Consider the following 57498-nt stretch of genomic DNA (forward strand, 5'->3'; position numbering starts at 1 on the left):
CGCACCGCCCGCGCTGCGGGCTGCGGCCCCGGGGACCCCCGAACGCGTTCCGCTTAGACTCGCTTTCCCGGGACCTTGTCTGTCTTCGGAGTGTCCTTCTAGAGGATCCAGTGTTTTCTAATTGACAATTAAATCTGCATCCTGTTTGCATCCAGAACAGCAAGTACATTAGAGATCCAGTTTGTTGGATCACAATTTGTAGGCAGTACAGCCTGAAAAAAAATGAACTTCCTTAATCAGAAATGAACCTTTCTGACATTTCAACAACTAGACTGTCGTCAAAGGTGCTTTCCTACAAAGATGTTCCTTACAACCTCCAGCAGTTTTGTAAAAATAGGTTTTAATTTTCTTCTCCTTTAGCAATTGATTTCCAAAGCATAAGGACATGCTGCCAAAAAACAGGTGGTTCCACTTTTAATCAAGTCCAAGAGCCCTTTATCTTTAGAAGATGAAGAATTAGGTTCATATTGTAACAAATCCTCTAGTCTGGTGGTCACCTGGTCATTTGCAGCACTTTTATTTAGTCTTAAGATGTCATAGCTCCCTATTGACCTCAAAGGGGACTTTCTCCTAAACTATTAACTAGAAAGAGACCAGTAAAAAGTTAATTTTCTCCTAGAATAGGGCAGGAAGGAGACAAGATTTGGACAGTTTTTAAAAATACTTCTCCTTTTGTCTGAAAACTCACTGTGCAGACTGAGACTATTTTTACATACTCAGGTAGAGTTAAGGAGTGCTTCAGCCGCTGCATCTTCACAGTTTGGAAGACCTAGATGTTACTCTCATTTATACTGGTTGCACAAACAACTTAAAACCATCCTAAGGCATTTAGACTTGCACACAGAACACTTTCATTTAGCTACTAAGCCATTAAATTCTTGCCCACTTTCTATCATTGTAGTTCTGCTATCAAAATTTTCACAGCAATTGTTTTAGCAAAAGTTGGCAATGAAATCTGCAAATCCCAGTCCCAGGACTGGGATTTAACATGAAATCAGTAGGTCATACTCTTTGCTCTAATTAGTACTTTACTGTTGAAGTTCATAGATAAAGCCTCATCAAAGTTCATATCTTCAAGGGAGTGCATTTTGATTATAAGATATCTGAATGAATTGTTTTATTATTGCTTGAAATCCTGGGTATTGCAGGTAGGCTTTCCCTTTTTTCTCACACTCCATTCTTTCTAATAGCTCTCATTTCTTTCTTTTGACTTTCAGCTGGAGTTTTGTCTGGTCCTCACTGGGTCTGACTGCCATGGCCTTCGTTACTGGAGCCCTGGGAATGTGGGTACCGCTGTTTCTTTACAGGGCTCAGGTTGTCCAAGGCATTGTATCACCATGCCTCCAAGAACCATGCAATTCATCTAACAGGTGAGGTGCGCACGACTGTAGAAACACACTTGGAAACACTGCACAGTGCTAAATCACAGTTTGTTTCCAAAGGCAGAAGGTAGGATGTGACTGTGAACTCTTCCTGTGAAGGCAATTGAGTGTGAATGTTAGACTAAATTGCTTCCAGGTATGCTGAGACACTCCTATTTGTTTGTTTATAATCATTCGGTTAACTGGAAAGATGCTGCCAGCTCTATTTGAGTAAAGTGGAAAGAAGCAATAACAGGAACACTTGCAGGAAAAAAGGAGCAGCTTTAGCAAGGAGACTTCAGTTGGCAATCAACTGTGCATCCCCAAGCTACTTAAATACCCATTTAAGCATGGTTAGATCCTGTGTTTTGGTAACTTTCCTATTATCTTCTTAGTCTGGTTTTAAAAACTCCTGCTGCGTTGGCCAGGTCATTTTGACTCCCAGCATGAAGCAAGCTTGATGAATTTGATCTAGTATTGTATCATTACATAAACCCAGGATAATTTGGTCTTGTGAATAACTGTCAGCAGAGCTCCGCTTACAGAGACTGTCCAGAGCAATAAAGATTCATGAATACCAGCAGAGCTCCGCTTACACTGTCCAGAGCAATAAAGATTCATGAATAAGTATCAAATGTTGGATGGGCAGGGGGAATTTACAACAGGAAAGGGCTTTGAAGTAATCATAATACAACTTTTTGGAGATCACTCTTCCCCAGGTAGGAAGAGAATTTTTTTCCTTACAATGTGTTATCCAGAATAGAAAAATGTATTTGGTGTTCCTCTTGAGTCTTCATGGCTACCCTCAATAACAGTGAGCACCGGGACACTTCTCTTCTGTGTAGTGACTTCCTATCAGTGGCCTCCTCCCTACCTTTCTTCTGGAGGTATCCCAAATCTGGTTTCAGTCTCTGCCTTCATGATGGATTTCCAAGAACTAACTGCTTACTACATTGTCTTTACAGGTAAAGACAATAAAGGGAAAAGCAGTAATCATACCTTGAGTGTGTCCTCTGGTAATGGGGTTCTTTTGCTTTTCTGCAATGGAATAACCAAATCAACTCAAAAGTAGTTTCCAAGTTGTAGGGTAACCAGGTGGATTGAACAGTCATCCACAAGTACTTCAATGGGAAATGCAACTGTCCTTCATGGATACCACCAGTGGCACATTACTTAATAGCGAGTAATGCTGAGGAAGGGAGTGAACTCAGGAGTCTGGCTCAGGGTAGGCAGAGAAGGGAAGCTGAACAGTTTAAACTGTTTGGCTGTATGTTAACAGATACAGTTTAAATACTTCTTTTATTAAGGTGAAGGTGTTAGCCTATGTTTTGTTTTTTAATCTGCCTTCTGAATTATTATTCCACGGTAGCGTTGCTAGAGCAGACATGGTCTTCAGGGAAGTAAAATGGAGCACCTGATAGTTTAACCTCATGTACTGCTTCTTACAGGATGCTTTAAAAATAACCTTGGCATAAGCTAGTGCCAGAAGCAGCATAAGGCTGGATTTAGACTGTTATTCCAGGGGGATGTAAAGAAACATAATATAAACAACTATGTCAGACCTGTAGCTGATGGTGCTGGAAGAACTGAGCTGCACATTCCCCGACCTGCCCAGGGATACTTTAAGGACATTTTCCCCTCTGGCTGTTCAGCAGTTGCAGGCTTTGTTTAAGGATCAGGGCTGAGTCACTTAGACTCCCTGGAAACAAATGGCACCACAGCTGTCTCAGGTCTCAATCCTTTCAAGGTAGATAAACAGGCAGTATGAAGTTTTTATTCAGGTCTTTCTGCAGACACTTTTGAACAGATCAGACAGATAAGCGAGCATTCTCAGACCCTAAAAGATCCCATAGGAGCCTTTCCCCAGGACTAGGCTTCTGTACTTTCCTACTCCCTGTCAATTGAACTGTGCTTGGATTTAGTTTTGGCTGTTCCCTTTTCTTCCAGCTGTAGGTTTATTTCAACTGCAGTTTATAACACATGAATCTTCTAAACACAATTCCGTGAATGCTTCGATCAACTAATGTCACTTTGGAACTTGCCTCTCCCGGACAAATCTCTACGATAGTTATTCTGCCTAGTGACAATCTATATTGTCACTATCAAGCTATAGTCAGTAATGGATCAGAATCCTGAAGAACTTACAGGGAGAGTACAAATATGCTTAAAGTTTGCTATCTTGTATAGCAATACTTTTTTTTTCTTGTAGAATTATTGAGTTCTTCCTAATCAGCCAGAAAGAAATTAAAAAGTAGATGCACGGTAGTTTAAAGGAATAGATCATATCCTAGCTGGTTACTTTGCTTTGCAGTCAGAGAAAGCTTAGGAAAATATACAGAACTTACCAAGTAGCACTCTGAAATATTTAGAAGCACTTGTGCTCAGAACACAATGCTCCTGTCCTCATTTGCCTCAGGAGACTTATGATGCATTAAACAATCGGTGGCACCACTGGTCTTGTTGCAAGAGACTTGCTTTGTCATTAGGATCTCATTTGGGACAGAGAGAAAAGCATATATGGAATTCCCTTTGGAAGCTGAATCTTCTAAGCTATTCAAACACATACTTTTAAAACATGAACTTGTCATTCCTGGAGAACACATTTGCATTTGCAGACACACAAAGCTGAGTGGCATTTGAAATTCTGCGTTCAGAAAATACTACATGGACCTCCCACTAGTTAACTATTCAGTATTCTTTGAACTCTTTTGGGAAGTAGTAGATGTTTCCCATAGTCAGAGAAGTGACTCATCTCAGCTGTGCTAACTAGAGAGGGTTATAATTTAGATGTATATAATTCCATGTGATAGGATCTCTTCCAAGACAGCAGATGGTGATACAGAGTTATTCCATCTGTGTTTTAGGGATGACTGAGTAGACTGGTTCACAGGGTAACCAAGATGACTGTGTCTCCTCTAAATCACTGCATGTCCAAGCCAGGTCATACTGAGAAGAGTCCTCCTTGAGCCTGGGTGCATAACACCTGCTCTGTAAATGGGAAAATATCTGCTCCACAGGACAGAGCCTCAGTTGCAGAGGCATAGCTTAAATAGATTAAATCCATTTAGAAGGAGTGGGAGGGTTAGATCAAGTGGAATAAAATTCAAGTTCCCCATCAAAGATTCCTCTGAAACTAAAGGTATAAGCTAACACCATTTTTTTTCCACAGTATGGTCTTACTAGGCTCAACTGAATCCTTTGCTTTGTCACCAGTCTAATATTTGGAGGCATCACCATTGGTACGGGAATCTTGGGTGTCATTGCTGGGGCAGAAGCTGCAAGAAGATTAAGGAAGATAAACAATAAAGCTGATCCTCTGATCTGTGCCACAAGCATGTTCATTTCTGCTCTGTGCCTCTACATAGCTCTGATGGTGGCCCAGACAAACATCTTTTCCACCTTTGTAAGTGCCAATCTGTCTAGCATTAGCAAAATGTCTTCTGGGATCCTGGGGAGAAAGGGAAGGGGGAGAGGAGGCGAGGGGTGGCTTTTGCAGAATTCTCTGCAATCTTCTAGACCATTAAGAGGTTTCAGTGACTTGCGACAAGGTGGCCTGCCAGCCACTGTGCACGTTGCTCTAATACTGCCCACACCTGCAGTCTGTCCTGTGAGAACCACGTTGTGCATTACCTGGTCCAGTAAAAAGGGCAGGCAGGCAGAGCATTATAAATTAGGCCTCAGGACCTACAGAGTCTGCCCACGCTAAAGAAGAGAATAGTCAGCCTATGTAGTTAGCTGCGTGAAGCTAGTGTGTCCCTTATCCAGAAATGTAGTTAAAGGAAGTCTCAATCATATGTTAATTTTTAATGCTATGATGTGCCTAATTTAGTATTCTTATTTATTTTTGCTCTCTGAATACTTAAAGATTGGTGTACTTGTGACTGTACAATACACACAGTTCTTGCTAAGAATAATTTAGCCATCACATTCAAAGCCCCAAATCACTAGCTGATCTTCAAAGTCAAGCTTTTGGCAATGCAAACTGAAGTATAAATCGCTTAAATTCTCTTCTCAGTAAAGGGAAAAACAGAAACTTACTAGGAATGACAAATAGTTCCAAAAAATCCCTGTGAGAGGGAACTGAATGTAAACCTTATTTTAACTATAATCTGGTAACAGCTAGGGAAGGACTCCAAGCTTTTTTCCTGTGACTCCATAGCCACAATTACCATGATTAACATAAATAAGAGGATCCAAGTAAAGTTAATTACAGTAATCAACAGTTCTCTGCAAAAGGGTACTTTTGCAGTTTTTTTGCTTCTAAGAATAACACTTATTCAAAGAGGCTTTCCTTCTGACTCCTCAGGAATGTGTATTCCTGTGGAAAAACACCTTTACACCAAGGGAAAAAACAAATGGATTTGCATGTCTGAGTGTGTGTACACAAAGCAAAATGTGAAATTGAAGATTATTTTTAGATTCAAGCATGGAGATCTGAGTGCCAAAAGAATTAGCCGTTTTCTTTTTCTGCTTCTCAGGTTCCCACATAGTCCTGCTCTGAGTATGTTCTTCAGTTCTTTTTTTGTCATTAAAGGTGGAGAAATACAGTTTCATTTGGCAGTCTGTGTTAGATGAGTGAATCTATATATTGGTTTTCAATTACCAAAATATACCTTTTATTAGAACTGATAAAAAGAAATTTGTTTAAAATGTTTCTCTCCTTGCAAACAGCATTCTGTTTTCAAGCAGTGTGTTATCTGGAAGGAAATTCTGAACTGGGATATGGATAACTGTGTTCCTTAAGTTTCTTCCCATGGGCAGACCAGTTGGTCTTTTAACCAGAGGCTTTGCCATTTTGTCGTTTGTTTGGTGTGCTTGATTCAGGTGTTCCAACATATAATGTCAACGATGTGCAGTGGTAATAAATTCTACGTAATCTAAGCACCTGATTCTTCTAATACTTTTACCACTACAGCTGTTTAACTATTGCCTTCTCTGGCACCAGCTGTGCCTCTCCTTCCTTTCTAAACAAGACCTGACACTAGTCATACTGGTGTGAGAATTGGAGTGGCGCGCCGGCTGGTGCATCTAATTTGAAGGTCCCACTGAAACAAATCTTCCATTTGTGTAGGACACTAGCAGGAAACTGGCTTTCCAGTCACTGTCTGCTCAGGCAGACTGACATTAGCAAACCTGTCTCCATCACTTGACAGTGCGGAAGCTACTGAAGCAAAAAAGCATACGTGCATCAGCGTGCAATTACAGTAGTTTCTGTATGCTTTCCACTGTCTTGAGTGTATAATGAAAGGGAACAAGAGAGGTTTAATCAGTTATGGCCAAAGCTGGAAGAAGTGTTTCAAAGCACAAGAATTCTCAAGTTAATATGGAAATATGGCTGGACTTCCAAGGTTTCTGTTGGGGTAGGTGAACTGAAACGTAATGAGATTTCTCTTCTCTTTCTGGACACCCAGTTCTTGATTTCAAAGACTACCTTTGAAAAGACAGAGAAAAATTACCTGGCTTTGTTATCTCAGAGGAGGCTCTGTCTAAATCTGTTCCTGTCTCCAAAACAAGTCTGCTCTGCAGTGCAGCACGTGCTCTGGAAAGTCATGACTGAACCCTGTGACTGGGAACCTTGGACAATATTTGGTGTAGCGTTAACTTAGATTTAAACAGACTTATCTGTGATGGTAATGCTGTATCAGGATGCAGTCTTGCCCTGCAACTTGCCTTTGAAGGAGGCATTCTGCAGGTCTTGTCTCTGATACACCTGCCTGGTGTGGTTCATTTTGAAAAGACAGAAATCATTGATCACATATGGTCCAGCCATACCGATTCCCTCCTTTTTTGTTGAGGCATGTGACTGTTTAAAAGCAGAATGAGTGTTTGGCACTGACATTGATTACAATCTAATTCTCTTCATATTAGCTTTAGGTATGAATGTAAACAGTCATCTGCAAAGCAAAATCCCCTTAAAATTTGGGACATTATTCTGGTTGTATCCTTTGGAGACCAACTTTAAGTGTTAGAAAAGTTGGGGATCCTGGAGAAGGTGACAGCACTAAAATACAATGTTTCACTCTTTTCTAGGTGCACTTAGATTAGAATGGACATGCCACAAACATGATTGCACAAATATAATGGAACCCTTTTCTGATTCATTCAAAACAAGAACTTGAGACAATCTGAGGAATACTGAGAGATGGTAGGAACAGAGGATACACTTTAAATAGAGCATTGCTCTATTGTTTTCCTGCAACCTCAGCCCTTCTCCCTTGCCAAGTACAGTACTTCCAGGATATCTCCACCTGTTTTGAAGAAAAGAACATACAACTCTCTCCTCTTTATTGATTGCAGTTGTTTTGCAGTTGGATGGCTGAGTATGCCAGCTATTCAACCATATTACATTTATTCTGCATGAGAAAGTATAAAATTGATACTAGTTTTAGACAGAATACCTTGATATAATCTGTAGAATGATTTATTACCTTCCAAAACTGGGTTAAATTTTTCTGGTGACCCTACAACTGCAATCCACACAAGACCTTAGGAAAGAAAAGAAAAGCTAACAAAGTTCTGTCTCTAATGTTAACACAATTCTGTATGAAATAATTACTCTCTGGAGTATGAGGTCTTAGCCACTGTATATCACATTTTCTTATCATGGATATTTTTTCATTAATTCCTATACCATCGAACTGTAGGTTGAGAGCATAACTTACTTCCTAAAGATGAATTTTACTTTCTTCTCTTGCACTAGGCATGACATGCTCTTGTTCTTAGGGGCTTGTAGAGACTAATAACTTGGAAAAAGCATGAAGAGAAAGGAAGACTGGAAACAACACTTTAAAAGTGCTAAACATCACAAGATTCCTATAAGGGAGATAGACCAATCTCTCATTTGATGTATAAAGGCAGGTAGTCATCTATTCCATTGATGATATCCAGGAACAGTTTGGAAGCCTTCAGAACCTTCTGCTCTAACTGTTGTATTTGCATCTTGTTATATCTTAAGTATCAGCCAGGATTTAAATAAATGTTTTTGTTCTTTGTCTCCTTCCTGTTTCGCTTTAACCTGCACTATCTCTTGCTAGCTATGGCACAACTGACAGAATCTACATAAGTTCATGCCATTGTCGCTGTATAGCAGGATTCAGCTGCACTTCTGCATTTGCCTAAAATTCCTCTGTCAGTACTGCTTTGACTGGCTGCAATTCTAAGTTAAGCAATAGCATATTTAAAGTTTATTTGTATGGAATCAGCGGGAAAAAAAGAAAGGAAGGTCCTTGATGAATTTGGATCTTCCAAGAGAGTTCAGAGAGTATTAACGTGAAATAAGATGATGAAGGGCTAATATTTTCTGGTGGCTGCAAGATTTGACATTGTTAGTCCTTATTGCCAGGTGGCTTGGCAAAAAGCTGAACTGTGTGATATTGCTACCCATGTTAACAAACACATTTCATTTTGTGTTTGGCCCAAAGTTCTCTAATAAAAGTGTGTCACTTGCTTTCCAGCTAAGACTGGCATGCAGTATCGTTTCTGTAGTCTATAGACTGTTATTGCATTGGAATTGGAGAAGAATGATTGCATTCTGTCTCTTGCAAGGGCAAGGTCTGCCAAGGTTGTATCAGTGGAAAGACTTTGATAGCAGGATGCATAAATCCAAGAGCTAAGACATAGTCAAGGAGTATGGGAAATGAGTGATATTTGATATAAAACTTGAAGAAAAGTAATTATGTATGGAGGAATAGATTCAGCTGCAAATTAGAAAACCTACATAAAGCATTTTGACGGAAAAGATTTCTGGATAAAGATCTATACTAAGTATCTCTGTACTTCAAGGAACTTTTTCTCCAGACTGGTTTGGAGAAGAAAACACATGAACAGTACAGGCAAGAAACACAGAGGAGGTAGGGGTATCATAGGAAGATGTATAATAGGTCTGGTTCTTCTTAGGAGAGTGTAAGCTGCCCTTCTGAAAACACCTGACAGTTTGCCACCGTGCTTTTCTTAGGACTGCATTTTCATCAACCAGATACAACCTCTTGACCAAGACCTTACCAAACAAGATGCTGGATTTTATTTCCTAGGTGCCATCTGACTTTGTGGCCTGTGTCACTAAATAGATTCTGCCTTCTAGAACTGCTCCAGCTTAATAGTGTAGCTTTAATACTTTCCTCAAGTACCGATTAGTCTGAACAGCCTGCTCAAATCTATGTCCAGGGCTGACTGAAAGGGTTAATCTTTTCTAAGGCCACAGCTGTAAGAACTGTTGGGGGCCCTACCCCTTTTCCTGATGGCTGGGTCTCCGTCTGTGACAAATTAGGGAATTCCCACAGGGCACCAAGGCTTTGAGGCTGCCTGTGTCTTGGAGTCCATTTCATTTTGGAAGTTATCTCGCTGAAGGAGCCTTTAAGAGTACTTGTACTGGCACAGAGGTGTTCTATTGGTTTTATTTGGAAACCCGAGCAAAGGGAATCTTTGAGCACTTTTAAAACCTGTGCCGAATGTTTCTCTTCACAGGTTCTTGCTTTCCTTTTCTTGGGTTCAGCAATTCAATACAGTTTATTTGGGAGGGTGGTATATGTTTCCTATTTTGGCTTTTCTGCTGAGGATTTTTGATACAAAGCAACCCACATACCTCCTCTGGTTCCTTTCCCCCCTTTTAAGATGAAGTTAGTGTTTGTAAGCATAGACAGATGTTTAATAAGTAGATGGGTATATACAACTTTACATAGATAAGCATAGTCAGTGAGCCTGCCTTCATCTTCACAATAAAGAAGATCAATGCAGTGTGTATAGTCACTGCTTTCTTCTTTTTTGCAGATTTTTATTGCATTTGGAGAACTGTTTTTATCTGTAAACTGGGCTGTTGTGACAGACATACTGTTGGTAAGTGCTTGTAAAACTATTTCCTTATTTCCAGCTTTTCAGCTTTTCTCAACATAATATTGTTTTTAAGCCTGCATCTTGGTGGCCGGAGGGACCTCTGCCTTCTAGGAAGAGATGAATGAACTCTTAGTAAGAATACCCTTATTGGTACCCTGTTAACATCAGGGATGTAATCACGTGCCACAATGTACAGCTGTGCAAAGATGCCAGTAACAATATAGATGTGGTAGTGCAGCAGTCTGAGCTCACTGTAAGCCCGGAAAGGAGATGTACTGATTTGGATGAAACTCATGCGGGTGGAGCTCTCTAGTGCTGCTGGTACCCACACTAGTTTGGATTTTCTGTACAGCTCTGTGTTGTTGGATGTCTGCCAGAAAATGGTCTGCACCAGAAGGAGAGTCACTTTCTGTCTGTAATCAGAGATTTTCTATTTGTGCTCCAACGGTTTGAAAAGATGATCCAAATGAGGGAAAGTCAATATTCTGTAAACTAAAGTTAGTGAATCCGTTACAATTCATCATTCTGTGAACTATTAGCAAGTTCTCTTATTCCAGAATACAGTGCAGATAAATTCCAGCACTTGCAAATCAAATTCATAAGTGGTGCTACACTGCCAAAGCGTTGGGCAAGCAGTGATGCTTATGAGACTCTTGGGGATTCCACGACCGACACCACAAGCCCAAAGAATAGCAGTGCTTTATTTCATTTGACTTCTGTCATCAGTAACTTTAGAAAGGAGTGATGTGAAAATCACGCATCTTGTGGCACAGTTAGCTTAGGGATCAATGAGCAGCTAGTTCTTTTTATCATTGCAAAGGTTTTTAGGGTTAGTAATTTTTTACTATACTTGAGTTTTTACTCAAAGGAAAAATTTGGTGACCTTTGGTTTATGCCGTAGCTCCACAGTCACTAATCAGTGTCTGTGTAAAACATGGGACAGATATTGTTGTTACTATCACTGAACTACGCAGATCATCACAGTCTTATGAAGTAGTTTATATGACTTTTCTTTTTTTGAAATCCGTAGTATGAACAAGCTGAATATAGTTTATCGGTCAAATAAGCAAGGAAATGGACTAACTTGTTCATATCTAGTAATCAGACTGCAGAAAGCTGATTTAAGTTACAAAGCCAGAGCTATTAAAATTATTGACAATCCTTTTGTTGCTACCCTTATACCTGTGGGCATAAGACAAAGCATTTAAATTGGCACTATCCTTTTCTACAAAGAGTACTCTATCACAAATGAGACCCAGACACTCTACTTTGAAGAGTCGTCTTCTGTGGGATCACTGTGTTGCAGAACGGTGGGTGTGACTGCAACCCAAGTATTTCAAGCAGGAATGCTACCTGAGAGACAGAGAGTGTTGAGACAAATGTGGCACGGGCAAAATGCTGATGCAGTTGGTACTGATAGAAGGCAAAGTAAGGAAATTGTGTAAAGCTATCATGACAAGTGAGAGAAGACACAAAAAGGTAAGGGCAAAGCAGAACAGAAATCTCTGACTGTTTCCCACCAGGCTAATGATGGAAAACCAGTAGCTGAAGAAAGCCTAAGCAAGAGTCATGTAAGCATCTTCCATTTTATGTAGTAGTTTTGCATTCTAAGGGAGCTCAAGTCTATTTGCAGATTGCTGCTGCAAACTCCACTATCATAATAAATCTTTCATATAGGAACCACAGTGAATGCATTAATACGTAGCAGAACATGCAGTGATGCACAATAACGTGTCACAAGAGTCTAGGACAGTAAAGAAGCCTGTGCAGCCTGTGGCTCATGTGGAACACAGTTGCCTACAAGGCTGTCATCATTGCTTGCTACCACAGGAATTGAAAATTTACAACTGAGATTGCTGTCACTATGGTCTTAGTTGCTCAGATATACAACTTGCTTGGTATTCCTAATAGCTAACTAAAAACGAGTGGTAGGAAAGCTGAGCAGAGATAAAAGTATCTCTATTACAGTCTTCTGTGTAAAAGGATGTGAAAGTATATAGCCAAATGCTGAGCACCGCCTAGTGACAAAAGGGACTCGCTGTGAAGCGCTGTATAACTCTCCTTCCACTGACTTGACCTTGCTGTGTTGACATGAGCCTGTTTATCCTGCCGCTTCATAGCTTGAAGAATCTTTCCTTACATTCTGATTGAGGTGAAGGAATGAAACAACTTATATTTCATGGTTCTTCAACAAAGCACTGCTGATACTGAGTATTGCATTATGTTCTCAAGTTACTCTTTCATGGTACTGCTCTCTACATGTCAGTTTTCTGCACTCTGGAATTTTAATTAAAAAAAAAATTTGCAGTCAGCATTAGTGAATTGGCTGCTGCTTAAAACCTCAGCCAGCAGCAAGAGGTTTTGTTTCTTCTTTGACTCTCAAAGAATGGTCAGCAACAATTATCCTATGAGACAAGAGCTGTAGCCTTAAAGCAGTGAACAGGTGCAGAAAAACTATCACTGGCTCAAAATGAAATTTTTTATTAGCTTCTACTTCAGTTTATTTTGAAATTACTGTTTTTTTGCAACAGAACCAAGTACTATTACAATTAGTATTCTTTTTACATCAGTTGAGGCACCACTGAAGGATTTTTTTTTTTAAAGTTTCTCAATTTACTTTTCTTTGAACTCCTACATCTGCATTTTAATTCTCTCCTCTGTCATTGTTAAAGAGGAAGGTGACATCACTGAGTTAGATACTGTTGATATACAATGGAGAAAGTGAGGCAGGTGATTACTGTCAGCTCTTTCCTTCAGTTCCTTTCTGAACCCAAACTGCAAAGTCTGCAAGGAGCAGTGCGTTCATTCAGTTCAAACACTCAGGTCTCAGCTTTCTTAGGGAATGCTGCATCATATTGCAGCCTGCAGAAAGTCTACTGGAAGCATCACTGCCATATCCTGGACCCATGTAAATCCAGAAGAGGAGGAAGTTCTTGTCTCCTGAGTGACTGACACCCCTCATTTGTATTTATTTTGGAATCTTTTGCTGTTAGGTACAAACAATATTGCATCAATTGGCAAAAAACGGGAAGGTGAAAAGTTTGGCAGAGCTGAGCTCTGTAGTGGTCTGTCCCCCCTAAGAGCAGACATTCAGTGTATTACCATGAATGTGCTTCAGGTTGGATCTGTTGAATTCTAAATGTTACTAATTGTTTTATCAGAAAAATGATGGAATTCAGCTGAATTTGTGGATGTCTGCTCATTCAGTGGCAATCTTATTTGGGAGTTCTGTTTCAACCTGCTGAAAACCCATGGATTCAGTGTATTACTGCTCTTATATTGACTGAAGGGTGTCACAGATAACGACAGTAATTTCTCTTTTTCCATTGTTTCCTGTGTGAACTGGTAGGATTTCTGATAATGTGGCTGGATTTGCTAATGCATGTTCTCATTTTGTCAGGAAAATGACTTTTCTTTCTTCCCACATGCCACTACTAGCCAGACAATGTAGCTAGGAATTCATTTATCCTGTGACCTGTGGAGCTGAAGACAAAGGAAGATGCTGACTGAATGATAAGGACTTTCTGCCTTTGTGGCTACTACATCAAGATGCATTGCATGTAGCAACCTTTGTGCCCCTTATTCAGCTGTAAACATGAAGGTATCTACTGTACAACTACAGTCATAATGTGCAAGTGGAGAAGTGCTGTAGCTGCCTTGCTTACGATACTCTGGCTTACTGGGAGGCTGTACATGGAGTGTCCCTTATGAAATATGTTTGCCATCTGTGAGGTAATGGGACTCTGTCTTTTAGGTTTTTGGCAGCTAAAAGTGTAGGAGATGCTGGAACTGGAAGCTAATACGGGGTTTGGGAAGGCTACCAACATGTCCCCATCTTTGTTTGGAAGTGCCCTGGGAGGTATAGGAGTGTTTACCAGCCTGTCTGTTCCATCTGCTTTTTTAGCTGACAGCTCCGTCACACAGTCTGCAGGAGGATCTCTAAAACCTCCAGAGACAGCACGACAGGGTTTGCAAACTACATCTGTTTGGGGCACCCTGCTTATCTGTCACGGCATCTGGACTGGGATCTCCTAGGAGATCACCCTGCTTATCTGTCAAGGCATCTGGACTGGGATCTCCTAGGAGATGACAGTGTGTAGGATGCCATCTGCGTCGTTGACATGGCGTAGGTAACTGGGCAGTCACTGTGGACAGGCAGGATGCTATGGCTATTTCAAAGTCCCTGTGTGTGGCAGTGTTTGGTTTCTTCTTTTTCTAGTGAGTCCTACAGTGCATTGAGCTCTTGCATATGGTTTCCATTGTGCAGAAGAACCTGAATAATAGTACAGGCAGAGTTTGTATGAGCCTGGTTAACTACAGGAAACGTCTTATCTTTCTCTTCCATTTTTCTTGTTACAGCTTTGTTCCATGTGTCTCTTATAGTTACAGATATGAGATATTAAATAAGTGTGGTAAGAAAGTAGTGCAGGGTACTGAGAGAGCGAAAGTGCGTTTATCTTTTCTCATGCCTGCAATGCCCACAATATTTGCATAACAATATTTGATTTGTATTTCTCAAACACAGCCTGTCATTATCAATAAAAGAAAAGAAATCTGAGTCTAGGACAGATGACATGATATCCTTGGAGAGCCAAGAACTGACAGTCTCCAGTCTAGTACAGTCTGTCATAGCAAGGTCTACTTCCCAAGCTCAGAGTTTTCTGCTGTAGTTTCTTTATCTCTCTTTCTGTACAAGAGCCTGTTCCCAAAGTGCAGATGCTCAGCTGGTACTCCAGGTTCTGAGAGAAAACAAAACTTGGGTAGACTGCATGCCCTCAGTCTAGGCCAAAGTGTGCCATGACCACAGTGAGGAGGAGCTGTTGGACTGTTCCTTCATCCCATGGATGACAAGGATTTCAGCTTCCAGATCAGCCAATCTCACATGACTGTTCTTACACTGGCAGGGGACTGGATGCAGTGTGATGGCAACATGATATTAAAGTGGTTTTCTGTAACTCTGAAGAGATCTCCAAGACATCCCTCTTTTAATAGTTATTATTGTTGAAGCACTCTGTCTAAGTATTCCTAATGAAAAATAAATGTTCCATCCATGGTTAGAAATACCTACTTTGGAGAGACTAGGAATGGGAAGGGATACAAACTAGCTGTATGTGTACAAGGTAAGGAAGGAGGTTGTGTCTTTTAATAAAACTGCATTGTATGGAGTACTGTTACTGGGTGCAAAGATGCTGTTTTAAGATGTTGAGTGATTTGTGTATCCAAGTTTGTGGCCATTTCTGGCTAAGAGGGGCACTGCCAATGTGGACTGGTTCTTTACTGAAACTGGTTGCAATATGGGCTAAGCAGGACCAAAAGGCTCCCACTGAATGGAATGAGTTATATGAGCTCTTGAGAAACTCCCTCTCTGAACAGAGGCAATTTGGCTGTAGAAAAAAGGACGTCACTGCTCATTGCTGTGTTTCTGGCATCGCAGCAGGGTGTAAGGCGTGTTACTGCTTAGAAAACCCTGGCTACAAGAAGGATTTACTATGCAGAGATAAGAGGACAGATAGCCAAGTTGGCTATAATTTTTGCTAATTGTGTTGGGGAAAATCTGTCTATTTTCTTTCTCATTTTAGATGAAATGCTCTGTTAAATCCAAATGGGATTCATAGCCTCACTTCCTAGGAAGACTTACTACAGTCTGTGTCTGCAGATGGGGGGCTGCAAGAGGGAAGGAAATGCCGTGCTACAGAAGCCTCTGTCAATCCACCCCTGAATGCAAACCATTATATTAATATAGATTATTGTCCTTCCTGTTTCTGCATCTGTGCTATGGATCTGTAGTTTCAGTATAGTTAAAATGCTGTAACTTACTGGTATGTATAGGTCCTGACTGCATGTGGCACTGAAGTATTTTTTGCTCTCATTCTCACAAGAGTAATTAACCTTGGTGTCTTGGACAATGTTGCTTCCTTACGCACCTGTTTTAATGTCCATTAATGCAGCTCCACTCACCCTAAAGATGTGGCATTAATGTTGCTACTGTGATGTAACTACATCTTAGTGGTAGGTAAATATTTTTTTATCTAATATTCTGAGGCCTCTTTAAACACAAAGAATGATAATAAAACTCTAAGTTAGATGTGAGAGCAGGATCTTTTTTTTCTTCTAAACCCAACTTGCCATGCATGTTAGTCTGTCCTTGAAGGCAGCTATAGAGCCACAATATAGGTTATATACCTTGAGTTTGCCTCTTGGTAGAACACCAGTCACCCTATTAATTCGTGTTTGAGATGCCCCAAGTGATGTTCAGATCAGTTTACAAAAAAATCAAGTTGGGGAATAGAGGACTGGGAGAATATTAAGCATTTTGTCTCTGATATGAGCAAGTGGTTGGAAAACAAAAGTATGAAGGTTTAAAATTGCTTCTGTGTCATTCTGACTGTGAATGCTTTTTGCGTAAATGTATTATTGAAAGAGAGAGACACAAATTATATAAAATCATATTGTACTTCTTCAGGCACAGTTGATCTTCAGTAGCACAGACACAAAGCCCTTATTACCCCAAAATGACTCTATTTCATTTTGAAAAATAGTTCTAATCTATGTGATGCTTTGCAGTGTTCTGGATGTGCACCATATCTTCTTCTCCACCTTGTTATTTAAACTGTGTGCACTCAAAGGCATAATAATTTTGGGGTATTGTTACTAGACTAGCTATATCGCAGGTACTATCCAGTTACAAGCAGCAAACTTTGCCATCAAAGCTGTCATCAAAGCACCATCAGCTACCTTCTGGTCTGCCAGGTTGGGTCCCCTCCCTCTGTCTTCACGTGGTCTGCAAGGTCTCAGCTGACATTCTTTATAGCCATGGCAGCTACTTCAGGTTCCAGGTACCCCAGTCTCCCCCCAGCAGTCTAGACCATGCCTGCTGACGCAGTGTCATAAGAGGTTCTTCTCAGAGGCTGTCAGTGCTGAATGTCCTTGTTAGTAAATCAGTACGACTGCAAGGGTCACTGGCTGGAGGTTTCTGTTGCGTGGCCAGGTGAATCTGTACAAGTTGCTGTGAGTCTATGAATGGAGGCAGGAGAGTCATGTTTTTCCTACTTTATTGACATTCCCCCTTGTGTGTTGCTTTCTTGAATGTTTTTTTCCTCAACAAAACATCCAGTGTACTCTTTTGCTCAGAATAACTTCTCTGTTTCCAAACTTGTAAACAATGTTTGAATATGGAAGATATAAAAATGAATATATTAATCTCTCTAGGATGTTATATAAGTAGTTGGCCATTCATGAGATTCACTCTGCTAATAATCATTCTCTCGTGGGTTGTGTTTTGTTTCAGTATGTTGTGACCCCAAGACGGCAGTCTACAGCTATTGCCCTGCAGATTTTGGTGAGCCATTTGCTGGGAGATGCAGGCAGCCCATATCTCGTTGGGATTGTAAGTGAATTCTCTGTTTATTGAGCTTTCCTTAGGGTAAAACTTTTAGAAACTGAAAGACAGACACTCACAGAATTGTAGGCACTTTCTAGTCCCAAACTAGAAATTACTCAAATTGGTGGCCTTGATACTAGAATACAGAGGCGTTTTTCTAAACATTTTTACTTGCATGCAACTTCTGGTCCTGTGACACTGCATGTATGTAGAATATAATCCTATACCTATAGGTGTGAGTAGTTCCATGCAGTGTGTAGAAATTTATTTTGATTTTAAATTTGCAAACTCATGAATTTTTGAAGGCATACATTTTTGCAAAGACAGTGTCATGGACATTGTACTTGGATTTAAGCACTTTCTGCTAAGTTTGTGAGGAGTTTCATGGAAATTAATCGAATACCATAAAACCTAAGACTCTTAGTTCAAATCTTGAAGTTTGAAATCTTGCAATTAGTCAATGGTCTCCTTAAAATCAGAACAAGAGTGACTGCAATGGTTGCCTTTTGATACTACTTTGCATTCACATGGTCTCAAATTACCTTAACCTTGGATTCCTGTATTGCTTGAGCCTGATTTCTCTGCCCTTTCTACATTGACTTGATCTTAGGTGCTTCTGGACAAAGCAGCCTAGTACTGTTTTCTCCTTGCAGTTCATTTGTTTTAGTTCCAGTGGATGATATCCGTCAGTGTTGTTTCCTTCCTTCATTATTTTTGATTTAAGACACAGTAATTCTGCACACAGTAGCTAACAGATCACCCACTTTGTTTCTTCTGCTTTACTGGACATGGGAGAGAGAGTGAGTCGTTGTTGTTGTTGTTTTAAAGTTTTGTTTATATGGAAGTTTATTTTAAGGAGTTCACCTCAGGAATATCTGTTCTTTCTTTCTCACGTGTTAACAGTGTTAGGGTTAGACAGGGCCAGACAGAAATGCCCGAGTGAGCTGTGCCTGCAGGCACAGATGCTGCTGGTCCAGCCAGCCAGGAGATCCCCCTTGTCCTCAACTGGGTGAAAACCGGAGTCTCAACTGTGTAATCTGCCTGGCAGGGAACACAGCCCTCTCTCACTGAGAGATTCCTCCTGCTGGCTCTCTTTTTTTGGCAAATGAAGAGATCACTTTGCTCACTGGTGTGCAATATGAAACTATTGCCCTTGCACTGCTTTGGCTGTATACATGGGGGAACATAGTAACTGGCATCCCTGGTCATGAAAAATGGCTGAAATTATATGCAAAAATGGGAGGTATCTTAAAAGCTGAAATATGTCTTGTGCATTCTCCCTTTGACTATTCTATTGTTTTATGCTTTCTGCCTGAAAGATGAAAATGTTTGTATCTCTTACTCACTGTTCTTTGCCATCTCTGAGGCACAGGCAGAACTGAGGCTGCCTGCTGGATGTGCTGCAGCATCCTGCTAGTATCTGTGTGCAGAATACTTCTTATGCAGTACCTTGCATGCAGTTGCCTTAAATAGCAGCTAACCGAAAAGTGTGAAGACAAAAAAAGCTTCTCCAGATGAGATTAATCTCAGGTAACCTTGCAACTTTGCAAAGAACAGAGACAATAAATCCAGGAATAAAACTGCTGTATATCCAAGTGGGGTCCTATGCAATGAGCACAACATTGTCTTCTGGAATGCTTCTGTGAACCAGTATACCAACACTGCCCATGTCTGCTGTTGATTAACCACCAAATCTTCTGCATTCATGTCTTGCTATTGTTTACTAACCTGCTTCGGCTAACCCTTTAGCTTAAAAACTGGCTGGAGAGTCAGGGAATAGTCTTTTTCAGAGCCTGTTTCTTCCCTCTGCACTCCAGAGATTTTCTTACGAAGCATTTTAAAATTAAATGCATTAGGTTTGTGTTTTGGCCATTATGCTTGCTGTAGTCCCTAGGTGCCCATTTAGAGTTGAGCTTGTTCTTATCTGCCTAAACTGTCATAAATAATCATACTAAACCCAGCAAAGATTGAAGAGTCTCATATTTGTGTATTTCAAGTCACATAGCGTATTCTAACCATCAAGAACAAATGTGGGAATAAAAATGACAGCATTCAACGTTCATCTTTTTGTTTAGGCTAACAAGAGATTTTCAGTTCCTGGGTTAAGTGTTGAAACTTACTGAGTTTCTTGAAATCAGCTTTTCCTTCTGTCTACGAAAATAAAATTCATGTGTGTCATTTGTATCTTTTACAACCTCATTCTCCAGTCAGTCCAAAAAGCAGCTGCCTGGTATTTTCTTCTTCCCAGTTCTTCATAATGTCACTCCATGACTCCTCAAATGCCTTTTGGCTCAAAAGCAGAAACCACTCTTGTCTCAAATTAATTTCCAGTTCTTCCCTTTTTAATGTGTGTTGCTGCTTGTGCCTGTATTGATGCTAACCCCCTGCTTCTATCTGTTTGGTGCTGGTTAGGGAGGTATAAAGTTATCGAATAACATCAAGAAATGATAAAGGTCATTGCCAAATGTCTGTCCTGTGCTAGCTATCTGGAGATGGGCTAGAAAATTGTAAAATGAGTTAATGTTTACCAAACATTATAAACATTGGCTGCAGTATTTCCTACTCTTGTGACTGGAGGCACCGAAGGTATAAAAGAACATGAGATTTGTTGACCAAATGAAAGCTGGACAGCAGTGAAGTACAGCTATATTGGGTACTGGGTTTGACAAACTTTGGTAGCAGGCTCTTCGTCCCTATCTGCCTAGTTTTATTCTTTTCCAGGACCACACTGTAAACAGTCTGTTTAAACCAAGAGAGGATGATGATGTTATCCCAGATTAATGACAGTTTTATTCACTCCCTAGATCTCCAATGCTATCCAGGGCAAGAATGCTCACTCATTCCAGTGGAGTTTCTGGAGCATGCAGTACAGCTTCATTGTGTGTGCTTTTGTTGGTGTCTTTGGAGGAGGTTTTTTCCTCCTGACATCTTTCTACATTGAGGAAGATCGTAAGGAAGCAGAGCGGCTTTGAGGTTTCTATATAACTTTTAAACCTGTGTCTGATTGCTTTCCTGTTTGTACACTAGCCATGATATTGGCTCTGTAAAGTTAAAACACAAATGTCTGCACTATGTTAATACCACATTAGTTTCTGTAAAAAAATAAAGGCAAAATCCCAGCAAAGCCTCAGATTAAACAAACCTCCCATATTGAGCAAAACAGACTGCAGAACACCCAAGGATCAGGGAAGTGCTATTAGTGACACCCTCAAAATGCTGCAGTCTATGGAGGTAATAAAGTAGCTTTACTGTAGGTAAGCACCATTACAACCTTCATGGAAGGTGCGGTTCTTTTTCTACTGTGATCTTTCTGAGCCCAGTAGAACCTAGCCTTCTCCCTATTCCCTGAAAGAAGTAATATTCAAAGTGTGAAAGATTTAAAGAAAACCTGTTGAACTGGACAGATCACCTGGAATCTTACAACTTTCTTCTGCTCTGACTTGGTTTTCTAGGTTCCAGAAATGAATGCTGTTTTTCAAATGAAGATGAACTCTGGGACAAGATTTGCAAAAAAGAAAAGAATGTCCTCCCCTTTTTCTTTCCTTTTTGCTTAACGAGATACAGCTTGAGAAAAGGCCAAATAACAATTCCTCCATATGGCAGAAAATCCTGCATACTGACTTTTTTTGGATGCTTTTGACTGTGAGTCAAAAATTGCTACTGCATTGGCATATGGCAACCCTCCCCCATCTGCAAAACAGGCACGAGTATTCTGTGGAGCTGGGGAGCTCCAGAAGGTAGTGTATAGAGCTGTCACAGGCACGACTGCTAACCTAAACAAGACAGTAGCATTTAAGGCAGAATGTCTCATGGAGATTAGGAAGGGAGGCCTATGAATTCTCAGCAGAATAAGATTTGCCTGTAACATTTGGAAAATGTAGATAGTACAAAAAGTGTTTTCGGTCATCTGAAATGACCAAGAGAAGCAGAAACTATCAAAGTCAGTGTCAGATTCAAGAGTGGAGGGTTGTGATCATTTTATATGTAATATGTTAATGGCCTCTTTTTAATCCTTTGAGGCTCTTCAGAATATCCTCAGGCCTTGGGTAAGTATATCCTCTCATGAGTTAACAGTAGTACCACTTAAATATAACGATCCCTTTGAGCTCTTATCTCTAAAGTGCGTTAAGACTTTGGATGTGGTATCTATTGTCATAATATCATGCCAGGTGCCAAACAGGACATGATTAGCGTGGCCGGCTTTCATTGTTTGATGTGGTGTCATTCCCAGCAGCACCTTAAAGCCAAAGCCTGAGGAAGATATTAGCAAGTGAATTGTGAAGTATTACGAATCTTGCCTGATTCTCCCAGTAAATCATAAAGCACAATATTCCCGTTATGACTGTGAATATCTAATGTCATTATAAATAGCATAATTCAGCAACTGCAGGTTTTTGTTTCTCCCTCTCTCTCCCTCATTTTTAAAAAATCTGTTTTGAAACCTGACTTAAACCCAGGTAGTGAAATTTGTCCAGAGCTTATGCCATTACAGGAAATAATAGAGAAACTTTTTTGTGATACTCAGTAAGAGTGTAATAATTGTCTTTAAAATAAAAGTTGGTATTCTGAAAGACTGAGAAACTTTTTCTGGTTGTAAAAACTAGCCAAAGCCATTATACCACTGACTTTTTGGAAATTCATGTGGTGCCAGAGAACCCATGTCCAACAAGGGATTTTTACTACTTGATATGGACGCATCGGTCTGTATAGGTCCTAAGTGCTTGTCTTAACATTTTTCAGGCTATTTTTTAAGCTACCTGGTAGCAATGTTTGGATTGAAACCTCTTGCTTATATTCAGCAGACCTGGTGAAATTTGTAGCATTTGTCCTCCAGCTAGAGGGAGAACAATTCACTTTGCACCAATGCCTCATTGTAGGATGAATTTGGGCGGTCTAAAAACATTCTTTAGGGCCTTCTCAACTCACTGCACTGTTGGACTTGCAAGAGCCTGAGATTCATCTTGTACACTGTTACTGTACCACGTGTGCTGTTTGATGATATCCACATGGCTCTGGCAAACAGCTACTTTGTCGAAAAGTTAAATTCTGAGATGAGGTGAAGTTCACCAATGCAATATATTGTACAGCAGTACCTTCACTAGATACCGTTTACTGTTACATCACTTTATGCCCAGAAACTGATGGAAGAGTTCTGTGACAAGTGCACATCAGTACTTGAGGCCATAAAATTATTTTGATTTTGTTTCATTCTATGATATTTGCTGGTGACAACAGTGCCAGATCCTTCCTTGTATTTTATCAGAATTTCTCAGAAGCTGCATATAAGTGTACTGCCATGAAGATTTGCATTGTGCTTTAAGTCTCTTGTACACAATATATAGACAGGTATATTATGTACAGCTTAATTCTGAAATTGTCTGGGAATGTTGGTATTAGGTAATGTTTTGTTTTTGGTAAAGAATTCATTTCATAAGGTAACCTGATACTATGAAAGGTGTTGAGCTTGGATTTACAGAGCTCTGAGGATCAGTAGTAGAATCACAAGATTCTACCTCTGTTGCCAAACTCTAGAGATAAAGTTTGCAATTGCTAAAATCATTGACAGCTGCAAACCAGATGCCCCCAACACCGCATCTGATTCCTTGAAACTCAGGCAGACAGGCCAAGATTTTGAGAACCGTTATTCAGTTATGGTAGGATTTAAGCAGCTTGATAGTACTTATCTATTAGTATGTTCATGATTTGCCTGTAAACAGATGATCACTTTTGGTAAGTCAGCATTAAATTCTTCTTAAAAGAAAAAAAAATCAGAAACTGTATCTGGAATACTGCGGAGGCATGCATTTGACATATGAGCAAGAGATGCCAAATGCTGTTCTGTAGGTGGTACATGAAGTCCGTGACAAACTCATTCCTACTCCTACTCTTACCTCCTTTGTGAAAGTCTGTGCCTAGAAATTAGCAAGATCATGCTGACTAGTTCAATTCCATCTTTTCAAATGCTTCTCTCCTTTCTTTGTAATGTAAGGGGAGAGGACTTTGCTTTTTGTTAAATTTTTTTCTGCATTTTAGTAAGACTAACATCCAAGCCAAGAGGCAGGATGCTCCGAGCTGTACCTGGGCCTCCCTGGAGCTGCACTGTCCTCTGTCTTGCTGAGAACTGCCGACTTGTCATGCAAAGGTGCAGTGCCTGTGTGAAACAGCCCTGGGAGGCTCTGCCTCCAAAGCAGGGAAACTGTTTCTGTCACCTGTTGGGCTCTGTGTCTTAAATAAAGATAAAACTTCCTCACTAGGATATCTAAAAGGAATAGAATTTCTTAAAATTTTTTGTATGTCTTGAATTTGCTTCTTAGCAGGTGGCACCAAATTCTGCACTGAGGGGTTAACACAACAGTTTCTTAGTGCTGGAGGGGGCTGTTGTGCATTGTAGCTATTTAAGACATTACACTTCTTGCATGCCATCAAAAACCTGTATTAGAGAAAGTCACGGAGACCTGTCACACGGCCAGCAATGGAACAAAAGTTCTCTTTAGGCATCAGTTGAAATACCAGTTGTTTTCTATCATTCCAACTGAGTAGCAGTAAGAAAAAAGTGGAGGGCTTGAAGAAGTTATTAAATTGGCTGCTCTATCTGCTGGAAGCTGCTGGTTATTGAGATGGTTTGTTCTGCAGCATTCAAGCTGCTTGGAATCTGTGTCCCTTGCATCAAACGAATGACAATCGAACAAGTTGACAAAACTTGTATTTTCTGTAACTGTTCGTATATTCTCCTCCTACCTTTAACATTTCTTCTTTGCTCTTTCCAACCCAAATAGTGGATAAGAGGCATTTTGGAACAGCTCCAGAAGGTGAGATTTTATAAGTCCATTCAGATAATGATTTTGATCTTTTCCTCCCCTTCCCTCATTCCCCAAAGCAGGGACAGGTGATTGGTACTGACCTTTAGTGCTGTTTATGTGGGTATTTTTTTAAAGAAGTTTTAGAACTCTGCTTGGCATAAAAATTGCCTTCAGATTCGTGATTATTTCTAGCTTCTGCTAAATGCCTGTAAAGGCATCAAGTGGGCAGGACATGTCTCAGATACAACAGTACCATGGTGTATAACTGCTTCTCCAGAGCGATTCCTTCCACCAGTGATGTTGTGTGAGATTGCTATCAGCAGAATTTTAATTGTCAAAGATGTTCTATGTAACTTTTTCTCTCCCTCCCCCTCTCCTTCCCAAGGAAGTAGCCCTGTGCACTGCTCCTGAAAGGGGTTTCGCAGCACCTAAGACATCTTTCTGTACTCTGGCTGAAGGTGTGCAGATGGCAGACCACAGCTGTCCTGGCTACAGATACTCTGTCTAGGCTGCTCCCTCCCAAGATCTTGTGGTTTATTCCTTTTTGCCCTAATCACTTGTGCAGCTGAATTGTCTTTTGCAAAATATTTTGCAGAACAGCTGTGATCCTTTATAATGCTACTGATGTAGTCATGGGTGTCAAAAGCATCATTTAGCTTCGAAAAAAGGCTCAGCGTTGCTGCTGTCATTCTGAGGGACCTGTGCTGAGACTGTGCTGAGTACCAACCCTGGTGGCTGTTTTACTAACTCATTCCTAACTTCCACTGAAGAAGACTTTATCACCTTCGTGGGTGGCCTGTGTCAGTACTCCATCAATGAAAAATTGGCAGTTTCCCCCCTACTATTCTATTGCAGAATAATTGGATGAATTCTGTCTTGCTCGTCTCCCCTGCACTTGTCTTCCCTTGTACTCTCTCCATTGTCTAGTGACTAAAGATTCACCTAGTGCCTTTATCATTAGGTATATATGTCCTCTTAGTTTAGAATCTGTAGAATAATCAACTGATTCCTGTTTGGAAAGTAAGCTAAAAGAAGTAGACACTGTCCACCTGACAATAGCATAATATGAGTACAGAAGGACCAGATGAGCCGAATTTATGCTGTAGCTGGCATTAGTTTTTTCTTAGCAGTAGATCCATCATCTCTGCTTTTTTACCTTCCCCTCCTCACATTAAAATGCAGATGCAGTGTCTGTTGAAATAAATTCTGAAATAACTAAGAAACTTGAAAATCCTCCATTATCCCAAAACCTTTAAGGTAAAAGTTTTAATCGGAGATAGCCTTCTGCTGTTTTGCAAACATCGTTCACTCTTCAGGCCTCCTTCAAGTACTGGATTCTCCTACCCTGCCTGCAATACTGCTAGTTACTGCTGCCTCTCAGGGTGCCTGGGACCTGGAGAGAAGTCACCTCCTCCCTTGAGACAGGCAAAAAAAAGTGATGAAAGAACAATGTCTGTGGGTCTCTGCCAAGTTGTGCTGGCATTCAAGTAGCTGGAACTGGCTGCATTCCATTACAAGAGAGCCACTGGGTTCATCTCAGTTCTATAATTATCTTCAGTATAATCCAATAAACCCTTGGAAAGGTTCTTAGAAAGCTTTTTGTTCATAAGGGAAACAAAGGTTGATATGAAAAGACTCTTGATCCCAATGCTGTATAGCTGACCAAAATTGTGTTGATCTCGCTTTGTGTAATTTAATGTTTTCATAACAGTTTTGTTATTAGTATGTAAATTGACTACGTATCCTGCAGTAATAAAATGGCTGTAACTTTGAGAGATTAATGTAAGTGCTGTCAAATCCCATTGTAGAAAGGACCTTTGTAAATGCACTGTTAAATGTACACAGATTTGGGATGTGACTGAATCCCAGTAGGCCTAACCCTCCCAATGGAGCTAGAGCAGGGCTCGAGAAATATACACTGTCTCCGTAAATTCAGGATTCTATATAATGAACAAATCTGACCTGCACAGGACTTGGCTCACATTGTGGTACTAAGATCGGACTTTATCTGCTCATATACTGTGGTGGGTTTTTTCCTACAGTTAATATTTTTCCATATTATTATGAAAAATGCTTTTAAGTGGAATTAAAAGGTAAATTCATGCATTCGTGTATGAAGGTATAATTTTCTCTTCATTATTTAATGTGTTGTGCAATAGGCTTGAAACTGATGTAAAAAGGATGAAGGTAACCATTTTTGAAAGTACTGACTTCAAGCTAGCTATTTAATTCCACCATAATGTACCCTAGTAAGTGGCCTGGCTTTTTTCTTTCTTCATTCCTTTTTTTCAAAGAGCCTTGCATCCCTCTGTTCCTAATGAAAGCGATCTGAGCAGCTGTGTGTTCAACACTCAAGAAAATCAGGCCATTTACTTAAAGACTTTATTATGGGTTTAGGAGCCTAATCTTAGGCACCTAATTTTTGAAATCTTGGTTATAGGCATTTTTTTCAGGAATATCTCTATCCTGCTAAATGAAAACATCACTTAAAAAAATGCAGGTCTGCGAGTACTTCTTAATCTTCAGTCTGGTAGATACTGCAACCGTTAACTTCTTCATAGCTTTTTGCCTTTATAGTTTACATTTTCAGTGAAGGAAGTTGTTCTTTGTGTGTATTGACAACCCACCACAGAGGAGATGTCACTGGAACTGGTATGTCAGAGCTGGGAGCAGACAGAGCTGTAGTAAAAGAGGACATGAAGTGAAAAAGGACACCTGAGTTCTTGCTGAGAATATTTCCTCAGTAAAACTAGGTGAAAAGATGTTTCTTCAACCCATTTGCATAACTCTGTGGATTCATCCGGTAGTGGAATAAAATGCGGATCACAGTATAAAGGAACAGACTGCCCATCCCTGATTTTTAAGAGCATTGCAGGAAGACAGCCTTGTGGTGTGACATAAGAGAGGTATGTGGGTATGAGGATAGAGGTGAAAAGGAGAAGTGATTGATGAAAAATGCTGGTTAAACAATGCAGTTCTTTTTATAGTTAGCATGTTAGTCTGGTTTTTGTATTAGGAATGACTAGAGTTGGTTCACCGAGAGGATGGTTAATGGCAGCTAGATAGTGTTTAAGCAGTATCTTGTCTAGAAAATGATGTTCATGATCTGATTTTTACCACAAAAGCCTCTGCAAGCCAGCAGTCTCTCTTAGTCATCCTTCCAATTAATGTGGGTAACCTAGGATAATTCAGTGGGAATTGCGTGGTAAGCTCCTGAGCAAGGGAATTATTTTTCTTTGGCCCTTTTTTTGCCTGGAAGTCATGGAAGACAGGGCTGCTTGCCGCATCTGTAAAGTGAGGAGGCACAGCTCCTAAAGAAAACTGTAGTTCTATTTTTAGAATTGTTTTAATTGGGCATCAGATATGCGTATCTCCAACCTATTAACCTGGTCACACTGTGTGGTCTGATCCTCCTCTAATAGCATGTGATTAAATGTGATTCATCATCATCTCTGCTAAGCGCATGCAAGTGGGAGAACGTTGGTAGTGAAGCAGATGCAGTTATTTTCATACCAGCTGCTTTCTCCTGTAAATTTAGTTTGTATTGTTAAACACTGTCATGTTGTCTTAAGGGGTCTGTGGCTCCTGATTTAGTGCGATGACTAATGTTCTTTGCTGCACTTTACCAGAGGCTCAGAATGCTCCTGGAAAGGGTGAGACTGACAGAAACAACAGGACTGAAGCATGGACATCGGTGGCTTTGAAGGAAGCCAGTTATCTGTGTCTAGGGGAGAAAGAAAATTTTCATGCTTACCGGGGTTGCCTGGACTTGCCAACTTTATTAAAGAAGGGCAAGGTATGGGAGGAAAGGGGAAAGATTTACATTTGCTGATGTTCCATGAAAAGCAAATGTTTAACCAAAAAAGAACAGCTTGTTTAAGTGAACAGAGAGATCTAGTAGGGAGCTTGTAACTGCCTCAAGAAGAGGTGTGGCCCCAGGATGGGTCTGCTTCGACAAGTGATTGGCTTTTTTGTGATCCCAACAATTCCAGAGCAATGTCTGCCGTTCAGTGATGCTGCAGAGGTGCAGTGGTGCAATGATGCTGCAATGCCGCCTCCTCCTCCTCCTAGCCTTTAGACTTTATTTCTAATGGCCCTGGAAAGCCAGTGTTAAAAATACTCATTTGTTCTGAGGCAGCATTCAACAGAGGGGCTGTAATATCTCATTTCCAACGAGTACCTGCGTATGTCAAACATGTTGTACATGCTGAAGGCAATGGAGATTGCCAGAGAGACAGTTTGAGCTGTTTGTATTTTTTCCCAGTCAGGCTTTGCTCTGTCCTGTCCTCCACTAGCCAAAGGCTGTGGCAAGGGATAATGAGGGATAATGTTATTTTTTATCTTCAGGCTTCTTTCCAGTCTGGGATGCCTCACTCTTCTGATGTCAGCTGAGGAAAGGTAAAGGTGTTTGACAAGAGCACACAGGAGACAGGTATCTCAGCCTACTGTACGAATGTATCTTTGCTTTTTCTCTCTCTTAAGCCTTGGAGTCATGGCTATAGGAAATGTATAGGAAATGGCCAGGGAGTGCTGAGAGCCCAAAATGAAGCTGTCATCCGTGTGAAGGTGAGACCTACCAGCCAACAAGGCTGGAGAAGAACTGGCACTCAGCAAAGACGTGAGTCAGATGGAGGGAGGGCTGGCAGGCGTGCAGAGAAAGCAGTGGAGTAGGAAGGCAGGAAGCAGCTGGCAGCGTAGGAAGAAGTGAGCAGTAATAGGAACGAACAGGAGGAGCAGTAGCTCCTGATATCCAGCATCCCATTCAGCAACAATGACATTAGGATTTCAAAGAAATGTCAAAAAAAAATTGTTCCTTTAAGAGATTTATTTTAATTCTTTATTAAAATAGGCGATATATGTGCATTTTCTCCTCCAGCCCACTGTTTTAATAAGATTACCTTTAGCATCACCCCACGGGCTCTTTAATTCTTCATTCCAAATATTCTATCTGAAGTCGTCTCAGCAGATCCAATCAGGTGTATTTCATTGCTCAACAGTAGAGAGGAAATGAATTTTTCTGATGAGGGGAAAGCACAGTGAATAGCTTGATTCTCCTCCCCAATACCATCTGCAATCAGTTTTGTGCTGCAAATGAAGTCAACGTTTTCCTGGGTCAGAGGTGGCTAATTATTCATAGCACTTTCATTTCCAGCAGTAGAGTCATCATATCTCTGCCAATCATCATTCTATTTCGTGTTTGGTTTACTTTGCATTGCTCTTAGGTTTGCAAGTCTAGCTGCTATCCAGACTTGTACTGTTCTTTGTTGCTTTTCTGGGCTAGTGCCAGTAGTTCTCTCAGCTTCTGAAGAGACCGACAAGAGGACTTTGGCACCAGTATTGTAGTTTTCTCCCATCTTATGAGATCATGTCTGCTTAAAAAAGAATGAAATGGGAAGGAGGGAAGAATATAACAGTTCTTTTGTTACTAGCCAAAAAACCCCCAACTGAGTAGTATTTCACTAAGATGGATCAGTGTCATCCATGATTTTTTAATGGCAATAGAACCCCAAAGCCCAGAGAAGTCTATTAGTCAAGGTACAGCTGGGATTTGAACTTGTCTGTCTTAACTCTTAGGCTGGTATATTCCCTGCTAGTGCTTAATGCTTCCCTCTGATGAGTGTCCAGAGCTCACAGTGTGGCAGCAACCACAGATGTGTTTACAGTGTCCTTTAGGCTCATCCCTTGCAGTTTTGCCCTTGGATTTACAGCACTATTCCTAACGCAGCTTAGAAGAGTAACTGAGCGTTACTGCCCATTTGCTGCAGCAAATTGACTGATGCATTGGTAGGGATGGAAACCCAAAGAAACTATGATCCAGCCTCGCATTTTCATGTAGTAGTAAGGTTCTCTTCACACAGATCTGTTTCGAAAGATTTGAAGAGGGCTCCAAAGTAAATGCTGATAATTAAAAAGCTAATTAAAAATGTTCCCAATGGTATTCACTGATAGTGTTGCCAGAGCAGGTGAGATTTCAATTATTTTGCTATTCCTTTTAGAACTAGAAAAACATGCTGCAATGAGTTAAGATGGAGTACCTAAGCCATCGTTATTTCATAGCATTTAAGTGCTGACTTTCCTCCAGATTTCTTCAGTTTCTCTTTTTCATATTTAAAAAAAAAACAAAAAAAGTTTGTTCTGACAATTCTGAATGTACAATCCAGCCACCTAGGGAACCTGAAGCCTATCAGCCTCACAGGGGAGTGAGCGAAGCCATACATGTCTTCCACACAGATTGCTTCGTGAGACCACCTCACCGTATTTACTTGGTGCCTTTGCTCAGAGTGGAGGTGGGGAGAAGACTGTTCTGAAAGGCTTTGAAATGAGAGCCACCAGAGCAGGGGATATGGGTCACCAAAGGGCCCACAGAGTGTGCCATCTTCCAGATCAGATCTTCACAGAGACTAAAGTAAAGCTTTCAAATGCTCCGTTCTTGCAGCTAAACCAGCAGAAAACAGGTGAGTTTTCTCAGGAGGGCTCACTGCTCTGCAGTTTTAATTAGCAGGAATTTAAACACACTTAGTGCCATAACTTAAAAGTAGGAAATGGCACACAAAGCCAGGACTATAACAAAAAGAAAGCCGAAGATGGGAAAATCAAAGGAGAGATGAGAGGATTAGAGGCAGATAGTAGGGATCCACAAAAAGGAGAAAAGGGGCTGCCAAATGTCTGATTAAATGATGTACTCTAGTTAGATAGAAAGCTATTGGCTTTCACATAGGAATACCAGTACAAAGACTTGATGGCCTCGGTCTCTTGAGTGTAATGATCTCTGTAACTAGGGGATGTGGAAGTTTCACCAATTTTTGTTGACTAGATCCTGTATCATGAAGGATGTGAAAGGGAATTCTGTCTAGCATGGTATGTAAATTTAAATTTTAGAAAAATGAATTTTCTGTAGCCAAGATGAATCCTGCTTTCAGCCTTCCTCTTAGAGGGTATCTTTAGTGCCAGATGAAGAATTTTCTGAATCAGCATCTTCTATGGTGCAGTGTGCAACAGGTGGTGATGGAAGCTAATGATGGTATATGGAAAAAGCATTCAGGAAGGATTTGACAGATAAGGAAGGAATGTAAGAGTGGAAAAAAGTGAACATATGCTAAACCAGAGTGTCTGAAGCTAACGTGATGTAAAACACTCAGGCTAATGAAGATTTTCATGAAATAAATTTCTGCTAAACTCTACCTGGAATACTGCACTGCCTCTTCCTTAGATCAAAGTAATTTGTATTCCTCTGATATTTGTATCTAACAGTGAAGAATGTTATAATTGCTATTCAAACATTGTTTTACTTCACACCTTGTGATAACCCTGGGCTGTGTTTGTCTTTTAAAAAGTATGATGTCTGTGACACTCGTTTTTAAAATGCTGTAGTAAGTTTGGAGACAATTTAGATCTGTTTATAAAATCAGGGCGTTGTTTAATAAGTGTCTGTTACTGGTTGCATTGTAGTTTTATGGGTACATAAAACATTGGAGTCTGATGCTTAACATATGTATATACACAAAATACAGTACTAAGAAGATAGCTGGACTTGAGCCAGTGGAATAGGTGTAGCAGTAAGATACATCTGTACCTCCTCACCCAAGATATGACAAGTGACAAATTTGTGTACATCACTCAAATGCCAAAATTATTCAGAAGAGGTAGTTCCTAAATGGTTGTGACCACTTGCTCTGACGAGGAGACAAATAAGAGAAGAGTGAAAGGGCTGCATTTATGCAGTGCCGAACAGAAAAAGACTCTCTAAAACTTTGCTACTCTATATCAACAAAGATGATGTATTGTACAGGCTTCACCCACGCTCCTTCATAGTAAAAGAGCAAGGAATCATGAGAGGATAAAATCACAGAAGGCTATGAAGTTAAAATCAAAGCTGTTCACATTGTCCTTGCACAATTGGCTTGTGGAACTCTGTTGTCCAAAACTATTGTAAGACTTCTTGAAGCAAAGCATTTCCCACCACCAAAATAAAACCACCAAAAGAGAAGACCACTGGATACCTTCCTACGTACCAGCAGTACTAAGAATTAACTAGAAAGAAACATTTCCAAAGGTTTTTGGTGGGCAACAAGAAAACAAATCCATGAGATGAACAACAGTTACTTTAAAGTTTCTTAGGGAACTATTTTATTATAAGATTAGACAGTAGTTTTAAACCCTATACAGTGTTCCTTGCATTTTTTCCTGAAGTAACCCAGGCTGGTCCCTGATGGAGGCAAGATATTAGTTTTTCGCTGGTCTGATCTGATAAAATTACTCCTGTGTCTCCCCTGATTGAAGATGCTGGCAAAATTTCAGTGAAAGCAAGATTTTTTGTTAATATCTGCAAAAAATGCTGATACACAGCAATGATGTACAGTTTGAGACTAACATTTAATTGTTTTATATCGTCATGGTCTGGTTGGGCAAGGTGCAAGATCTCACTTTAAATGAATCTGACACATGAGGAGTATACAGATTTAACCACTGGAAAACTCATTGCACAATCCCTAGGAGCTATCTAAAGAAATGCTGAGTTTTCTAAAATATCTTGCATCTTCAGCTGAGATTGTTACACTTTTGGCCAGAATTCCTACAGGATGGATATACTGTGCAGAGTAGTTTGGAAAACCTGTCACATTAATTGGGGGGGGAGATAGAGGGAACTGAGTCTTGACCGTTGCTTCCAAACAGTTGGAGCTTCAGAGAAGCGTAGCCTTACTTGAGTTTTACATGGTGCTCAGAAGGGCTGTCTGTCTTTCTGCGACAGCAGAAGGGACATAGGGAACACAGAAAAGTGTCTATTGGCCAGACACAGCTCCTGCTTCTAAAAAATCTAATCTAGTGAAAATCAGCTTTAGAAGTATTTTTGTAGAGCTTCAGTAGCAAACAAGCCCATTTTCTGTATTACAGGATAAAACACACATTAAAGGACACGTGTTGATTACTTTTAAAAATAAATAGAGCGACCTGGAGTAGAAAGGGAATTACTTAAGTGGAAAGATGAAATGAAGATTCATTTCCACAGGTGGCTGGAGTGTGTCTCAGTCTGTCAAGAATAAACAATCACGCATGCAGGGAGACTTGCCAAACCCAGCAGAGGGTGTTCACTGAACAAACTGGTTTAAGAAATAAGAGTCTTGATCTGCTCTGTGGTGAAAAGACTTGGACTGACAAGAGGCAAAGGAAAAATACATCCACCTGCTTTTAAAGAGAAGACACTAAACTGGCTATAAGGGAGTGAAATAGCTACACACTCCTAGCAAGTTAAGGGTGGTGTTATTTTAACATCACTGTGTGAGTCTGTCTGTCTGTATCTCTCCAGGGTAGGAATTACTCACCTGTGTGATAAAGTCCTGGTTTAACTCCTGGCCTAGCACGGCTGCAGTAGCAACTCCAAATTCTCTATGTCACTGAGAAGCTCCCACTGAGAGACAAACTCAGGGGTAGCAGTGCGTTTATTACAATAGTTCTCCTTAAAAAAGTCATTCACAGTGCTGCCAGACAATGCAGTTAAATATGTCATTTAATTACATTTCACCTCCAAAAAGTTCCATGAAAATTAATAATGTTACATTATATTTGTGCAGCAGAGACCATAAGAGGGATGTTGAACTCCTGTTACTAACATCCACACCCTAACCATTTCAGAATCCTAATCTCTTTGACTTGGTAGGGGAATAGCAGGAACGGGTATTCAACATGAGTCTCTTTGCAGGAAAACTGCTGAAACCAGAAGTGTAGCTTTTAATAAATTACAAGTTTTACATACTTGTAAACTACATCTTGGGCTATGTACTTTGCCCATATTTAATGTACCTTCATCAATCAGTTTATGTTGCACTTGCATTACTCCTATTTTAAAATATTATCAAACTCACAATCTTGTCAACTATTAACTTTGCTAATGTTTTATAAAGGTACATGGTGCTCAGACATCCTTATTTTCTAGTTTATAAATGCTCTAAATGTTACAGGTGACTTTAATTGTGCTGATTACTCCTTTAATAGCAACCATGTGTACTCTCTCATTTTAAATTAGACCACTGTGAACTTACTTCAGTCTTGTCCCAAGTACAGGTAGTTTTCTAAGTCTTGTAAGAACTTGTACTTTTTCAGCTAGGCTTCTCAGTTATTTTCTGTTTCTGTATGTCTCTCTTAGCAGTAAATGTTTTATTGTTAATGACAAATACTTCAATGCAGTTAATGCTGCTTTGTTTAGGAAGCATTTCTGTTTTGTCATGCTCAGGATATAGCTGACTAGTGTCTCCAGCAACAGGTTTGCATTGGGATGCTCAAGGCTGGTTTTAGATATGAAGTATTAAGACTATCCATAGAGAAATAGAAAGTCAAACAGCTTCAAGCTCTCAGCCAACTGTCTGAGAGAGAAGGTATAAGAAGCATTATGGAACAAGGAACAGTCCTGGGAGGTAAGAAAAATAAAGCATCTTCTGGGGAATGTATCTCTCTAGCTACAAGAAGACTGCTGACTATAGAAGGGAATCTTAGCAGTGATGTTGGTAAGTTTTTGTTTGTTAACTATGCTTTGAATGAGTTGTGACTACTTCATCTTGAATACAAAAACTGAAGATAAAATGTGCAACTGTCTGTCATGTGTTTGGGAGGTGACCTTACTTGTGTTTATGCAAGAAGAGTGCACTGGTTCATGTATAACCTCCATACCCCCAGGAGTGTTACTGGTTTCTGCCCCCCATCAAGCGGGATGCTCTCTTTGTCATTGCTTGCAGGGGTCTCAGGGGAGCTTTCCTTTAGATAGAAGGGCTTGGAGTCAGATATCGCTGCTACTCTCAGTTATGTTCTCTTTACACCTAGTGTAAAAGTAATACCTAATGAGTAGTACAATGAAGAGGAAAATTAATATGCACCTTGGATGGGCACACAATCAGTTCGCCATTTGTCAGCTAAAAGAGGAAACTCTGCAGAGTGTTTTTTGTCACTTGCTTACTTTAACTGAGAACATCCCCATCTGTAAACAGACTGTCTGAATGTGCCTTGTCACCGCCCTTGGTTTTACAGAGCACCGTGAGTGCCTGCTGTGCTGACCCATTCATCTGGAACAAGTGTCAAAGCACAGCTGCTGCACTGTGCCAGGGCTGCCGGCTCGGTCTCACCGATCCCTGTGCTGTCACGGGTTATCTGACCTTCAAGAGTGGGCCGCTCCAGGCCTTTTTCTACCGCTGGCACTTGCCAAGGTTTGAGTATGTATTCCTGACAGACAAAGCCAAATGTTGTTGACTCTGAGAAGACAAGTCCTAATATCATATGAGAAATGACAATATCGGTACTGAACCAAGAGACTAAAAATGTAGACACCAAGTAAGTGTGGAGAGAGAGCAACTCTGTGCGTATATGTGCATATTGTATCTGTGGTCTGCAGTCCATCCTTTGTAAGACTTAATCATGAAAACTATATTGGATCACTTAATCTTTGCTGATGCCAGATTGTTTCCTATAGTCTTTTTTCCTTAAATGTCATGTCTGCTTATAGCTTTTAATTATCTTAGTTAACTGTATCTGTACAGACAGCCTTGTGGATTTCACCATGAATTTATTCTTTTCCTGATACTTATCGTTCTTGTATTTTAATGTTGTCATACAACTCCTATGTGTTAGCCTAAATATTTCCCCATATACCTTTCAAACCCTTCTAGTTCTCCCTCGATAACCAATCCCTCTAGTCCTTTTAATTATATTTACAGTTTGCGTATTTAGTTTGTCTATGCTGCTATAGAACTGTCAGAGTTTTCAGTGGCAATCTTCCTTGGACTAGAGCTATCAAAACAGCCTGCCAGTTTCCCATCTGCTCGGGAGCTTTCCTGTCATATGTAGATCACTGTCAATAGGCTGTGTTCAAGAATTAGGATATTGCCTGAAATCCTCATTTGGCTGACAAGCCCATTTTCTGTAACATCTTGTTTAACTTGTGCTGTAAGTGACATTATCTAAATGAGAATATATCGCACAACTGAAAGCACTGCACACTACATATGGTACAGCCTTTGCTTAACTCTTCTTCCTCCCCAACGTACTTTACTAACGATTGAAGGGCTGGTTGTGGTGGTTTGGGGATCTCATCTCATGGATAAATCCCCCCCCATGATTTACCAGGGACTTGCTCTGAGCATAATTTTCTGTAACGAAGCACACGCACATCAAAATGCTTTTGCTTATGAGTGACAGCAAGGTCCTTGAAGGGCAGGTAATGAACCCAATAACATAAAAAGAAAATAGGAGGTTTTCCAGCTCCATAAGCTCTGGGTCCCCTGTGCAACTGAGCAAAAAGGCTGGAGAAGCTATACAAGCAGCTTGTATGTACTTTCCCCTTGTGGAGCGTAATGAAGTGGCTGGTGTATGTACTGCTTTCTGCTGGCTACATTGAGATTAACTGGTAGAGCAGGTTGAAGAGAATAAGATGAAATAGCTGTGGCATGACAGCTAATTTAGTTTTGTATATGTCTCACTCTGTAAGCGATCACTGTAAGACTCTTCTTTCTCTAATAATGAATAATAATAGATAACTGGAGAGTACACTGTTTTCTACTTCATCTTGAAAGAGGACTTGAAGCCAGCTTTTCCACAGTAATTCACCCATACGCCAGCTGATGCACGGTGCTCTATATGTGCTGCCATTTAATAACAGGAGGGAAGATGATGACGCTGCTGGCTGGCTGGGGAAATGCACTAGAATCCAGGATTCCTGGATATTTTTTTTTAAGACAAGCTACCAACTTTACTGTGTTTTTCTCGCCTACTGGAGAAAGATAATGCTTCCTGTTCAGAGGCATTACACCTGCCTAGAGTTTGCAAAGAGGTCTGATGTGCTGCTTTATTAGGAAGGACTTCAGCTGCGGAGTCTCTTATGGTTTATGTAGGGCAGGTCCTCTCCAGATAGTATTTCCAAAAATGGATTTCCATTTTTGGTTCTGCCATGGACAACCTATGTGAATATTCTACACATTGTTCAGTGTATTGAATGTAAAGATCATTTCGTGCCTAACAGGAGGCCACAGCACTATTGCTAGACCTTGTTGCCTCTCCATTGCCATCTTTAATCTTCATGTAAGTTAGCTGGTTGCAACAAACCCAAGTTTCTCCTAAAATTTATGTCACGTAAATGCCGAAAAGTAAATTTTAACAATTGTGTAGGTTTGGGGAAAAGAAAAGAAAAGGAAAAAAAAAAAAAAAAAGACTGAAAACCACTGCTATTATCAGGCAGTGAATATGGGTGATAGAGCTGTTTCCCTAGCAGGTAGGCTATGTAAAGCCATTAGACTCTGTTACAAACTTTGTCACTACACCAATGCTCATCTCATTTCTGTCTCTAGCAATAATCCCTGCAGTGAATGCCATCAGGATGAACGAAAAGATTCTCCTTAGCATTCATGTAGCTTTTGCAACTTCAAAGCCTCTAATCATGCATTGCTGAGGTGAGTCGCTAGTCCTCTGAATCCTGCAGGGATAACACTAACATATTTCTGCAGCAGATAAAGGAGACTGAGGCAGACGCAAGTAGGGCCATTCCCCAGTCTTGTTTTTAATTGCTTTGCCCTGGATCCAGCTTAATTTTGACTCTTACCATAGTGCCATAAATTAAGTGTTGGAGATTTGACAACTCCCTACAGGTCACATTTGCATTCATTTCAAAAACAGGGTAAAACAAGCATGCCTTCTGTTAAGCTGATGGCTCTTGAAACGAGTTAGGCATCCTTACCTGGCTAAAGGCTGCGATGGCATATTAATTCAGGTCGGAGTGAAGGGTGCTGGTACCTATCCTGCTAAGTTCACACCATGCAAAGCATGTTGTGATTGAGCTGTCGGCGTGCAGACTGCTTCTTACTCATCAGACTTTTCTTTGAACTCCATCAACAATTTGAAACAAGCTGTGCAAGAACAGCACCGAGGAATCTCAGATGAGTCTGGGTGCACTCTAACTGCTGTATGTGCAAAGAGTTACAGCCACAGTGAAAGCGCTCTCTGAGGTGCGTTGTTTATTCAGCTTTCTCTATTACTTGCTAAAAATTCACTGCTACTGTCAAACCTCTGGCCAGTGAAGGGAGTTGGAATGTCTTGTAGTGATCCCCAGCACGCAGGAAGATAACTGATGGCCTATCTGTTGGTGAAGTACAAGCTATTTTGGAAAGCAGAGAAGTAGCACTGTCGTGTTTATAGGAGTGCACCTAGTACCTGGCAGTGAGGGATATCTAACCCAAGTTGGTGCCTCGGGATACCACTAGTGAAAGGCTAATAGCAGTGAATTAAAAACTGGAACAGTTACTTTTGCAGTCTTCCTCTAATGTTGGACTGATCTCTCAAAAAAGAAAATAAAAATTAAATTTGCATTCCACACTTTGGTTAAAAAGTGAAGAAACTGTTCCATGTCATGCAGAACCTTTTGTTGGCAAACAGTACAAATGAGAATTGGATTAATCTCTTGATTTAACTCTCTGAAAGCTTCCTTTTTCTTTAATTGACTTGTTCTCTCTGCATCAGCTTCTCTTTACAGAGTCAGTAGTGCTGCTGCAGGATTGAACCAATCGCAATGCTTCATTAAATAAAGGTTTTGTTCATCAGGGAAATGAGATCACATGAAAGAGAACCGATTTCTATCCTGAGCTCTCATGTGTAATACCTATTACTGCTTACTGACAAAATGTTGGATGCTACTCCATGAGGCTGCTTCTGAAGCAGTCCAAACAATTCCATTGTCTGACATCAGCTTTAAATGTTATTTCCTGGACAACATCTGAGTAATTTGGGGAAAAAAAAAAAAAAAATTTGGGAGTCTTCAATGATATTCAAAAACTCTGCTCAGGAAGGGAAGGTCTGATATTCTAGAGCATGGTTCAGCACATCATTCTTGTGGATTTGTCTTTTGGATTTAACCAAAACTTTTTTCTCTAATTATTTTTTGTTTTTAAGTTTCTGAGATTAACTCATGGGTGAAAGCTAGTCTCAACCCCTGCCTAAAGTGGATCTAGGGCCAAATCTATGGTTAAGAAGAGAAATAGCATGAGTTTGAACCAGGATTTTCTGTCTAGTACCCTAGCTAGTAGCTAGGTGGCTACTTTGGGTTGAGGCTACTTTGTTGGCATTGAAAAGCCTTCGTTTTGTTTCAGGTCAGGATGGAAGCAAACATGAAAATCTTGACACTTGTGAAGCTGAATTCCTACGTAGTTAATGTTGCTGGGTCCCTGCTTAGAGCCAAATGGTACTGACTGTTGGAGTGGTCTTATTTAAGTAGAATAAAAAGAGTTAAAAACAGATGGTCAAATCCCTAGTGTATATAGAACCACCAGCACAAGACTTAATACGTTGCCCCCTGCACCACCAAAAGGAGGTATCTAAATAGTTAACAATTCCTTTGTGGAATGTGTGTTCTGTAAGAGTCTGTACCTGCTCTTCTACTCTAATCAAGACGAAATTCATACCTGTCTGATACAGTATTTATTGCGTCACGAGTTTACTGTACCTCCAGTTCATGCTGATTGCATAGAAGGAATCCTTCTGTGCACAAGTGGCTTGAATACTCCCTGTCCAGGCACACTCGTGTCATTTTTAATACAGTTAATAGCAATTTAGGAGAGAGAGCTCTTCAAAATATGTCTACTCCCCCTAACTGTGGTTTGGAGAAAAAACACACCTTTTTTTCTAGGGCTGTATTATCTAATAACTATCTATTGCAGGTTTTGTTCTATTAAGCATCAGGACTTCAGTATCTTACAGGTCTGCCCTATTTTGCTATTTACAAGCCTTCTGATACCTGCTCCCTGTGTTTTCACAGGAAGCTGTAGGAGTTATGTTATCAAGAGTGTGGCAGTTGCATTTGGCATCAGTGTTATGAAGATGTCTTTTCTATTATCCTAAATATGTGCCAGGTATTTTCAATAGTGTGGCAGATGGAATATTGAGCTCTCTGGAAAATGACCTTTAAAGGATCTCTAATGGCAAACCCTCTGTGATGGGTTTGAAGGGTGATATATTTTTCCCTATCACCCTTGGAAAATTTGAGACCTTTGGAAGTATTAACAATCTAGAGTTGCTGTTAATTTCTCATGCTAACAGTGATGATTGACTTTAGTTTCACAGAAGAGCTGGGCTAAGTAACACTTCCTCTCACACATAGGAAGTATTTTCTTTCATCTTTATGACTTCCAGTGTGCTGGGACATCTAGATACTCCTGAGCTTTTCTCCCATTACTGTTAAACTTCTGCCTTCCTGTGAATCTGTGTTTGTGAGCCTCAGGGGTTTGCATGAGACTTTGATATTGAATGTCAGAACACTTCTCTAGGTAAGCTCCTCTCTTTGGGTGCTTCTTGCTCCCCAGCAGATGGTAGTTGTTGGCCTGCACTGTTGGACTTAAGCCTTTACCAAGCACTCGTGTTCATCGCATGCAGGGTGCTTTCAGAGGGAGTAAGATAGAGTGCTGTCCTGAAGGGAACAGAATAAAATATAAATGAAGCAGATGGCACAGCAGGAAGCAAGCTGAAAGCTCAAGATGTACCAGTGTGCTTTGGAGGGCTGCCTGCTGACTAATGAATAGCCAATCTAGTCATAGAAGGGAGGGCTGCTCTCCCCTTCTCCAGAGCACTGAGTATTTACATCTTCTTCAAACACACTTAAAGAACAAAGTTAGATGGAAATACCTCCTGTTCCCTTCTGACATGTGCTTATCTGAGCCTGCCTCTGCTCTCTCCTCTGTGGGAAAGGCTGCACTGCCAGGATTGCACCACACTGACGTAAACTCACATTATATCACACTGTCAGCCAGCAAACAAAACCAATCTGTGTTGTATGCCTCTATCATACATCTTGCCTTGCAAATAGGGGAAAGATGTGGCCTGGTACAAGTTAAATGTACTCTCATCTCTAGTGCGATACAGTATCGGCCTAAAGTGTTTAACAACTGAGAACTCGAAGTTTAGTGCTTCATTCATCATTAATAACACTTGAGGAGTTTGGGGGTGTTTTGGCAATGGAATGAAGTATTGTCACATGCAGGATACAGTGTTAGATCTAGTCTGGATCATAGATAAATGTGCGCCTGCGCTAAGGTTGTGAAATAAAGCCGCTTTTGTTATGGTAGAGAGAAGCAACTACCTTGAAAGTGCAAGCCCTTCTAGTGCCTGACAGTGTTTAACCACTAGCAGTAGCTGGCATGCTTAGTCAGCAGCCATGGTGGAGTCCAAAGATTGAGAAGGTCATGGGAAGTGCAGGGAAGTCTTTTTTTATCTGGTCAGGCATGCACCCAAAACTAGTACTGCTTTTGCCTGCTCTGCAGTTCCAGTGTGGAAGCAAAATGGATCAGAGGCATCAGATGCCCTTCATTGGCATCAAATTTATTGGATAAAGTACCATGCTGAATGCAAAGCTGTTTTGCAAATATGCTGTTTTCTGCTACTGCAACTGCAGTAGAAATTTAAGTGTCTCATTTTAAATGGTTTTCCACCATTGATGGATTGGGTTTGACCTTCCGCAAGCCTTAGTTCTAGTGGTAAATTCTAGTTTTAAGTAGTCCTGTTGCCAGCATCAGTGCCTGTTGTTCCCTGCCTGCAAGCTGAGGGAGGCCATACTCCAAAATGGACACGCTAGTGCAGCAGTGTTAGAAGGAGACAAAACACTCCTATAATGAGTACCAAATACCAAATGCTGACTGAGCAAGTTCATAGTGCTCAACTGCTGCTTAAATGTGTGGAGAAAACAAGCAACGTACTCCTTTCCTCTTGCTACTTCTCACCCTGCCCCCCCAAAAAACCCAAACAAACCAGCCCAGAAATTGTCCATTGCTGCTTTGTAGGTACTTGCATATTCCTGACTGCGAGACCCGTGTGTGCCTCAGAATCCTAATCAAGCTGTCTCCAAAACCAGAGGTAGGAACAAACATTTCGCTGTGTTAGAAAATGTAATTTAGAGTTGCATTTCATAACGAACTCTTTGGTTACTATTTCCAGTTTCATCATCCAGAGTCAGACCTCCTACTTTACTAGGATGAAATTGCTAACCTCTTGGCAGAGATTTGAGTAATTCTGACAGCAGAGGGCACAGATACTAATAGATGCATGGATCACAATTGCATAGGCCTTATTTCCTTTGCAAGTCAGGCAAAAAGAACCTTTTCCCTGTTTCTAAAAAGGAAGTATGTTTTGGAGTTGAATCCTTAATAGCACTATGGTAAGTGGATTAAAGAAAAATAAAATTTTTTTTTCAGTGACTTTATTTCACCATTATTATGGTGAATTTTTTTAGCCACAACAATCTGGCGAGGTTCTGCCTTCCCTGTTACAGCGAAGGGTTGCAGACAAAATGTGTCAGACAAGCTTATTCATGCTAATGACAGCCATCCGTTTTTTCTTACCAGCAAAGTGCTCTCCTTGCACAGTTTTAATTTAAATCCATGAAAAAAGCCTTTCTCTCCTGAGTAATGGTCAAAGGCCCCTCCACCTCTATTTTTATTTCTTTGTCCTCATCTTTTATTCTCTAGTAGCATAGGTGCATCTCTTCCTTTTTGCTGATTTTGACCTATGAATGGCAAGGGTAACAGAAACTTGATCTTCCAATGCAAAACGTATCCCATTACTTCATCATTTTTTCCATTCAGATGGCAAAGCGTATTTCTTATACATGTGGCCTCATCTGCTGTGTGGTAGAACAGCTTTGCGCTTTTAAAAATTTCTCCAGTTTCTATTTTTTCTGATTTCACTATTTTTATTGGTTAGTTTGGTTAAGATTTGAAGCCTTGGCAAGTCTGGCTTGCAAAGTAGATTTTGGTGAAGACTGAGAAAGCAGTTTAGAAATCTAAACTCTAGTCTCATTTTTGGCACTGATTTGTCCAAGTGAGTAAGAGTCACATTCACCTTCTTTGCTTCCCACAGGCTTACCAGATGGGGGTTGGGATGGTGAATGCAATGAGAGGCAGATCCTCTGCAGCACTGGGAACAGTACGAAAGCTCGCAAGTGTCTGAAATGTGGAGAATCTAAATGTGTGGAGAGTGGTGCTTGTTATCTCAACAGATGACTCTTGCCTGTTGCATTGCTTGTGTGGTTGCTCAGTCATTAAGCATAACCTAAAAGCAATTCTTCTCATAGGGAGACATAGAAGGCTCCTGCTGTGATTGTTCTGGAGGGGAAGATTTTTCTTCTACTGCTTATGATATCAGCATTCCCAAATACTTCATTAATATGCAGAGAGTGAAGGGAAAAATCTTTGTATTTTTGAAGATCTGCCTTGTGATTGTGATTCTGATGAGCTGCTCCTGGGCCACAGATAAGTTGGCACCACAGCAACCAGGTGTTTGCAAACAACAGCAGCAGAGAGAATGTGTGAATCGGACCATCACTAATAAGGTGTCCATCCAACCGGGTGCAGAGGATGCTTGACCAGTTGCTTACAACTGTTGCCTTCTGTGCGTAAGGGTGCCCCTACCAGGGTGCAGTCCCTTTCCCATTCAGCCATCAAGTGAGCTAAGAGGTGATTTCAGCCCCAACTGGCTGGCATACTAGAGGCATGGCAAGTGCCAAAATGCTAGTGTCGTGAAGACTGGTATCCTCCCATTTTGCAGGAGAAAAATATAAATCATTTCATAGTCTCCCAATGAGTTCTCACAAGTCTCTTTCCTTCTGCCCCGAAAGATGTGTATTTTCCTACAGTTCATGGGGAAATCGATCCTGGAGCAGTTCAGAGTAGTGCTGAGAGAAAAGCTGTGGATTGTGCCTCAGCAGTACAGATGAGCAAACACGATGCTCCAGAAGGCACAGTACCTTGGTGATTCGCTCCCTTGAGCAGTGATCTTCTGGGTCAATGCTGCAGTGCAAAGCTACCCTGAATCAGGGGATAGCAGCACAATGAAGCAATGTCTCTGCTGTCTTGTCACTGTCCATCTCTTGGAAAAAAATTACCAAACCCTTGAGAAAGTGTCTTCTCTCCTTGCTTACAGAAGTTGGGCTCTACCTCATGAGTGAAGCGTTCACAGCTGGCACCTGCACAAAGAAAATTCAGTTGTATGCTATACAATAGCATTTTGTTTAATCTCCACTGCAGTGATCAGACAGAGCTCTTCAGTTTCTTCTTTGCCCCTTACCAGCTTAATTATATCCAGATAAAGACTATGCTGGAAGGACAGTTGCTGCGGAAAAAAACCTGGGCAGTAAGGACACAATTAGATGCGTTCAAACATAGAAGTTTTAGCCATTCTCCATCATTTCTCTTATGTACAGGCTTCCTAATCCCATTGTGCTGGGCAGAAGATTTAAGACAGACTAAAACAGGAATTGCAAGGGGCTCCTAGGATATAGATTGTTGATACTTGGCAGTCCTTGATAGCTTAAAAAATGTAATTGGACATGATTACTAAGGATGTGTCCATACTACAATGTGCCTTAGTCCCAGGGGAGTTGCAGTAAGAAACACCATTGCTGTGCTCAGCACTAAATGCCTGACCAGCTATGCTGTCTTTCAAATTTACCCAGGAAAGACTGAAGCAATTTGCGAATAATTTTAGCTAAAAATGACAACAGGAAAAAGGACAGCACTTTTAAAATGCCAAAGCATTTTGCTTTAAGACTTTCAGTTGAAAAACTGACTTTTACTTAGGAAATGTAAAATTTGAAATGGAAGAAAAAAAAAAAGATTGATATTTTTTTCAAGTGTTACATATTACAAAGGCAAAATAAAATACTTCATTTGGGCTAGAGAGATGTTCTTTGGTCAAAAGCTAACGGCTTTTTTCTGTGCATCTGGAAAAACTTGTCTGCTTGTTTACCCCAAAGCAAATCTGTTTCTCCCCACCCTGAAATTTCTCTCTCCCATCCCCCAAATTCATATGTACGTGCAAGCCCACTATTGAAGCAAAAAAGAAATCCTCTATTTGCTCATCTCTAGGCCTAAAGAAGTTAATCAGTTTTCATGTCATGTTGATATATGGAACTGATCCTGTTGCCAGGGCAGTGTTGTGAAACAACATTTTGTGGATGATTTGCCGACCCCGCTTCTCTACCTGGTCCCATTTTCATTTTGAAAAGAACTACCAAGTCAGTTGTGTCTAAAGACAGTGGCAGCCAAAACAACTCTACTTCTCTCTGAGGTTTTTCTTCGCTTTTTTCCAATACTGTGTGGAGAGACAATCCGGCTCAAATAGTTTCCCTTTCACTTACTATTGCATAATTTGAGGATAGTATCACCTTTCTGAATATTGCTGCCTGATGGAAGCTTCAGTGGTGGAATTACAGGGCTTGTTATTTATCAAGATCTTACTAGTCCTGCATTTTTTTCACCTTAAAGTAATTTTACTAATCGTTTTTGTCCTGGATTGTTGCCATCGTTTGGGTGGATTTGCTTTTCTCCTATAATTTCTGCACTTATTTGGAGGAGGAAATATTGCCAAAGGAGTCAGGTTAACCCCGATATGAACCCTGAAACATTTATTTCACAGGTTGCTGTGTTTGGAAGGTGCTATCGTGCTGAATTAAAATAGATCTATTGCAATTCTGGGAAATGAATGTCGAGTGCTCAGCCCATATTCCAAAGAGTCTCTATGGCCTTGTCTAGACTGACTCAAAGAGGCAGTGTCTGTGCTAGATTGCTAAAATGCATTAGCAAAGGTAGAGCATACTTTAATTCATGTGTTAAAATGCACTTTTCTTTTTCTATGCTAACGTCAATAATCTAGCTACCACCCCATACATTCCTAGTCTAGACAAGCAAATGTCCATCGATATCTGTGCCAGAAGCAATGGGTGAATCTGGAAAGGCTGGCATATGTGACTGTTCCTTCACCTCAAAAAAGAGAATTTTAACCCAAAACTAAGTGTAGAAATCCTAGCAGAGGCAAAACCTTGGTAAGTTTGACTGCAGCTAGCATCAGTGAGAGAAGGAGTGGGGACTTATGTTTGGCTTTAAGTGGTTATGTTGAGCTCTGATCAGCCTGTGCTTTTTCTCTGATACAAATTGGCACAGAAATATAAAAGGTACCTCGACAATGCTAAAGAGTAATCTCCACGAGTTGTCTAGACTACCCTTAAAGATGTATTTAAAGCCCATTAGCTAAAATGACTTCATTATCATATTAAAAAGGTGAAGCAGGCAGAATGATTTGTATTCTGTGGCTGTAGCCTGAGAAGGCTGGAGTGGTTTCTGGCACTGGGAAATCTCAAGGCTCTGCTTCTGTGTTGGAATGGCCAACAGTTCTGTGCAGAGACTAAAGTAGCGTAGCATCTCGACTTCACCCAAATCTTGGAGAAATCAAAGGATACAGAATCAGAGTGTGCACGTAGCTCTTGCTTCTAAACATCAGTTAATAAAGTAAATAGTTTTGTTCATTCCCTACCGTTGCAGGTTGTTAGGTCAACTGGCATTTTATGGCTTTAATGGCTTGTGAGCTTGCTTAATATGTCAGAATTGGTGGAACAGACTGTGTTTAAAATTCAAATAATCCATTTTCATATGAAATCTGTGTGGGATTTGAGCAGTGTCCAAATTAATGCATGGCACATTTGAATACTGACTAATTAGACTTAACAAATCAGTAAGAATTGGGCACTGGTGAGAACTAAACCTATTAAAGAAACAGAACAGCAGTTCATTTAAAAAAAAAAAAAAAAAAAAGAAAAAAAGGAAAAAAGCCCTGACACTTTATGTAGTGTTTTCCATTCACAGAGATTTTGAAATGCTGGTTAAAAATGCAGTGATCCCTGGGATAAACCTTGGTTGTGATATGCAGAGCAGCAAGGTAAAGTCAGAGTGAGAAAAGAACAGAATTAAAGTCCTGACTGACAAAGCGCAAAGCTTAGGTCCATCATTGCTGAAGGATTTGTTTTCCAGACAGTAGCAAGAGAAATGAAGTAATTACTTGAATGACAGAGAGACTGTACTATTTATGTTTTAAAGTGACCCTATGCATCCTTCCAGGGCATAGTGAATATTTGATACCATGCTATACTACATTGTTTTAAACATCTGAAAGATGTGGTCCAAGGAGTTCCTGCTGTGTGTTCTCAGATTTTTTGCAATGCTTAAATGCTCTTCTAATAGGAAGTGCCCTGGGACCCGGGATAAAGTCTCACAGGGAGAGACCAATGGAAAAAGACTTCAATAAAGCTTCATTTCCTGATATTAAACAATGTGGTTTTGAGAGCTTCTGTCAGAAATGTGTCTTGTACCCTGGATAGGATGTGTCTAAGGCTGATTTACTCAAGCTTTCTTACCAGCAGTCCTGTAGGTGGGGTTCTTTCTTTGGAATTGTGCTGCTCCAAATTGTGAAAAGGAAGTTCTATATCTAGGTATCCTCCATGTTTCTAGGTGATATGTTTCAGTGGTTTTCTTGCTGTGTCCCATGTGTCTTGCATTTGAGCAAGAGGAGGATACCCGAATTGTACCAGGGGACAGGGAACTGGGTGTGTGACTTTGGCCGTAAAACAAAGATCTGTGGTTTGGCCATACATAAGATGAGTTGCAATGCTTATGTGCGAAAGCACTTGAAGATCTGAAGGAGGAAAGAATACATAAACAGTAAGTATTTTCATAAGGATGCTAAGCTGAGCTACTGCTGTGTTTCCTTGTGCTATAACCCCTGGAGGTTACAGGATTGAAGAGGTTGCAATGGGACAATAGCCTGCAGAGCAATAGGAGCTGATGTGCTTTCATTCTGCATAGTTTTCAAAATGCATCCCATTGACTCCAGCAATGCCTTTCACTGGGAATTCCTTGCTTGGGAGGTCTGACTGCAGCCAGGTTTTGGTAAGACAGTGAAGTTGCCTCATTTTGTACCAGTGCCCTGATTTGCAAAGCCTGTGAGCAGCCACGTCATTCCCTTCCAGCTGCTTCTCATCTGCCATGTGTAACTACTTTGCCATCATGAGCAATATTGAGCATTTGAGAATACCTGCATCATGTCTAGAATTGCAATTTGAAGTGATATTTTTTTTGCTGTAGAAATTAACTCCCTCACATTGTATTTATTTGGAACTTAGTCCTTACTGCGTCCTAAAAGGATTACACCATTAAATATATCATTCATCTGACTGCTAAATGTCGTGACACATAAGCATTTCATAATTACATTTCTGTTCTTGAGTATTTCCCAGAAGGCTAAACACAATATATTACCAATCTGAACTGTAACCATAAAGTCAGTAATTGCCTTTAAGGGGTCAACACATTTAAGCAACATTCGCAGTAAGTATTTTCATAAATACAACCATATTACAAACCAGTGTTCTTCTAACAACTAGTTTTATTACCCATATGCAGAGGCATTGCTCCTCTGTCAAACTAAGGATGCTCACCTCAGACGTACTTTCATTTGCTCTTAATATAAATGAGCCTATTTCAAGAGGATAATTGTGTAGGTTTTGCTTGCTCCCTTACACAGAACTCAAAATTGGAGCAGTGAATGCAGTGAGTTTTGGAAGACAGCCTTGGAAAAGAAATGTCCCTATTGTATTTGACTTTGTTATGTACCTGGAGCTACAGATGAGATGCTGTGTGATGTGCAAATCAGAATTCAGTTTTGCCTTTGGTAAATTTGTCTCAAAAGCACATGTCAGTTACACGTTGGGACCCCAGATGCCTTAATGAAAATAAGATACTTTAGAATTAGGCAGGGCAAAATATTTGGAGCATGAAAAATATGGCTTTACAAATTCAAATTATGTAAGGGAAGCAGGACAGATAACAGTCAAGGTCATGAAGATGCAATGGAGGAATTTCATATATTATGTATGTAAATAGCTTGTAATGTTTTTTTTGGTAACAGTTTGTATGCAAATAAAAATGTAATAGGAACAGTAAAAACTTGCCTATTTATTCAAAGTTGGCTTTAGAAATGCAGAGACACTGTGAAGAAGAAAAAAAAAAATCCATGAGCTAAAGCAGGTGCGATACCACATCATCCCTCAACTGGCATCTCTCCACAAATTCACTGTTGTATGAAGGGGAGCATTGGAGGACCTTTATGTGACCTCTTTGATAGTCAAACACACACTTACTGTGGTTTCCACTCATGCCATTAGTTGCTTTGAAGGTGTAGCTTCCTGTGGAGGATGCCTTCATCACTGATGGCAGAACATGGATTTTGAGTGAACAAACACCATGTGTTACTGACTGGTTTCCCTGGCCCTATGGGGTGTCTCTCATCTGACAGAGACAGAGCAAGTTTGCACACAGTTTCCAGGCTTCCTTTTTATAAAGAGACATTCGGTCCACACTTTTCCTCATACCAAGAAGTCAAGGGATTATTCCTTTGCAGTGACACACTTTGGTTACATGCACCTGGTCTAGTCAGAACCTTGATTTTAGTCAGTCTGCTTTGTCCTGGTGGGTATTTTTTCATAGCTGCAGCCCGCAAAACTTGGATGTTATACAGTAGAAAGACTTGTTTTCTAACTGATCCTAGATTGTTGTTTATATACTAAGGTATTCGAATGGCTTTTCTCCAGAAATTGAGGCAGAATGTATATGTTTTCCTGCCATCTCCAGGTCAAATCCTTGAATTAAATGCATAAATTAACTGGCTATTGATTGGTATCTTTGGTTATGACTGTAAAACTGTTCCAGTATATGGTTCTGAATAAGACAAAAAATGGAAGTGCGCAACTCTTCACACATTTTTAGTATAGGTTGCCACTTTCAAACTTGGATGGCTAAAGCCAGACGTTTAGAGGTGGGGCTTTATGGGGATGCTGGACTCCTACTGTTCTGTGACCAGTGGGAGGCAAGCAAAACGGTCTAATGTAAGTGTGTAAGTCCTATCATCCTTCTCTTCTAGATGGGCATACTCCAGTTCTTAGATAAGAAAAACCTGACAAAGCTAATATATCCCATCACCTCTGACCTCAGAGAAGTATCCAGACTCCCTCAAATCTTGTCCTGGTACTGTGCAGCAATCTAGTAATTACCGCGCAATACTAGCGAGTAGTGAAATGCTGATTTTTCTTCACTTAAATTTTGGCAGGGAGTTTTGTTGGTTTTGGGGGTTTTGGTTTTTTTTGCCTTATGCCTTAGACATGAGCAGAACTAACACTTTAGGACTAGTTCAAAAAGCCTCTGAGTTTTGGTCTAGAGCAGTTTTGCGATTGAGATCTGTGAATGTATGTGGAAATTGAAAAAATGGGGAGGGGAAGCATGGCAGTAAAATCTCATTTAGCTTTTTCCCAAAATGGACAAGCCAATTATGCTATAGAAAAGACAAATGTGGAATCCTTTGCCCTGTAAATAATTAAAGATGCCATTGGGGATATTATGTGCAGGGAGGTTCCTCAGACAGACTTGCAGAGCTGTGTTAGGATGTCCAGGCTGAAATAAAAGGTGCCAGTTTTGCTGCCCCGGAGGCAGAGCAGGGATCATGCTGTGGTTTAATTTTAAGCATCCTGAGTCCTTTGCAACAGATAGAGGTAAGCAATGCTGGCTCTCTTGCTAGTGCAGGCTGTTTCCAGATCTGCAGTAGTTTAGGAGTTATCAGTGAGCTCTGTGAGGTGGAAAAGGAAACCAACACACACAGGCTTTCCTTATACTTTATGGGCTGGGAGCAACAGTTCCCCATCATGCTTTACCTTGCAAAAGGTGTTACAATACAGGTAGCTCCTGCACAGGACAAAGGGTTTGCCTCCCAGCTGCTTTCTCCCTTGCAGACATACACAGGGGAGCTCTATCTGAACCTTATTCAAGGATGTGGATTGCACTACAGGAAGGGTAAAGAGCTCTTGGGAGTATTTCACTCTGTTTGCTCAACCATGTAATGCAATCTTTAGTGCACAATGCTGTACATACTTGATTATCTTTCCCTTGATTTTTTATTTATTTTATTTTGACTGCTACAGTAAAGCTTGTGTGTCTGTCTGTTTTTTTTTCCTCCTCCTCTTTTCCCCTGTTGGTTTTTGCTGTAGAAGTGTGTAAACCAGACCTCTCACTTCACTGAGTTTTCAACACGATATGAGCATTTAGCATCATGTCATCATGACAGTGCAGGACTGTGATCCACACACAATGATGTTTGTGTGTGTATTCTAGATTTAGCAGTATTTCATAAAGAGATGTGCAAACAACATAAATATTTTGGTAAATTGTTCACATACAGGAATGTAATTTGCTATATCTGCACAATATATTAGTTACAAATGGATTTATATTTCTATCCATGTATGTAGTGAGTCAATGCGTATTTGTTGTATATGCATAGGATTATGGTAAAAATTTGGATAAAATGTACAATTCCTAATATTAAATACATATTAAATCTCTAGGAAAATGAGAGAGACACACCTTCCTGGAGACACTTCTCCTTAGTTTTCACTCAGTCTTGCTTCCTGTTACAAGGAGCTTGCTCAGGCTACACCTGGGGCCACTTAATTTCCCAGTTTGTTCAGTTGCACAGTAAATCTAAGCTATTTTCTTGCACATTGTTCCATGGTAATCTACTTCCTGCTGCTACAATGGCTGACAGACCCTGGATAAAATCCTCTCAGTGGCCTCAGAAATTAGCCTCATAGCTCAGACTTGCGCTCAGAAGAGGACTCAACTGGGCAGCAGACATTCTAGCTGAAGGTGAGCTTTCACCTAAATCTCCACTTGAGTCAGTACTGATGAACACTAGGCACCTTTTTCATTTATATAATGTGGATTGTGGCTCTCGGTTCAGATGTTTAGGGCCAGTAGTGCAAAGAAATGAAATATCCTTCCAACTGGTCTGAATAGGGGAGTGCGACATCTTCAAAACACTTGGCATCAGCATCTACGAAAATCATTGGTAACATTGATTCCAATGGTAGCAGAATTTCTTAAGCTAACATGAAACACTTTTGCTCTCCTTGCCCAGGTGCTGTTCAGTCATGGTACACATCTGTCTGTTTAGTTTAGAGTACAAGGCCTTCAACAGTTCCTGCAGGCTGAGTGTACCATTTCTTTCCCATAGTCTTAAAGCTGCAGGACTAGTAATGCTCTTATGCTGCCAGCATGGCATTTGCCATGGGCCATTCAGTGACTGAAGCTGAAGGTTTATACATAGGAAATGTTTTGGGTTGGACTCTGGGTTGCCTTACACCCCTTGCAGTCTCTTTGACAGCACAGCATCAATGAGTTTGGCTGCAGCTTTGGCATACTCCCAGAAGCTGAGCCAAGATGGCAGTCTGGGTGGGTGTTTCTACCCTAACTTTGATGTAGCTGAAATGAATAACAGCTGAAAGAAATTTATTTGCGTAGTACAGTCAATATAGAATTTGTCTCCATGCTTTAAAGCGTAGCAGCCACTTTACAGGGCTCTATAATTTAGTGACAATAATGAAAACAGTTCAGCCTCATATCTGCGGAGAAATCAAAGAGGTTCTACTCTTTGCAATTTATTTAGCAGGAGACTTGAACAAAGTGAGGGGGCATCACAGTCTATAAGAAATATTCAAGCTATTGTCAGTGCAGCAAGTGATAACTGTGATGTGAAGGGCAATGATTCGCTTTGGAGATAGATGTCCTTCATGCAAATGTAATACTTTCCTAGTGTGAGTGTACAAGAGCCCGGCAAAGCTGATTTACTATAAGCAGGAGTTATTTCACATAAAGCTTTGAGAAGAGATGTCAAATGTTCTTGCAGCTTTCTTTTCCTCTTGGCTACTGGGATGTAAGGATGAAGGTGGCCAGAGGTATTTGTTCTTCATGTGCTTTGGAGCTGGTCAACCTGCACAACTATGTACTTGCTTGATGGAGACTCTGCTCCTTTGGGGATGTTGGGGACAAGGCAGTTGCTCGCTTCCTGTTACACACCTAACAGCGCACTTGGTCTGGATTACAGGTGGAAATGAGTGTGGAATGTGTGAGCACAACACTGTGTGTAGCCGAAGGGGCTGGATGTGCGGCCAGCAAGCCTCACTAAACACATGGAGCTGGGTTCAGCACTTCTGTACACAGTGCAATGCTCTGTGTATGAGTTCTTCAGCCATCTCTGCCTAGGCATAACCTGGACACTCCTGTTGTTCTCTAATTGGTTTGGCAGTTGTGCTGACAGTGCCATGACAGACTCTTAGGTGAAGCACTGCTCAGTATTGCACAGATTGCTTCCCTTCCATTCTGATTCATTAACAGGTTTTCTTCCCAAATGAGTTACGGTTAGCAAGCCTGTGCCGGTGGCATGGACAACTGAGCATTTCCTTCAGAAAACGGAAAGAATTTGGCAGCACAGACAAAGACTTTCTACAGACCTCTTATTTTGAAATGAGTTCCTTAAATTGCTGGGGACAACTAGATATGATGTTTCCATGTGGCATGTAGGAGTAGTGTAGGATAATGGTATAGAGATTAGAGAGATTGTCACTTCCCCATACTTCACTGATGGGGAGGACTGATTTTTTTTTTTTTTTTGGTAGGCTTTTATCTGTTCTAGATTTGGGAAAAAAAAAAGTTCAGAAAGGTATTCATTCTTCTAATTCATTTGACTTTTTTCCTTACATTTTGATTCTTCTCTGAAAATAGACTGTAGAAAGCTTACATATTCTTACTCAGCAAATTGCAAATTGCTTCCCTTTGAGCATTGAGAGGCAAAGTGACTAAGTCCTGCTGCATTTTCTTATCTAAGCACTAATACAAAAAGAAATATGAACAACTCTGCTCTTCCGTCACACCCTAGAGGTTTCACAAACTGAATTCGAATTAAAAAAATTTGGAGATACCTTGAGAATCCCAGTTCTGACTCAGAAAAGCTGTATCTGAATCCCTCTGCCTCTGAACCTTATGGTATATGTGGGCACTCCTCTGATTACATTGGGAAGTTCACTTTCATGTCTGTCAACATCAAATAACTTAGATTTGATCAGTCCATCAAAAGCCACAGTGAAGAAGGATAACGTTTGGCAGCAAACATTGGGTGAAATACTGTAATATGCCCCTATATTGGAAAAACAGATGAATTGCAGTTTCATAAAGCTGTAGCTGAGAGTCAAATCATAAGATCAAAAGATGATTAAGTTATTGCCCTTGGGACAGGACACGAGAGGAAGAACAGAAAATCTGCTATTAAATACAGAGGGCCAAATTTGCTGTTAGTTCAGGGGGTGAATACTTCTGTCAAGAATGTTCTGACATTTCCCAGTGTTCAATACTGGTAAAAGGGCCCTGGCTGTATCACCCCGTTTTGGTACATGGTCAGATCCATGAGATTTTGCCTGGCGCCTTGTAGGATTTGCTTTTGCCTTCATCCAGTCATTCATCAGTATGTAAAACTGCATGGGCACCATCCAACAAAATTACTTCCTAACTATTTAAAAGCCTTTATCTTATTTTTCCCATCTCAAACCTACAGCTTAGAGCCTGAGTCAATTTTCATCTTCCCTTGCATTACATTTCTGCCTTGGAGATGACAGTGCAGGCAAAGTGAATCAAACCAGACACTTCTCCCTGTGAATGACATTATGCAGATATTTAAGGACTGGGACTGTATTGTCCAAAATAACCAGGTGGAGTTACAGAAAAATAACATATTAGTTTGCGAATGATGTTCTTTCTACCAGATGTACTATTAGTACCACAGACACTGACCCATTTTCAGTGGGGTTTATATCTCCATATAATACTGATCTTACGGGCTTTAACCCTTCATATTGTAAAACTGACCCTGCTCATAAATCATAAATGGACCCTGACAGCTATTTCTATCAAGAAAGAGCCAAGTTGGCTTAATCTGAACTCAGCTCCTTTCCCCTCCTCCTGCAAGGAAAGCCACTTTGGGGTGTGCTTCATGAGGATGCAGCATATGTGAAAGTGATCAAAAGCTACCATTCTGCCCCAATGTGTTTAAGAAAAGATGCCTAAGCTTCACTCTGCATGGCTAGAAGCCTGTTGGTACTAAGTAATAGATGGTGCACAGTGCTAGGAGAACATCATGTCAGAAATAGTCTGGACTTTGCTGGAAACTCAAGTGTGCCGAAGAAGGGACATCATCAGGAGAGATGGATGGTGTGTGCTGGGGGATGCAGTTCTGCCTAGATCTTTTCAGTCAGCATAAAAGAAACTAAACAATAATTGATGTTTTAGAACCCTAAAATAACCTTTGTTTGAAAAATCCCAAAGGATCCTGGTGGAAGTGAACTGTTAACCCAAAATGCCTTCAATCTTGGGGAAAGGGAAAGTGAGCTTTCTGCAAGGGAGGATGAATTAGCACTCATCTGCCTTCTGTCTGGCAGCACTCTGCTTCCCTGGCAGTAAGAGATAGCCGCTCCCAGATAGTCCCTAGCAAATGCCCTATGAGGCCAAAGAAGGAGGCAGCACCATGGGGGAAGTCACTGAAAGGCTGGGCACGTGGCGACTGTGCCTGAGGGGGACCTGTAAGAGTTGTTTTAGCCTTGCTTTGTCCCCTTCTTACAAGTCGGGGCTTAAAAGGGAGCTGATGTGAAATGTCAGTAGCTTGTGGCTCTCAGCAGCTGCTTGTCAGACTTGATTTAGAAAGTGCATAGGAGTGGTGAATCCCACTTAGTTTCTATGGGGACTGAGATGGTATAAGCCTTTGTACAAAGGTAAATGGAGCAGTGGAGCACTTTGACATTTGCACCTGCTGTTACTTAATGTGCATTGACCTTCACCTGGTAAGAGACCTAACTAAAAACCCCCATGCAAATCTATGTTATGGTATTTTTATAAATCCCATTGCATGGAAACCAGAGAATTGGAGGGATTTTTAAAGTCAGAGCCTGCATATTTGGCTCATAATGGTCCATTTAAAAGCAAAGAACTGAAAAAGAGTATAAGCTCAGAAGCAATCCTGGGACTTTAACAGGGACAGATGTGCAGGGAAACACCTAATGTGATCGATATCTATTAGCAGAACACTCCTGTGTAGCTGTCAGGAGTAAAACAGCTGAGGACTGAAGTTCAGTGTCATGCAGAAGAAAGCCCTTGTGAAGCTATATAGACTACTGTGCTTTCCTGACAGAGCAAAACGAATTGGGACAGAGATGTATTTATATCACTTGATATTTTATTTAGTGCACATACATATTTTAGCAAAACCCTGATTAGCTCCAACAGGAGCTAATGTATTCTGTAAATCTTTGTCTTGTGCCTGTGAGAGGCACTCTTGCTAGCCCCTGTGCTTCTTGTGTAGGAAGAGAGGATAGTTGCTGCCTTAGCCTTCAGGGCAAACGACGTCTTCCCTTTCTACTTCTCTGCTAATTCACTTCTCCTCCTGCAGAGATGTACTGCTAACCATGGAACCACAGGTAAACTCAGCACAGGGTCTAGACCTGTAGTCTGGCAGGCAGCTTCTCTTTACTGACCTCTTCCCCTGCAACTCAGTAAAATGGCCAGGCAATGGCCCACTCCTCTTTTCCATTAGAATAGCAAAAAGACAACAACTGCCCTTGTACTGTTCTCTTATTCCCTGTCCCAGGTAGGAATTCTCTGTTCTCTTCTCCCAGTGCAGACGACGACTTCTGCCTTCCCTCTACCTATCTAATTAAATGTCACTTATTATACTTACAGGATTTTCTTAAGGAAGATCAAGAATTTGCCTGCTGTGAAAGTTGTGCTATTCTCTTTAAATCAAAAGTGCATCGATGTCAGTACTTAATGCTAAGAGAATCATATTGCTGGGCAGTGGTGAGGGATTTGGAAGTCTGCAATGTTTGTGGCTATTGAGGGTAAAGTATCATTGTCACCTATAAAAGGTAGTTGCATCCTCACCATGACTTCCCACAAATGAATTAAGAGCCCTGCGATACTAGCTGTGCTTTTTGGAGTTAAATACATGCACTTCACAGCTTGCAATTGGCTTTGATAAGTAGCTTCTCATTGTAAGCAGAGTTCAGTTGAAAAAACCAAACCAAAAAAAAACCAAAACAAAAATCCACAATGAACAGTAAACTTTACTCTTACCTTTCTGCCTTACTATGTGAAAGCTTCATGTAGTTTAAGGAAGAGCTGTCATATCTGTCACTAAGTATACAACAGTTATCAAAACAAAATGTCATGAGAAATCTATCGTTCTACCAGCATCTCTTTGCAGACTTTGCCATTGCAGAGCCTTACTCTGAAAACAATGTGAGAACATGCTTGTAGACTTCAAGTGGAGGGAAGCTAGAGTTGAATTGCCATGTGGGCTGTTTTCAACCAGTAAATGCAGCTATACGCATTTCCTTTTTTCTTTTCTTTTCTTTTCTTCC

At 40.6% G+C, this 57498-nt stretch overlaps 1 protein-coding gene across 1 annotated transcript; it reads left to right on the forward strand.

The window, feature by feature from the left end:
- Window positions 1-1217: 1217 nt before the first annotated feature.
- Window positions 1218-20662, forward strand: LOC104076096 (protein spinster homolog 3-like; the record flags this gene model as incomplete). The annotated part of the gene is made up of 5 exons (XM_009576828.1): window positions 1218-1370; window positions 4575-4764; window positions 10128-10193; window positions 17479-17577; window positions 20376-20662. Coding segments are annotated over 5 exons (676 nt in total), but the record flags the coding sequence as incomplete, so codon positions are not given.
- Window positions 20663-57498: the final 36836 nt, after the last annotated feature.

Source organism: Fulmarus glacialis, unplaced genomic scaffold (assembly GCF_000690835.1).
Source record: "Fulmarus glacialis isolate BGI_N327 unplaced genomic scaffold, ASM69083v1 scaffold40134, whole genome shotgun sequence".
Lineage (NCBI taxonomy): Eukaryota > Metazoa > Chordata > Aves > Procellariiformes > Procellariidae > Fulmarus > Fulmarus glacialis.